This window comes from Salvelinus alpinus, chromosome 21 (genome assembly GCF_045679555.1).
Source record: "Salvelinus alpinus chromosome 21, SLU_Salpinus.1, whole genome shotgun sequence".
NCBI lineage: Eukaryota > Metazoa > Chordata > Actinopteri > Salmoniformes > Salmonidae > Salvelinus > Salvelinus alpinus.
The window spans coordinates 45,307,905-45,379,239 of NC_092106.1; the positions used below are offsets into that span (position 1 = coordinate 45,307,905).

Consider the following 71,335-nt stretch of genomic DNA (forward strand, 5'->3'; position numbering starts at 1 on the left):
TTCATTGTCTAATCATGTCATTGTAGCCTTCTTAGAGACAGACCTGGAAGGAATCACTGGGGATGGTTCTGAAGAAGGATGGGTACTTGCTCCGGTCGCTCAGACAGGAACACGTGGCGTAGTGACTCACCTGAGGGAGTGAAATATACAATGATACATTTTTATTCTTCAATGAATTAATGAAATAGAAAGGTTTCATGCCTGGACACATTTAAGACCTAAACATGCTGTTTCTCACTCAAAGTGGGGATTTGGAATACAAGAAGGACATTTACAATAGTGTTTTCATCTTTCTATTCTTTCTGATTTACCATGGGAACCCGGAACAGCCCTAGGACACTGGAGATGGCGATGGAGTTTGTGGACGCTGGGTCTCCCACAATCCCTAGCACCGGGGGTGACCCAGAACAAGTCTCATCCAATAAGAACTCTTTCTCTGTCCCACTGGCCAATGACATGGCAGCACGGAGCGATACTCCCAGCTTCTGGCAGTCGTCATAAAGCTGGTATCCGAGCGTGATGTTTGGCAGAAGGTCAGGGTCTCTGTTGATCTCATCTACAGCAAACGCCATAGTCTGGGCCTGCTGGAAACCAGAACTGGTAAAACTGAAAAGGAACATTCAATCAATTTGTAAATGTTTTAAATCGCTCTAGAGGTGTTGAACCCTGTGCACCTCTTAAGGGGTGTGTGTGAGAGAGTGTTGTCTTAAGGGGTTGAGAGGAGAAAACAAATTACTTTTGTCAAGGATAGATAATAAAATAGCTAAATTTTTAAGGTAAATTTGCTTAGAAAACAGGAATAATGATTGAAAACAATAGAATACACAAAATTAATTCACAGATATTTTGAGATCGCAATGTACTATTCACCAATGTACATTTCAAATGTACTATTCACCAATGTAACAAGAACCCAGTAGGTCTCCGGGACCAGGGCTAGTTAACACTGATCATAGTGGGGCTTCTTATAGTAGGGATGTCTATCTGTCCTTTTTAGGAGAGGTGCAGACACACATCCAGTCCAGTCCAGTCCAGTAGATGAATACTCACCCCTCACAGTAGAGCTGCTGGGGTTCTGATGTGAAAGATAGCTCAGGGAACACAGTGAAGTAGTGGACCTCAAACAGACCTCCCAGAATCACATCACCCTTCTGGTACATCCCATTCAGACTGAACTGCTCCCGCAGACGACAGGACGAGGAGGAGGATGAGGCAGAGGAGTAGTTCAATAGAAGGCTCAGAGATGAGGACTTCAGTATCATGATTATAGATAGGTAAAGGTTCATATATTTCCTGACCCTCATAGCTGTACTCTGTCTCTCCCCTCTCTCTCTTGCTTACTCTCTATCCCTCTCTTTTATAGTCTCAGTGGAGGTTGACACTATAAGGCGGGGAGAGGGGTTGCAGGAGGAGGGAGTTGGGGGGGAGGAGGCGGGGGTCTGCAGGGGGGAGGGATTGCAGGGGGAGGGGTGGCAGGGGGAGGCGTGTTAGGGGGCGGGGGGGGTCAGAGTTGCAGGTAGGAGATGAGACGTGGGAGTGTCAGAGAAAGACGATATGTGAACTGTTGCCACACGAAAAGGGAAACCAGTGAAGAATAAATATCATTCTAAATAAATATTCATGTTTATTTATTTTCCCTTTTGTACTTTAACTATTAGCACATCGTTACAACACCGTATATAGACATAATATGACATTTGAAATGTCTCTGTTCCTTTGAAACTTTTGTGAGTTTGTCAGATTTTTTATTTCACTTTTGTTTATTTCACTTGCTTTGGCAATGTGATCATATGATTCCCATGCCAATAAAACACTTTGAATTTAATTGAAAGAACTATTACACACCTCCAAGTTATTCCACCATGTGTCCTGTAGGTGAGCTGTTCTTCTCCCTCTCCCGCTTCCTCTCCCGCTTCCTCTCCCTCTATCTCACTCTCTCCCTCTCCATCTCTCTCTCTCTCTCTCTCTCTCACTTCCTCTCTCCCCCTCTCCCCCTCTCTCTCCCTCTCTCTCTCTCTCTCTCTCACTTCCTCTCTCCCCCTCTCCCCCCTCTCTCCGTCCTTCACAGATGTACCAGTTTATTGCTTGGTGTCTGTTAAGGGTTCTCTAGCTGCAGGCTAATAATGAGGCTGTGATGAATCGAGAGACACACACAAATAAAAACATCTAATTTGATTGGTTGCGTACACATATTTTGCTAAATGTTATTGTGAGTGTAATGACATGCTTATGTTGCAACAGTGCAGTAATAGATAACAATACACTCAACAACAAGGAATTAAGAAATATACAAATTTTAGAACAAGCAATGTCAAAAATAGTGTACATGAAATGTGTGTTTGGATGAAATGTACAATATATTAATAAAAAAGGTGTGTACAGGCCTCCTGAGTGGTGTAGTGGTCTAACGCACTGGATTGTAGTGCTTGTGGTGGATTGTAGTGATTGTAGTGCACTACAGACCCGGGTTCGATCCCAGGCTGTGTCTCGAATGGCGGTGACTGGGAGTCCCATAGGACAGGGCACAATTGGCCCTGCGTCATCCGTGTTAGGGAACTGTTAGGCCCGGGGGGGTCTTTACTTGGCTCATCGTGCTGTAGCAACTCCTTGTGGTAGGCTGGGTGACTGCAGGCTGACCAGGATATAAGGTGAATGGTGTTTCTTGCTGTACATTGGTGCAGCTGGCTACCGGCTTAAGCAGGCGAGAGCATATGCATATCAAGAATATGCATATCCTTGCTTCAGGTCCTGAGCTACAGGCAGTTAGATTTGGGTATGTCATTTTAGGCGAAAATTGAAAAAATGGGTACGATCCTTAAGAGGTTTAAAATATGCATATTCATATTCTTGTTACCATTTGAAAGGAAACACTTTGAAGTTTGTGGAAATTTGAAATTAATTTAGGAGATCTGGTAAAAGAGATTACAAAGAGAAACATGCATCTTTGAAATGCAAGAGAAAGGCCATACTTTCAAATAGGATTCTAGGTGTCATTTAGATTTTGGCCACCAGATGGCACCAGTGTGTGTACAAAGTTTCAGACTAATCCAGTGAAGAATTTCATTACTGCACAATATGTTGTATCAAGGCTGCCAGGTGTTTGCAAAAATCTGACGAATTGGTCATTTGATACTTGTTCAAGTACCTAACTATAGAGAACATATAAAAATGCTATGGTAATATATATCTTTTAGTTTACACACTCCCATAAATGTCATACATGATGGATCATTAGCTTATACATTAACTTTCACACATCTAGATGGCCGGGCGGGGTGGGTGTGGAGCCAGAGACAGCAGTGGAGTCAAACTGTAGAACCCAGTTCCTACATTTGAACATAAAAATGTATTTTATCAAACAAAACTATGCGACATTGTATCTCTGGGACCCTCAGGATGACAAATCAGAGCAAAGTTACTGAATGTAAGTACATTATTTACCTTCAGAGGTGAATGTATCAAACCAGTTGCTATGATAAAAGTTGTTGTTGTTGTGCACTCTCCTCAAAGATGAGCATGGTATTTTCTCACTGTAAAAGCTACTGTAAATTGGACACTATATTTAGATTAAGAATAATTGAAGCTTTCTGCCCATATCAGATAAGTCTATGTCCCGGAAAGTTGGCTGTTGTTTACAACGTCATACTAGTTACATTAGCAACAACAGTCTAGGTTTAGGGACACTCATCCTGTAGAGCAGGGGTGTCAAACTCAATCCATGGAGGGCCGAGTGTCTGCGGGTTTTTGTTTCTTCCTTTCAATTAAGACCTAGACAACCAGGGGAGGGGAGTTCCTTACTAATTAGTGACCTTAATTCATCAATCAAGTACAAGGGTGGACCGAAAACCCGTAGACACTCGGCCCTCCATGGAATGAGTTTGACGCGTGTGCAGTGTAGAGGTTTAAGAAGAGTGGTTTTGCGGGTCATTTTGTGGAGGTGTGTGCGTGTGTGTTGTGTGTTGTGTGTGTCTGTGTGTGTGTTATGGCCTGCCTCCATAACCCTTTAGTGTGTCAGTGAAAGCTGTTTGATCTGGTTTGTATTGTATTATGTGATGTTCTTCCGTGTGGGGTGTAAACTGTGATGTTCTTCCCTGTGGGTGTAAACTGTGATGCCCTTCCTTGTGGGTTTTTAAACTGTGATGTTGTGGGATGTAAATTGCGATGCTGTGGGATTTAAACTGTGATACTGTGGGGTGTAAACTGTGATGATTTTCCTATTGTGGGTTGTAAACTGTGATGCTGTGGGGTGTAAGCTGTGATGCTGTGGGGTGTAAACTGTGATGCTGTGGGGTGTAAGCTGTGATGCTGTGGGGTGTAAACTGTGATGCTGTGGGTTGTAAACTGTGATATATGGGGTGTAATATTGTGTTGCTGTGGGGTGTAAATAATGCCACTGTGGGGTGTAAACTGTGATTGTGTGGGGTGTAAACGGTGACACTGTGGGGTGTAAACTGTCACTTTGATGGACACCCACATTTACTTCCCATGCTGTTGTCACTGTGCGTTTTTTTTCTGTGCATGTGTTTCCGTCCTCTTCCCCATTTAACTCTATGCCTCTTTCCCCATTCTACTCTGCCTCTTTCCCCATTTAACTCTATGCCTCTTTCCCCATTCTACGCTATGCCTCTTTCCCCATTCTACGCTATGCCTCTTTCCCCATTCTTCCCTATGCCTCTTTCCCCATTCTTCCCTATGCCTCTTTCCCCATTCTACGCTATGCCTCTTTCCCCATTCTACTCTATGCCTCTTTCCCCATTCTTCCCTTTGCCTCTTTCCCCATTCTACTCTATGCCTCTTTCCCCATTCTTCCCTGCCTCTTTCCCCATTCTACTCTGCCTCTGTTGTCACTGTGCATTTTTTTTCTGTGCATGTGTTTCCGTCCTCTTCCCCATTTAACTCTATGCCTCTTTCCCCATTCTTCCCTTTGCCTATTTCCCCATTCTATGCTAAGCCTCTTCCTCCATTCTACTCTCTGCCTCTTTCCCCATTCTACTCTGCCTCTTCCTCCATTCTACTCTGCCTCTTCCTCCATTCTACTCTGCCTCTTCCTCCATTCTACTTCTCCTTCCTCCTTTATACTCTCTTTGTCTTTTCTTCTTGCTGTAGGGGAGGGAGGAAGAGGAAGATGATGAAGCTGAGTAGAGATCTGTCAGACCTGGTTGTTTTCACTAACTCTGTGGCCTCTCAGCAGGGACTGGACGACAGTTAGAAAACACACACTCTTAAAGATGTCTTACAATGGGCATTTACCATCACGAATTTGACATGCTCTAATATACTGCAGAAATGCCCAATTGACTAGCCCGTTGAACTCAGGATGGCCGGGCAGTGATAGCGGTGCCTCTCCATCGATCGTTGGTGTTGATTTCAACCTGTCAATTTGGTGATGGTTCATCACTGTTTAAACTTATTGCAAACGGACAAAAGTCAGCCATCAAGTCAACGTCCATCAGTCAATAAGATATCATTCTGACACCAAACTGACACAGACTGACACCAAACCCACTTTGTCCAACTTGTTTAGAAGCCAACTATCTCATGTTTCAGAACCAGCCAAAATTCACTGCGCCTTCTGATTAAACCATAATAAAAACTTAAAACACGTTCTAGCTGCAGGTCCAGTACTGACATTATGTGTAGGCCTAGCTGAGGCGACCCTGAGTTTTGGCTCGATAGGTCATTTGGAGCCCGAGCAGCGACCTTAATTAGTGCTGAAAGTTCACTTTTTCCCGGCGTTGATACGGGGTCCCTGAATGAGCTATCAGACAGAAACTTTAGGCTCCGTCTCTATGGGCCGAGACAGTTTCAAAGCACCTATTCTTGTGTTTCTGGGACATTTCTAAATGTCATCATTTTCGCATTGATCAAAATGAATTGAAGTCATTGCAAAGGGACAAGGCTTTTTCTCGGCCTGAGAACCTTCGAGAGCCACATAACTCACCATGCACTATCGACTTAACTTCTTATGGCCAAAGGGGCAGTATTGAGTAGCTTGGATGAAAGGTGCCCATTGTAAACGGCCAGCTCCTCAGTCTCAGTTGCTAATAAATGCATATTATTATTAGTATTGGATAGAAAACACTCGAACGTTTCTAAAACTGTTTGAATTAAGTCTGTGAGATTAACAGAACTCATATGGCAGGCAAAAACCTGAGAAGTTCCACTTCCTGTTTGGATTTTTTCTGGGGGTGCCATATTTTCAACCAAGCTCTCATTGAATATAAAGAGAGATATGATTGGGTTTTCACTTCCTACGGCTTCCACTAGATGTCAACAGTCAATAGAACTTAGTCTGATGACTCTAATTTGAAGGGGTAATCACTGCCATGAGGTGCCCACGCATTGAACTGGCGCGTTCACGTGAGAGTGAGCTTTAATTCTCCGGTTGGAACGTTATTCAAGATGTATGTTAAGAACCAGTGTATCTTTCATTTGCCATACAACAAGTATTTTTATGTAAAGTTTATGATGAGTTCTTTGGTCAGATTAGGTGAGTGTCCAAAATAGCTCCTGACATTCTGGGGAAATGTTGCTACATTTTCACAATGTATAACCACGGTTTGCAGCTCTAAATATGCACATTTTCGAACAAAACATAAGTGTATTGTATAACCTGATGTTATAAGACTGTCATCTGATGAAGTTGTTCAAGGTTAGTGATTCATTTTATATCTTTTGCTGGTTTTTGCGAATGCTATCTATGCGGTGAATAAATGCGTTTGTGTGTGTGGCTATTGTGGTAAGCTAATATAATGCTATATTGTGTTTTCGCTGTAAAACACTTAAAAAATCTGAAATGATGGCTGGATTCACAAGATGTTTATCTTTCATTTGCTGTACACCATGTATTTTTCATAAATGTTTTATGATGAGTATTTGTTATTTCACGTTGCTCTCTGTAATTATTCTGGCTGCTTTGGTGATATTTCTGATGGTAGCTGCAATGTAAAACTATGATTTATACCTCAAATATGCACATTTTCGAACAAAACATAAATTTATTGTATAACATGTTATAAGACTGTCATCTGATGAAGTTGTTCCTTGGTTAGTGACTAATTATATCTCTATTTGGTCGGTTTTGTGATAGCTACCTATGCGGTAGAAACATGGTGAAAATATGCGGTTGAGTCTTTGGCTATTGTGGTTAGCTAATAGAAATACATATTGTGTTTTCGCTGTAAAACATTTAAAAAATCGGAAATGATGGCTGGATTCACAAGATGTTTATCTTTTATTTGCTGTATTGGACTTGTGATTTCATGAAAATTATATTATATGATATCCCTGTCCCGTTAGGCTAGGCTATGCTCGTCAGCTTTTTTGATGAGGATGCTCCCGGATCCGGGATGGGTATTAAGTAAAGGTTTTAATGCAACCGCTGTGTTAGATTTTTAAAAATAACTTTACCATAACAAACAGCTTACGTTATAGCGAGACAGCGCCCGCCAAAACGGCGGATAATAGGACTCAACATTTTACACAGAAATACAAAATAACATCATAAATTGTTCTTACTTTTACTGAGCTTCCATCAGAATCTTGTACAAGGAGTCCTTGGTCAAGAATAAATCGTTGTTTGGTTTTAGAATGTCCTTTTCTCCTGTCGAATTCGTGCCACAATGCTAGCCAATGTTGATGACATTCCCAATTTCTCTCGACGCAGAGAACGGAAAACTCCAAAAGTCCCAATAAACGTTAAATAATCTGATAAAACTCGGTTGAAAAAACATTCTTTACGATGTTATTATCACATGTATCAAATAAAATCATAGCCGGAGATATTAGCCGTGTATACCGAACGCTTATCATAAGACAATATGGAGGAGCTTCCCGCGCCTAGGTAGAGAAAGGAAATTCTGGACACGTCATTCCAAAAGCTCTTGTTCGACCTCAGATCAAGCTAGACACCCCATTCCACCTTCCACTGCCTGTTGACATCTAGTGGAAGGCGTATGCAGTGCATGCATATCCATAAATATAAGGCAATTGAATAGGCAGGCCCTGAAACAGAGCCTCGTTTTCAGATTTTTCACTTCCTGTCTGGAAGTTTGCTGCCAAATGAGTTCTGTTTTACTCACAGATATAATTCAAACAGTTTTAGAAACTTGAGAGTGTTTTCTGTTCAATAATAATAATAATATGCATATTGTATGATCTAGAATAGAGTACGAGGCCGTTTAAATTGGGCACGATTTCTTCCCAAAGTGAAAACAGCGCCCCCTATTAAGAAGAAGTTAATGCAACCGCTGTGTCAGATTTAACTTTAGGAAAAAGCATACCATGCAATAATCTGAGACGGCGCTCAGAAATACACAACATATCTCCGCCATGTTGGAGTCAACAGAAATACGAAATTACATCATAAATATTCCCTTACCTTTGATTATCTTCATCAAAATGCAGTGCCAGGAATCCTAGTTCCACAATAAATCGTTGTTTTGTTCGATAATGTCCATTACTTATGTCCAATTTGCTAATGTTGCTAGCATGTGTAGTGCACGTGTCCAAACCCTCGCGCAGATGCAGGCAAACGTCGGACGAAAACTTCAAAAAGTTATATTCCAGGTCGAATAAACTGGTCAAATTTAGTAGAGAATCAATCTTCAGGATGTTGTTATCATTTATATCCAATAAAGTTCCAACCGAAGCATTCTTTCATGTCTGTATAAGTAATGGAACGCAAGGTGACAACATGAGGAAAGCGCGAGACCAAGAACTTGCAATCTGCCAGACCACTGACTCATTCCCCTCCCATCCGGTCACACAACACGGCATAAACGTCATTCCACATTCTACTGACTGTTGACATCTAGTGGAAGGCGTATGAAGTGCAAACAGATCCATATATTACAGGGAATTGAATAGGCGATGACTTTAACAACGACCACTCTCAGAATTTTTACTTCCTGTTTGGATTTTTTCTCAGGTTTTTGCCTGCCATATGAGTTCTGTATAATAATATGATATAATATGCATATATTAGCATGTGGGACATAGTAGGAGGCAGTTCACTCTGGGCACGAAATTCATCCAAAAGTGAAAATGCTGCCCCCTATACCAAAGAAGTTAATAGCTGAATCTAAGATTTGTATTTGACTCAAAAGTTTGGACACACCTACTGGGGGTGCATCATTTCTCCCCTGAAATTCAGTTCTGAAAAAAAATCTATTAAATTAGATACGGTTAATGAAAAATGTTGTTATTTCTTTCACATAATATGAGGTAATTCTCTAATCCCATATGACATTTTTTCGTAAAATATCTTTGTAAATTTCAACAGTTCAATAAAAACACATTCAAGCAACTCCTTTAAAGTCAGAATATTTTATTAAATGAACATTTGCATTAATTAATAATTAATTCATGGTTGAATGAGTGTGGCAGCAGAGTCCTTTAGAAGGAACAGGGATGTTATTCTGTTCAACCCGATGTGATGATACAATCGAAAGCTTTTCGAAGGAGAAACCCACTCATTGGGGATAACCTATCCCTTAGAAGATTAAAGCCACACACATAGACAAATTAAATAAATCTAAAGCCTACTTAACAGCCCAAGGAAATAAATCATTTATACTAACAGAATGATAAAATCTATTTTATTTAATTTTATTTATAGCCATCAAAATACAAAAGAGATGTGCAAACTAAAAGGAGCTACTTCAAACTATTTGAGACCATCATACTCTGTTACTATACATGTCTCCTTTCCTTTCTTTGCATTGAAATAGTGTGAAGCAAATCCCTAGCAGGCATTGTACCTCCACCTAGTGTTCATATATCAGATCAGCACAGAGGAAGTGAAGAAGACAAGGAGAGGAATTCAATGTAAATTGTTGTTACGGTATTGAGCCTATGGGAGAATCTCAATTTAATTTCTGTGATTCCTCGTGTCCTCTCTCCTCGGTCTCCTTTTCAAAACCCAATGAATGAGAAGGTTAGATATCCCGGCCCTCCAAACCTTCTGATCTAATGGGTTTTGAGAAGGAGGCGAGGAGAGAGGACGTGAGGAATCAAGGAAATGGAATTAAGATTCTCCCTATGTCTTGGTTGTGGCACGGCCCATCAGAGCCTTCTTGGTGTTCCTCTCTGGCCTCAGCAGGATGATGTAACACTTTGGGCCGAACAGCGCCACCAGGAGGCCAAAGCTGGAAGCTAAGATGGCGAATATCTCCACAGCGTCTGCATACTTCCCAGGAGAGCTGATGTAGGCAGGGATGAAGGAGATCCACACGGCACAGAAGATCAGCATGCTGAAGGTGATGAACTTGGCCTCGTTGAAGTTGTCTGGAAGATTCCTAGCCAGGAAGGCCAAGAGGAAGCTAAGGAACGCCAGGAGGCCGATGTAGCCTAACAACGCTCCGAACCCTGCTACCGACCCCACCACACACTCATATACAATCTTATCAATATGGTAGCGCGTGTTTTTGTGTGGAGTTGGAGAGGCTGAAACCAGCCAGGCTGTGCAGATAGCAGCCTGGAATGAGGTGAGAACCAGGACTGTTCCTCTCTGCTGCCCAGCACCAAACCACTTCAGGCTGGAATTGCCCCCGGGCTTAGAGGTCCTAAACACAGCCAGCACCACCATTGTCTTCACCAGTATACAGGAGACACAGAGAACAAAGCTGATACCAAATGCTGCATGCCTCAGCTGACACGTCCACAGCCGGGGCCGGCCAATGAACAGCAGCGAGCACAGGAAGCAGAGTTTGAGTGACAGCAGAAGCAGGAAGCTCAGCTCAGAGTTGTTGGCCTTCACAACAGGCGTGTTCCGGTAGCGGGTGAAGATTCCGAGGACCACTGCACAGATGAGGGCTCCTAGCAACGAGGCGGTCATCAAGGAGATGCCCAATGATTCCTGGTAGGAGAGGAACTCAACCCCCTTAGGGATGCAGAGATCACGCTCCGGGCTGGACCAGAAGTCCTCTGGACATCTCGAGCACTCGGCTAAGTCTGACAGAAAGACAGACAAAGAATGTGTGGAAAACAGTTTCTACAGCCCCAAACCACTGTCAAATGCTTTAAATGATATTAATTTCACTGACCTGTTGTGTTGCTGACCTCTCCCTCAGCACAGGAGATGCAGTCGAAGCAGCAGACAGGCTCCCCCTTCTTCCTGGCTACACGGGTGCCTGGGGGACAGCTCTCACTGCACACTGATCGTGGGGGCTATAAGGGCAAAGGTGAGGGGGAATTTTACTTTTATTTAACTAGGCAAGTCAGTTAAAGAACACATTCTAATTTACAATGATACACCTAGGAGGGAGAATATCAGACTTTTATACTCCCATATTTATACTCCCATATTTAATGCTTCTTTGCCCTCCACTGATATAAGTTTACACTGTTTCTGTTGCAGTAGTGAAATATGCTATATAACTGTATAACTTTACAAATAACCTTTTTTGACTCAAAGTTCCAGAAAATTCTATCCTCGTCCAGTGTGAGCTCTTGTCCTGCGGGGGCTGATTCGTCGATCACACCCACATTCTCCACCTGAACGCTCCCGTCCCGGAGCCACGCCCAGTTCATGATGTCATAGATGGCCAGGGCGTCCCCGTTGTCATTGAAAGAAACGCGATCGCCAAACCCTGTGGTGAAGTTAACCCTCTCCAGGTAATGGACCAGCTGGTCAGAGGAGGGGGATTGAGGGATGGAGGTAACAGAGGAAGAGAAGAAAGAGGAGGAGATTATGTAGACAAAAGACAGTATGTAGTCAGGGGACCTTGACTAAGAAAACAGGAAACAGAAGTAAACATTTGGCAAAGTGTACGTCTGCATCTGTTTGTGTGTGTGTGTCCCACCTGCCAGGGCTCCAGTCTCTGTAGGCTGGCACAGCGGTTCCCACTGAAAGGTCCTCTCCCTGGCACACACTGCAGTAGGTCATGCAGGGCATGGGCCAGGGCGTACACTGCCTTATACACGTTATACTCCGCCCTGAGCTCAGACACGTCCCCATAGTTAGTCTCCACATCCCTGAGGTCCTCCTGACCTGTACATACATCACCCCCAGCCTCCACCCAACCTGCTGGGGGCTCAAACCTGCACCCAAACACAGCCTCCCAGAACTGTCTCACCTTACCAGAACAGAGAAGGAAATGTTATAGAGGAAACTCGTTTTTTTCTTCTGTAATGTAGTATTTATTTTCAAAGTTGCATTTAAAATGTTTTAAACATAATGTATAAAGTAATTATATGGTTGGAGTTAAAAGACAACAAACTACTTCACCATATTGTTTCCGGGGTTATTGGCAGGTTGGTCGTCGGGGCGGATGCTAAGCAGGTAGTCCCTGAGGCCGGGTACCTCTCCACGACGGATGGCGATACCCAGGGTACCCCCCAGGTAGGGCATGAGACGGGGGGTGTGAAACACAGAGGAGGTGGTCCATGCTTCACTGGCGATCCACTGGAGACCCTTCACATTCTGCACCACCACCTTGTAAAACGGGTTTTATATTTTATAATCTTAGTATCAAGAATGCCACAATGGTAATATGCTGTAACACTTTTATACACAGCTATTATGGCTGTTTTAGGGCTGTAGAATGTATTTGCTGATACTTTGAGGAAAATATGTGCTTACTATAACTGTGATGTGTGGTTGTCCCCCCTATATAGCTTAGGATGGAAGCACTAACTGTCCAGGGCCACCCATACGTAAAATATAATCACACATCACTGACTGTAAGTCGCTTTGGATAAAAGCATCTGCTAAATGTTATTACTAATATTATTATTATAAACTGTAAATCTCTCTGGATTAGAGCCTCTGATACTAAAATGTGAATGTATTGTAAGTGTTATTTTAGATCAACTGGGAATTTTAATGCATCTCTGAACCTCGTCCACCAGAGGGAGCAGGTAGGCCTCATTGGAGAACACCACCACCACACGAGCAGAGGAGCTCTTGATCTCTCCCACGATCCTCTGCAGCTCTGTGGGGCGGTTGTCTTTGGGCAGGACCTGGGAATAGGCCACACAGCCCCCTGACTCGGCCAGGCTTGACTGGAAGGACCGGGCAGCGTGAAATCCGTAGTCATCATCACTGAACACCAGGCCCACCCAGGTCCAACCCAACCGACGTAGGATCTGAATCATGGCTCGCACCTGAGATCACATCAACAGAGATTAGACATTACTGATGTTATTACAGAGACAGGTGAGTATAGAGTGATCAACATAAATTAGATACATTAGTTTTGTCACCTTTTATTTAACCTTATCTAGGCTTTTTATTTTATTTACCCTTATCATTAACTGTAAATGCCGTTACACAGTATAAAGTGTATAGTGAGTACACATGGGAGCTGACGGTTCACTGTCTAATCATGTCATTGTAGCCTTCTTAGAGACGGACCTGGAAGGAATCACTGGGGATGGTTCTGAAGAAGGATGGGTATTTTCCCCGGTTGCTCAGACAGGAACACGTGGCGTAGTGACTCACCTGAGGGAGTGAAATATACAATGATTATTTTATTTTTTTCCAATGAATTAATGAAATAGAAAGGTTTCATGCCTGGACACATTAAGACCTAAACATGCTGTTTCTCACTCAAAGTGGGGATTTGGAATACAAGAAGGACATTTACAATAGTGTTTTCATCTTTCTATTCTTTCTGATTTACCATGGGAACCCGGAACAGCCCTAGGACACTGGAGATGGCGATGGAGTGTGTGGACCCTGGGTCTCCCACAATCCCTAGCACCGGGGGTGACCCAGAACAAGTCTCATCCAATAGGAACTGTTCCTCTGTCCCACTGGCCAATGACATGGCAGCACGGAACGATACTCCCAGCTTCAGGCAGTTGTCGTAGAGCTGGTATCCGAGCGTGATGTTTGGCAGAAGGTCAGGGTTTCTGTTGATCTCATCTACAGCAAACACCATAGTCTGGGCCTGCTGGAAACCAAAACTGTCAAAACTGACAGAGAAAAGGAACATTCAATCAATTTGTAAATGTTTTAAATCACTCCAGAGGTGTTGAACCCTGTGCACCTTTTAAGGGGTGTGTGTGAGAGAGTGTTGTCTTAAGGGGTTGAGAGGAGAAAACAAATTACTTTTGTCAAGGATAGATAATAAAATAGGTTTATCTTAAAGGTACATTTGCTTAGAAAACAGGAATAATGATTGAAAACAATAGAATACACACAATTATTTCACAGATATTTTGAGATCGCAATGTACTATTCACCAATGTACTATTCAAATGTACTATTCACCAGTGTAAGTAACACGAACCCAGTAGATCTCCGGGACCAGGGTTGGTTAACACTGATCATAATGAGGCTTCTTATAGTAGGGATGTCTATCTGTCCTTTTTAGGAGAGGTGCAGACACACATCCAGTCCAGTCCAGTAGATGAATACTCACCCCTCACAGTAGAGCTGCTGGGGTTCTGATGTGAAAGATAGCTCAGGGAACACAGTGAAGTAGTGGACCTCAAACAGACCTCCCAGAATCACATCACCCTTCTGGTACATCCCATTCAGACTGAACTGCTCCCGCAGATGACAGGACGAGGAGGAGGATGAGGCAGAGGAGTAGTTCAATAGAAGGCTCAGAGATGAGGACTTCAGTATCATGATTATAGATAGGTAAAGGTTCATATATTTCCTGACCCTCATAGCTGTACTCTGTCTCTCCCCTCCCTCTCTTGCTTACTCTCTATCCCTCTCTTTTATAGTGTCAGTGGAGGTTGACACTATAAGGCGGGGAGAGGGGTGGCAGGGGGTGGCAGGGGGAGGGTTGGGGAGGGAGTTGGAGGGAGGAGGCGGGGGTATGCAGGGTGGAGGGAATTTAGGGGTAGGGGAGGCAGGGGGAGGGGTGTTAGGGGGAGGGGAGGTGGGGGGGGGGGGGGTCAGAGTTGCAGGTAGGAGATGAGATGTGGGAGTGTCAGAGAAAGACAATATGTGAACTGTTGCCACACGAAATGTGCAACCAGTGAAGAACAAACACCATTCTATCCTGTAGGTGAGCTGTTTTTCTCCCTCTCCCGTTTCCTCTTCCTCTCCCTCTCTATATCTCACTCTCCCTCTCTCACCCTCCCTCTCCCTTCCTCCCCTCTCCCCCTCTCTCCCTCCTTCACAGATGTACCAGTTTATTGCTTGGTGTCTGTTAAGGGTACTCTAGCTCCACGCTAATAATGAGGCTGTGATGAATCGAGAGACACACACACACAAATCAAAATAAAATCTAATTTGATTGGTTGCGTACACATTTTGCAAAATGTTATTGTGGGTGTAATGAAATGCTTATGTTCCAACAGTGCAGTAATAGATAACAATACACTCAACAACAACAACAAGGAATTAAGAAATATACAAATATTAGAACAAGCAATGTCAAAAATAGTGTACATGAAATGTGTGTTTGGATGAAATGTACAATATAATAATAAAAAAGTTGTGTACAGGCCTCCTGAGTGGTGCAGTGGACTAAGGCGCTGCATTTCAGTGCTTGTGGTGTCACTATAGACCCGGGTACGATCCCAGGCTGTCTCACAAAGGGGTGTGACTGGGAGTCTCATAGGGCAGGGCACAATTGGCCCTGCGTCTTTCGTGTTACGGGAATGTTTGGACTGGGTGGTCTTTACTTGGCTCATTGCGGTGACTGCAGGCTGACTAAGGACATCAGTTGAATGGTTTTTCTTCCCGCACATTGGTGCAGCTGGCTTAAGCGGGTGAGTGAACATGCATGTCCTGAGCTACAGGCAGTTAGATTTGGGTATGTCCTTTTAGGTGAAAATTGAGGATGGGTACCCTTAAACCGGGACTGTTGTTGCTAACGTGTGCTAATGTAACTAGAATGACTTTGTATACAACAGCCAACTTTCCGGGACATAGACATATCTGATATGCGCAGAAAGCTTACATTCTTGTTAATCTAACTGTAGTGTCCAATTTACAGTAGCTATTACAGTGAGAAAATGCATGCTATTGTTTGAGGAGAGTGCACAACAACAAAACTTTTATCATAGCAACTGGTTTGATACATTCACCTCTGAAGGTAAATAATGTACTTACATTCAGTAACCTTGCTCTGATTTGTCATCCTGAGGGTCCCAGAGATAAAATGTAGCATAATTTTGTTTGATAAAATACATTTTTATGTTCAAATTTAGAAACTGGTTTCTACAGTTTGACCCCACTGCTGTCTCTGGCTCCACACCCATCCCGCCCGGCCATCTAGATGTGTGAAAGTTAATGTATAAGCTAATGATCCATCATGTATGTGTAACCGATGTTTACTCAGTCCCCTCGCCTCGACCTGGGCACGAACCAGGGACCCTCGGCACACATTAACAACAGTCACCCACGAAGCATCGTTACCCATCGCTCCACAAAAGCCGCGGCCCTTGCAGAGCAAGGGGAACCACTACTTCAAGGTTTCAGAGCAAGTGACGTCACCAACTGAAAGGCTGCTAGCACGCACCACTGCTACCTAACTAGCCATTTCACATCGGTTACATTCACCCCCCTTTCAACCTCCTCCTTTTCCACAGCAACCAGTGATCCGGGTCAACAGCATCAATGTAACAGTTTAACTTTAATCCGTCCCCTCGCCCCGGGCGCGAACCAGGGACCCTCTGCACACATCAACAACTAACACCCACGAAGCATCGTTACCCATCGCTCCACAAAGGCCGCGGCTTTTGCAGAGCAAGGGGAACCACTACTTCAAAGCGAGTCTCAAAGCGAGTGACGTCACCGTTTGAAAGGCTATTAGCGCGCACCACCGCTAACTAGCTAGCCATTTCACATCGGTTACATATGACATTTCTGGGAGTGTGTAAACTAAAAAATATATATTACCATAGCATTGTTGTATGTTCTCTATAGTTAAGTACTTGAAAAAGTATCAATTGACCAATTCGGCACTTTACGGCAAACACCTGGCAGACTTGATACAACATATTGTGCAGTAATGTAATTCTTCACTGGATTAGTCTGACACTTTGTACACACACTGGTGCCATCTGGTGGCGAACATCTAAATGACACATAGACTCCTATTTGAAAGTATGGCCTTTCTCTTGCATTTCAAAGATGAATGTTTTTCATTGTATTCTCTTTTACCAGATCTAATGTGTTATACTGTCCTATATTCATTTCATACTTCCACAAACTTCAAAGTGTTTCCTTTCAAATGATAACAATAATATTAATATGCATATTTAAGAAGTGTGGTTTGGCGGGTCATTTTTTGGAGGTGTGTGTGTTTGTGTGTGTGTGTATGTGTGTTTGTGTGTGTGTTTGTGTGTGTGTGTGTGTGTGTGTGTGTGTGTTGTTGGCCTGCCTCCATATCCCTTTAGTGTGTCAATGAAAGCTGTTTGATCTGGTCTGTATTAAGTATTTCCCAGTGATACTTTTCCCTGTGGGGTGTAAACTGTGATAATCTTTCCTGTGGGTGTAATCTGTGATGCTGTGGGGTGTAAACTATGATGCTGTGGGGTGTAAACTGTGATGCTGTGGGGTGTAAACTGTGATGCTGTAGGGTGTAAACGTTGACTCTGTTGGGTGTAAACTGTGATGCTGTGGGGTGTACACCATGATTCTGTGGGGTGTAAACGGTGACAATGTGGTGTGTAAACTGTCACTTTGATGGACACTCCCATTTACTTCCCATGCTGTTGTCACTGTGCGTTTGTTTCTGTGCATGTGTTTCCGTCCTCTTCCCCATTCTACTATGCCTCTTTCCCCATTTAACTCTATGCCTCTTTCCCCATTCTACTCTATGCCTCTTTCCCCATTCTACTCTATGCCTCTTTCCCCATTCTACTCTATGCCTCTTTCCCCATTCTACTCTATGCCTCTTTCCCCATTCTACCCTATGCCTCTTTCCCCATTCTACCCTAAGCCTCTTTCCCCATTCTACTCTATGCCTCTTTCCCCATTCTACTCTTTGCCTCTTTCCCCATTCTACTCTATGCCTCTTTCCCCATTCTACTCTATGCCTCTTTCCCCATTCTACTCTGCCTCTTTCCCCATTCTACTCTATGCCTCTTTCCCCATTCTACTCTATGCCTCTTTCCCCATTCTACTCTATGCCTCTTTCCCCATTCTACTCTCTGTCTCTTCATCTATTCCATTCTCTGCCTCTTCCTCCATTCTACTCTCTGCCTCTTCCTCCATTCTACTCTGCCTCTTCCTCCATTCTACTTCTCCTTCCTCCTTCATACTCTTTCTGTCTTTTCTTCTTGCTGTAGGGGAGGGAGGAAGAGGAAGATGATGAAGCTGAGTAGAGATCTGTCAGACCTGGTTGTTTTCACTAACTCTGTGGCCTCAGCGGGGACTGGACGACAGTAAGAAAAAACACACTCTTAAAGATGTCTTACAATGAGCATTTACCATCACGAATTTGACATGCTCTAATATACTGCTGGAAATGCCCAATTGACTGGCCCGTTGAACTCTGGACGGCCGGGCAGTGATAGTGGTTCCTCTCCATCGCTCGTTGGTGCAATATGAGAGAAGTGGGACTGCCATTATTTTTTTTTTGTGTGAAAAACGTCCAAAATGACGAGATGCGCCCTCTGTTGGATGGGCACGGGTGGGGGGTGCTCCCTACCCAGCCATGGACCCCTTACATCCCCTTAAAGGCGTTAACAACCATTTAAAATATTTGCTCCTAGTAACCCGTTCACATTACCAAGTGTACGGCTGTCCATTTGCAATGTCTTACAATGGGCATTTACCATCACAAATTTTACATTATTTTACATACTGCAGAAATGCCCAATTGACTGGCCCGTTGAACTCGGGATGGCCGGGCAGTGATAGTGGGTCCTCTCCATCACTCGTTGGTGTTGATTTCAACCTGTCAAATTGGTGATGGTTCATCACTGTTTAAACTTATTGCAAACGAACAAAAGTCAGCCATCAAGTCAACGTCCATCAGTCAATAAGATATCATTCTGACACCAAACTGATACTGACACCAAACCCATTTTGCCCAACTCGTTTAGAAGCCAACAATCACATATTTCAGAGCCGGCCCAAAATTCACTGCGCCTTCTGTTTAAACCATAATAAAAAATGAATACACGCACGTTCTAGCTGCGGGTCCAGTTCTGACATTATGTGTAGGCTTAGCTGAGGCGACCCCGAGTTTCGGCTCGATAGTTCTTTCGGAGTCAGACCCGCAATCTTAATTAGTGCTGAAAGTTCACTTTTTCCGGGCTTTGCTACGGGGTCCCCGAATGAGCTATCTGACAGAAACCGTAGAGTCCGTCTCTAGGGCCTGCAGATTCAATGCACCTATTCTTGTGATTCTGGGACTTTTCTAAATGTCGTCATTTTCGCATTGATCAACATGAATTGAAGTCATTGCAAATGGACGAGGCTGTTTCTCAGCCTGAGAACCTTCTAGAGCCACATAACTCACCGTGCACTATTGACTTAGGCTCTAGAACATGTATATAACGTTTCTGAGCTCCAGGTCTGACGGTTCTTTGATAGTTTGAACGCAGGTAACTATTGCAGCTTCTGTGTGTCTTTAAGCCTCACACTGTGTCAACCCCCATTGACTGTGTGTGTGAGTTCAGAAAATCACAGACTTCACGTAGAGCTCCGAAACCCGCCTTAACGGATTTGTCTGAACACGCTGCAGCTGGATCTATAACTTAAAAAAACGAAACAAATCTTTAAACATTACCGAACTGACATTGAATTATTTCTCGTAAACTACGGTAGATAAATGGCTGGTTCTTTTTTCCTTACACCATAGGTTAATGTACTTTGATGTTAAGCGGTCAAATTAGCGCTCTATTAGCGTTTTTGACCTTTAATCCCAGAAAATGGGACTTAAATCAAAAGGCGTTGAGGCCTCGATGCCATCTTGTTTCTGGGCTAAAAGCCCATTTGGCCAAACCTGTGCTCACCAAGTTTCGTCTTCAAGGAATTTTCCATTAAGTAGAAATGGCCATGTCCGTTTGGTGATGTTATGTCCATTTGCAATAAGCAGCCAGTCGCCATCTGGTGGAATTTTCCGTAACAGCGGAAAAATTACCAAAGTTTTAAAAAAGTATTAAAACTGAAACCAAATATCCGAGAGACTTTATTTGATGACTTCCCGGAAGATCCAGCCCTGGGGCTCGACCTGAGTGCGTTAACTTCTCTAGGATAGCCAGCTACTCATCCCCAGAAGATAAGATATGCATATTGTTAGTAGATTTGGATAGAAAACACTCTGAAGTTTCTAAAACTGTTTGAATCATGTCTGTAAGTATAACATAACTTATTTAGCAGGCGAAACCCCGAGGACAAACCATTCAGAATATTTTTTTGTTTGAGGTCACTCTCTTTTCAATGGATTTTCACTGGGAAACCAGATTTCTAAGGGACCTGCTTGCAGTTCCTACCGCTTCCACTGGATGTCAACAGTCTTGAGAAATTGGTTGAGGTTATTCCTTTGTGTAATGAAGAAGTACGACCATCTTGAACGAGAGTCACATTACGTGTCCCGTTAGATAGAAGCGCGTGACCAGAAAGCTGGCTGTAGTTGGTTTAATCCTGTATTGAACACAGATAATCCCGTCTTCAATTTTATTGATTATTGACGTTAAAAAAATAGCTAAAGTTGTTACAAAAGTACTTTGAAATTTTTTGTCAAAGTTTATAGGTAACCTTTGAGATATTTTGTAGTCACGTTAGAGCAATTTGGAAGCGTTGTTTTTCTGGATCAAACGCGCAAAATAAATGGACATTTTGGATATATATCGACGGAATTAATCGAACAAAAGGACCATTTATGATGTTTATGGGACATATTGGAGTGCCAACAACAGAAGCTTGTCAAAGGTAAGGCATGAATTATATTTTTATTTCTGCGTTTTGTGTCGCGCCTGCAGGGTTGAAATATGCTTCTCTGTCTCTGTTTACTATTGTGCTATCCTCAGATAATAGCATCGTTTGCTTTCGCCGAAAAGCCTATTTGAATTCTGACATGTTGGCTGGATTCACAACTAGTGTAGCTTTAATTTGGTAACTTTCATGTGTGATTTAATGAAAGTTAGATTTTTATAGTAATTTTCATAGTAATTAATTTGAATTTGGCGCTCTGCATATTCTCTGGCTTTTTGCCAAGTGAGACAGTAGCATCCGCCTAAACTCAGATTTTTGGATATAAATATGAACTTTACCGAACAATGTATTGTTCGGTAAATGTATTGTGTAACATGAAGATCTATGAGTGTCATCTGATGAAGATCATCAAAGGTTAGTGATCAATTTTATCTCTATTTCTGCTTTTTGTTACTCCTCTCTTTGGCTGGAAAAATGGCTGTGTTTTTCTGTGGCTATGTACTGACCTAACATAATCGTTTGGTGTGCGTTCGCCGTAAATCCTTTTTGAAATCACACATGTTTGCTGGATTCACAACAAGTCTAGCTTTAATTTGGTGTCTTTCATGTGGGATTTCATGAAAGTTTGATTTTTATAGTAATATATTTGAATTTGGCGCTCTGCATTTTTACTGGCTTTTGGCCAATATCCTAGAGAAGTTAAAACATTAAATAAATGGTTTTGTTCATTTGAAATTAATTTCATGGCATGTACAGGTGCCTGTGTCAGTGTGCAGTGACAGCTGTCCCCCAGGCACCCGTGTAGCCAGGAGGAAGGGAGAGCCTGTCTGCTGATTCGACTGCATCTCCTGTGCTGAGGGAGAGGTCAGCAACACCACAGGTCAGTGAACTGAATATCATCGGCCTTCTCACATCACTGAGGTGTATGGTTATTCCCACAGTCTGTTGTGTGTTAATGCTTACTTAAGAATTATTAGACTGAATAATTAATGATGCTTTTTAATCATTATAGTAATGAGCTCAATCTCCCAGGCTCTATGCAATGTGACCTCTGTCCTCTGGAGTTCTGGTCCAACAGCCATCGGACCGCCTGCGTCCCTCGTCAGCTCGAGTTCCTCTATTTCAACGACGTCATGGGCGTCACCCTGACCACTGTTGCCGTGTACCACCGCAACACCTCTCTGGTAAGATCTTCAATAAAGTGTTGAATGGGATCATATTGAGAATTCTTCTACGGTACCATGTATGTGTAACCCTTGCAGGTGTGGGACAACAACTCGGAGCTGAGCTTCCTGCTTCTAATCAATAATTTATAAGGAAAGTAAATTGAGTTTGTAATTGTGTTTGTAAAAGCAGGTGATCATCTGTGCCGTGTGGCTGTCTGTGAGCTCTCCTCTGCCTTACTGTGACCTAGGCCTCAAGGGGTCAAAGGTCATCCTGGAGTGTGAGGTTGGCCCTATGGTCGGTTTCTCTCTGGTGCTGGGCTACATCGGCCTGCTGGCCTCCCTCTGTCTCCTCTTAGCCTTCCTGGCCAGGAAACTCCCAGACATCTTCAACGAGGCCAAGTTCATCACCTTCTACATGCTGATCTTCTGTGCTGTGTGGATTTCATTCGTCCCCGCCTACATCAGCTCTCCTGGGAGGTACGCAGACGCTGTGGAGATTTTCGCCATCTTAGCTTCCAGCTTTGGGTTACTGCTCTGCATCTTCGCGCTAAAGTGTTACAACATCCTCCTGAGACCAGAGAGAAACACCAAGAAACACATGATGTCCATTTAGAAACCACCAACAAATATATGATGTCCAATTAGAAACCACCAAGATACACATGATGTCCAATTAGAAACCACCAAGATACACATGATGTCCAAATATAGTCTTCATTGTGTTTTGTTCATCACTCCATCTCACTATTGTTTTGTAACGTAAACTCACTCACTTTTGTACATCGCCTTGGTCCGTACAATTGACCTTATTTTAGCGCCCCAAAAACGTAATTCTTCCAGATCAACTGTAATGTCAATACCATTGTAAAGCAAAATTTCTCCCCTTTCCAACAGAATCAATTACATGACCCCTACGCTGCCGGTTTCTGCATAATTCAACAAGGCAACGAGCCCCGTCGGGTCTTAAAAAAAATGGCGGATGGGGAAGCGAAACTAATGTGTGATAGTAAGAAGGAGAGATGTTGTGTGGGAAAATTGCTTTTTTTCACTCGATCTGTCCAACTTATCACCTTATCGCCTCTAAAATGTAAATAAAACACTATAAAGAGTTTCTATAATGTGTCATTACTTTTATTATTTGAAGGTTTGTGTCGAATTTGAATCGGCTTTTAGGGCGGTGCTAAAGTGATCTTAGAAGTAAACAGCGGCTTTGAGAATGATGATCGCATGCAATGATGATGCAAAAAATGACTAGGTATCCCCCCCCTTACCCGTCACTGTCCATTTTTGGTTTTTAAACGATGAGAGAAGTGCTACACCTGGTGGAGAGAGATTGTAAGACAGAAATAGTTGCTTTATGCGTGCTGTACGTTACGACATGACGCGTCACGATGTAACGGAGGGTCCGTTTTTTCAACTTTTCTCCAATACTATAGAGCCATTACCATGTCGATCAACGCTTGAATAGAAACGTAGTTCACACCCCCGATTTTGAAGTCAACACAGTCGCTACAGTCCCATTAGTTTTCTTTCTAGCCTCGTTTGAATGTTGCAGCTGCACACATTTGTACGGAATGGGGTTAAGTTATGTTAAATACTTAACAAAGAATGACATGATTCATTGTATAATACTTACAAGCAAGTTACATATATAACAGACAATAACTAAAGTTGATGGACACACATGAACAGGACTTTCCTAACCTGCTGGTAGTGTATGTTTCTAATGATTCAATAGTGAGTCAGCAGTGACTCACGGTAGAGTCAACAGTGAATCAATAGTTAGTCAACAGTGAGTCTACATTGAATCAACAGTGAGTCACCACTTAGAACGTCTTCCTCCTCTGAAACACAACATGACTCTTCTTTACCATCATCAATAGACTTTAATGACATCCATTTCTCCCCTGAAAGTCAGTTCTGAAAACCAATACATTTAATTAGATATGGTTAATTAAAAATGTTCATTCTTTTCACATTTTATAAGGTGTGAAATTCTTTTTTTCCATATGACACAGTTTCCTGATATTTAAATGAAGTATCGTTGTAATTTTCAACGGTTCAATAAAAACACATTCAAGCAACTCCTTTAAAGTCAGAATATTTTATTAAATGAACATTTGCATTAAATAATAATTAATTAATTGGTGAATGAGTGTGGCAGCAGAATCCTTTAGAAGGAACAGGGAAGTTAGGATGTTCCACACCATGTGATGATACAATCGAAAGCTTTTCGATGCAGAAACCCACTCATCGGGGATAACCTATCCCTTAGAAGATTAAAGCCACACACACAGACACATGAAATCAATCTAAAGCCTACTTAACAGCCCAAGGAAAGAAATCATTTATTATGTGATTAATATTTAGTCACAGAACATCATAATTATAATCAATTACACATTACCAGGGTACTAACAGAATGATAAAATCTCTTTGATTTGATTTGATTTAATGCCATCAAACTACAAACAGAAATAGAAACTAGAAACTAAAAGGAGCTACTTCAAACTATTTGAGACCATCATACTCTGTTACTATACATGTCTCCTTTCCTTTCTTTGCATGAAAGAGTGTGAAGCAAATCCCTAGCAGGCATTGTACCTCCACCTAGTGTTCACATATCAGATCAGCACAGAGTACGTGAAGAAGACAAGGAGAGGAATCCAATGTAAACTGTTGTTATGGTATTGAGCCTATGGGAGAACCTCAATTTCATTTCTATGATTCCTCGTGTCCTCTTACCTCGGTCTCCTTTTCAAAACCCAATGAATGAGAAGGTTAGATATCCCGCTCCCCCTAACCTTCTCATCCAATGGGTTCTGAGAAGAAGGACAGGAGAGAGGACGTGAGGAATCAAGGAAATTAAATTAGAGATTTAATAGAGATTCTCCCTATGTCTTGGTTGTGGCCCGGCCCATCAGAGCCTTCTTGGTGTTCCTCTCTGGCCTCAGCAGGATGATGTAACACTTTGGGCCGAACAGCGCCACCAGGAGGCCAAAACTGGAAGCTAAGATGGCGAATATCTCCACAGCATCTGCGTACATCCCAGGAGAGCTGACGTAGGCAGGGACGAAGGAGATCCACACAGCACAGAAGATCAGCATGCTGAAGGTGATGAACTTGGCCTCGTTGAAGTTGTCTGGAAGATTCCTAGCCAGGAAGGCCAAGAGGAAGCTAAGGAACGCCAGGAGGCCGATGTAGCCTAACAACGCTCCGAACCCTGCTACCGACCCCACCACACACTCATATACAATCTTATCATTATGGTAGCGCGTGTTTTTGTGTGGAGTTGGAGAGGCTGAAACCAGCCAGGCTGTGCAGATAGCAGCCTGGAATGAGGTGAGAACCAGGACTGTTCCTCTCTGCTGCCCAGCACCAAACCACTTCAGGCTAGCATTGCCCCCGGGCTTAGAGGTCCTAAACACAGCCAGCACCACCATTGTCTTCACCAGTATACAGGAGACACAGAGAACAAAGCTGATACCAAATGCTGCATGCCTCAGCTGACACGTCCACAGCCGGGGCCGGCCAATGAACAGCAGCGAGCACAGGAAGCAGAGTTTGAGTGACAGCAGAAGCAGGAAGCTCAGCTCAGAGTTGTTGGCCTTGACAACAGGCGTGTTCCGGTAGCGGGTGAAGATTCCGAGGACCACTGCACAGATGAGGGCTCCTAGCAACGAGGCGGTCATCAAGGAGATGCCCAGTGATTCCTGGTAGGAGAGGAACTCAACCCCCTTAGGGACGCAGAGATCACGCTCCGGGCTGGACCAGAAGTCCTCTGGACATCTCGAGCACTTGGCCGAGTCTGACAGAAAGACAGACAAAGCAAATGTGGAAAACCGTTTCATTAGCCCCAAACCACCCTCAAATTCTTTAAATGATATTCAGTTCACTGACCTGTTGTGTTGCTGAACTCTCCCTCAGCACAGGAGATGCAGTTGAAGCAACAAACAGGCTCCCCCTTCTTCCTGGCTACACGGGTGCCTGGGGGACAGCTCTCACTGCACACTGACCGTGGGGGCTATAAGGACGAAGGTGAGGGGGAATTTTACTTTTATTTAACTAGGCAAGCCAGTTAAAGAACACATTCTAATTTACAATGACTTCCTAGGAGTGAGAATACCAGACATTTATACTCCCATATTTATACTCCCATATTTAATGCTTCTTTGCCCTCCACTGTTATAAGTTTACACTGTTTCTGTTGCAGTAGTGAAACATGCTATATAACTGTATAACTTTACAAATAACCTTTTTTGACTCAAAGTTCCAGAAAATTCTATCCTCGTCCAGTGTGAGCTCTTGTCCTGCGGGGGCTGATTCGTCGATCACACCCACAGTCTCCACCTGCACGCTCCCGTCCTGGAGCCACGCCCAGTTCATGATGTCATAGATGGCCAGGGCGTCCCCGTTATCATCGAAAGAAATGCGATCGCCAAACCCTGTGGTGAAGTTAACCCTCTGCAGGTAATGGACCAGCTGGTCAGAGGAGGGGGATGGAGGGATGGAGGGAACAGAGGGAAGAGAGGAAAGAGGAGGAGATTATGTAGACAAAAGACAGTATGAAGTCAGGGGACCTTGACTAAGAAAACAGGAAACAGAAGTAAACAGTTGGCAAAGTGTACGTCTGCATCTGTTTGTGTGTGTGTGTGTGTCCCACCTGCCAGGGCTCAAATCTCTGTAGGCTGGCACAGCGGTTCCCACTGAAAGGTCCTCTCTCTGGCACACACTGCAGTAGGTCATGCAGGGCATGGGCCAGGGCGTACACTGCCTTATACACGTTATACTCCGGCCTGAGCTCAGACACGTCCCCATAGTTAGTCTCCACATCCCTCAGGTCCTCCTGACCTGTACATACATCACCCCCAGCTTCCACCCAACCTGCTGGGGGCTCCAACCTGCACCCAAACACAGCCTCCCAGAACTGTCTCACCTTACCAGAACAGAGAAGGAAATGTTATAGAGAAAAACTAGTTTTTTTCTTCAGTATTGTAGTATTTATAGGCAAAGTAGCCTTTTAAATGTTTTAAACATAATGTATAAAGTAATTATATGGTTGGAGTTAAAAGACAACAAATTATTTCACCATGTTGTTTCCGGGATTATTGGCAGGTTGGTCGTCGGGGCGGATGCTAAGCAGGTAGTCCCTGAGTCCGGGTATCTCTCCACGACGGATGGCGATACCCAGGGTACCCCCCAGGTAGGGCATGAGACGGAGGGTGTGAAACACAGAGGAAGTGCTCCAGGCTTCACTGGCAATCCACTGGAGACCCTTCACATTCTGCACCACCACCTTGTAAAACGGGTTTTATATTTTATAATCTTGGCATCAAGAACACCACAATCGTAATATGCTGTAATGCTGTGTTTGTGAGAAGGGTAACATCCTACAGCTGTTATGGCTGTAATAATGTTTGTAGAATGTATTTGAGGAAAACATTTACTTACTATGACTGTGATATGTGATTTACCCCCCTAGATAACTTAGGATGGATGCAGTAACTAACTGTCCAGGGTCACCCACACGTAAAATATAATCACACATCACTGACTGTAAGTCGCTTTGGATAAAAGCATCTGCTAAATGTTATTACTAATATTATTATTATAGACTGTAAATCTCTCTGGATTAGAGCCTCTGATACTAAAATGTGAATGTATTGTAAGTGTTAGTTTAGATGAACCGTCAAGATAAAATCATCTCTGAACCTCGTCCACCAGAGGGAGCAGGTAGGCCTCATTGGAGAACACCACCACCACACGAGCAGAGGAGCTCTTGATCTCTCCCACGATCCTCTGCAGCTCTGTGGGGCGGTTGTCTTTAGGCAACACCTGGGAATAGGCCACACAGCCCCCTGACTCGGCCAGGCTTGAGTGGAAGGACCGGGCAGCATGAACTCCGTAGTCATCATCACTGAACACCAGGCCCACCCAGGTCCAACCCAACCGACGTAGGATCTGAATCATGGCTCGCACCTGAGATCACATCAACAGAGATTAGACATTACTGATGTTATTACAGAGACAGGTGAGTATAGAGTGATCAACATAAATTAGATACATTATTTTTGTCACCTTTTATTTAACCTTATCTAAGCTTTATTTTTTTTCATTATTGAACCTTTTATTTAACTGTTATGCCGTTACACAGTATAAAGTGTATAGTGAGTACACATGGGAGCTGACGGTTCACTGTCTAATCATGTCATTGTAGCCTTCTTAGAGACGGACCTGGAAGGCGTCACTGGGGATGGTTCTGAAGAAGGATGGGTATTTTCCCCGGTCGCTCAGACAGGAACAAGTGGAGTAGTGACTCACCTGAGGGAGAGAAATATACAATGATCATTTATTTTTTCTTCAATTAATTAATGAAATAGAAAGGTTTCATGCCTGGACACATTTAAGACCTAAACATGCTGTTTCTCACTCAAAGTGGGGATTTGGAATACAAGAAGGACATTTCCAATAGTGTTGTCATATTTCTATTCTTTCTGATTTACCATGGGAACCCGGAACAGCCCTAGGACACTGGAGATGGCGATGGAGTGTGTGGACCCTGGGTCTCCCACAATCCCTAGCACCGGGGGTGGCCCAGAACAAGTCTCATCCAATAGGAACTGTTCCTCTGTCCCACTGGCCAATGACATGGCAGCACGGAGCGATACTCCCAGCTTCAGGCAGTTGTCGTAGAGCTGGTATCCGAGCGTGATGTTTGGCAGAAGGTCAGGGTCTCTGTTGATCTCATCTACAGCAAACGCCATAGTCTGAGCCTGCTGGAAACCAGAACTGGTAAAACTGAAAAGGAACATTCAATCAATTTGTACATGTTTTAAATCGCTCTAGAGGTGTTGAACCCTGTGCACATTTTAAGGGGTGTGTGTGAGAAAGTGTTGTCTTAAGGGGTTGAGAGGAGAAAACAAATTACTTTTGTCAAGGATAGATAATAAAATAGGTTTATCTTAAAGATACATTTGCTTAGAAAACATGAAAAATTATTGAAAACAATGGAATACACACAATTAATTCACATATATTTTCAAACCGCAATGTACTATTCACCAATGTACTATTCAAATGTACTATTCAACAATGTACTATTCAACAATGTACTATTCAACAATGTACTATTCAACAATGTACATTTCAAATGTACTATTCACCAATGTAACAAGAACCCAGTAGGTCTCCGGGACCAGGGTTGGTTAACACTGATCATAATGAGGCATCTTATAGTAGGGGTGTCTATCTGTCCTTTTTAGGAGAGGTGCAGACACACATCCAGTCCAGTCCAGTAGATGAATACTCACCCCTCACAGTAGAGCTGCTGGGGTTCTGATGTGAAAGATAGCTCAGGGAACACAGTGAAGTAGTGGACCTCAAACAGACCTCCCAGAATCACATCACCCTTCTGGTACATCCCATTCAGACTGAACTGCTCCCGCAGACGACAGGACGAGGAGGAGGATGAGGCAGAGGAGTAGTTCAATAGAAGGCTCAGAGATGAGGAGTTCAGTATCATGATTATAGATAGGTAAAGGTTCATATATTTCCTGACCCTCATAGCTGTACTCTGTCTCTCCCCTCTCTCTCTTGCTTACTCTCTATCCCTCTCTTTTATATTGTCAGTGGAGGTTGACACTATAAGGCAGGGAGAGGGGTGGCAGGGGGAGGCAGGGGGGAGGGATTGAAGGGGGAGGAAGTTGGGGGGAGGAGGCATGGGGAGCGGAGGCAGGGTGGAGGGGGGTTGGCTGGTAGGGGGGGGGGGCAGGGGGGGGGGGGGGGGGGTCAGAGTTGCAGGTAGGAGATGAGATGTGGGAGTGTCAGAGAAAGACAATATGTGAACTGTTGCCACACGAAAAGGGAAACCAGTGAAGAATAAATATAATTCTAAATAAATATTCATGTTTATTTATTTTCCCTTTTGTACTTTAACTATTAGCACATCGATACAACACCGTATACAACACCGTATATAGGCATAATATGACATTTGAAATATCTCTTTCCTTTGAAACTTTTGTGAGTTTAATGTCAGATTTTTTATTTCACTTTTGTTTATTATCTATTTCACTTGCTTTGGCAATGTGATCATATGATTCCCATGCCAATAAAACACTTTGAATTTAATTGAAAGAACTATTACACACCTCCAAGTTATTCCACCATGTGTCCTGTAGGTGAGCTGTTCTTCTCCCTCTTCCTCTCTCTGTCCCTCTCCCTCTTCATCCTACTTGTCACTTGCAGGTCACACACCTGGCCACTGAGCCCCACACATCTTAATTGAGCTCATCTGTGGACACAGACACACACACACACACAGCTACAGGACAAAGCCTCAACACACACAGTGCAACAGGTGAGTGAACGTATGGTAATGCTTGAAATCATGATTTAACAACAATTATTGCGACTGAATGTTATTTTCTCTCCTAGAGCACGGAATGAATACATTTCCATACAGCTTCCTGCTGTTCTTTACCTCTCTCTCCACCTCCTTCTGTAGTTTTGACCACTGAGCCTTCCGTATGATTACCATGGTGTTTGCGGTGGATGAGATTAACCGTAACTCAACCTTATTGCCAGGTGTGAGGCTGGGCTACAGAATCCTGGACAGCTGTGACCACGTCCAAACCAGCCTGAGAGGGGTGCTATCCGTGGTCACTGGGAGGAGGACTGAGGAGAACATAGAGGAGGGGATGGAGAAGAGCATGCTTGGGTGCCTGGCCTCCTCCACTCGTACATTTCCTCAGTGAAAACAATGTACTGAGCAAATGTCAAATTGGATTTTAACCAAACTACCGTACGACAGACCACATATTCACCCTGCACACCCTAATTGACAAAGAAACAAACCAAAACAAAGTCAGTCTTCTCATGCTTTGTTGATTTAAAAGAGCTTTTGACTCAATATGGCACGAGGGTCTGCTATACAAATTGATGGAAAGTGGTGTGGGGGAAAAATACATAACATTATAAAATCCATGTACACAAACAACAAGTGTGCAGTTAAAATTGGCAAAAAACACACATTTATTTACACACTCTTTACACACTCTTTATTTACACACTCTTATATATCAAGAATTCAGAGGGCACGAGAACAGTCTGCAGCATCCGGCCTCACCTTACTGGAATCTAAAGTCAAATGTCTACTGTTTGCTGATGATCTGGTGCTTCTGTCACAAACCAAGGAGGACCTACAGCAGGACCTAGATCTTCTGCGAAGATTCTGTCAGACCTCAGTAAGACAAAAATAATGGCGTTCTAAAAAAGGTCCAGTTGTCAGAACCAAAGATACAAATTCAATCTAGACACCGTTGCCCTAGAGCACACAAAAAACGATACATACCTCGACCTAAACATCAGCGCCACAGGTAACTTCCACAAAGTTGTGAACAATCTGAGAGAAAAGGCAAGAAGGGCCTTCTATGTCATCAAAAGGAACATAAAATTTGCCATACCAATTAGAATCTGGATAAAAACCCTTGAATCAGTTATCCTCTCCCAACCCCCCCTCCCGGATCCGGGATCCTCCTCATCAGAAACGCTGACTAGCATAGCCTAGCCTAGCGCCACAGGGAATATCATATAATATAATTACATGAAATCACAAGTCCAATACAGCAAATGAAAGATAAACATCTTGTGAATCCAGCCAACATGTCTGATTTTTAAATGTTTTACAGCGAAAACACAACATATATTTATGTTAGCTCACCACCATACGCCAAAAAACACAGCCATTTTTTCACTGCAAAGATATCTTTCACAAAACCCACAAATAGAGATACAAATAATTACTAACCTTTGAACAACTTCATCAGATGACAGTCTTATAACATCATGTTATACAATACATTTATGTTTTGTTCGAAAATGTGCATATATATAGCTACAAATCCTGGTTTTACATTGGTGCCATGATCATAAATGGCTCCAAAACAGCCGGAATAATTACAGAGAGCAACGTGAAATACAGAAATACTTATCATAAAACATTTATGAAAAATACATGTTGTACACATAATTAAAGATAAACATCTTGTGAATCCAGCCAACATGTCCGATTTTTTAAATGTTTTACAGCGAAAATACAACATATATTTATGTTAGCTCACCACAATAGCCCAAAACACAGTCTTATAACATCATGTTATACAATACATTTATGTTTTGTTCAAAAATGTGCATATTTATAGCTACAAATCCTGGTTTTACATTGTGAACATGGCACCAAAATGCTCCAAATTGTCCGGAGTCACGTAATCTAACAGAAAAACTCATCATAAACTTTGCTGAAAAATACATGTTGGACATATAATTAAAGATACACTGGTTCTTAATGCAACCGCTGTGTTAGATTTAAAAAAATAACTTTAGTAAAAAGCACAGCATACAATAATCTGAGACAGCGCTCAGCCATTCTCCGCCATGTTGGAGTCAACATATTTAACAAAAATACGAAATAACATCATAAATATTCTCTTACCTTTGATGATCTTTCATCAGAATGCAGTGCAAGGAGTCCTAGTTCCACAATAAATTGTTGTTTTGTTTTAGAATGTCCATTTCTTCTGTCGAATTGGCAACTTTGGCTAGCATAGTGGAACTCCATGAAGATTTTACACATGAACGAAAAATTCTAAAAGTCATAATAATAGTCGAATAAACTGGTCAAACTCAGTTGATAATCCATCTTTAGGATGCTTTTCAGAAATGAATCCAATAATGTCCCAGAAGGAGCATTTCTTCGTGTCTACCTAACGCATTGCAGAAAACGATGTGACAAACCCTAGTGCGTAGCCAGGTACTGCCAATATGGCTGACCTGTCACTCCAAAAGCTCTCATTCGGTCCCACATCAGGCTATACACCTCATTCAACGTTCTACTGCCTGTTGACTTCTAGTGGAAGGCGTATGAAGTGCATACATATCCATAAATACAAGGCAATTGAATAGGCGAAGCCTGTCAAAGAGATCCATTTCAGAATTTTCACTTCCTGTTTGGAAGTTTGCCTGCCAAATGAGTTCTGTTTTACTCACAGATATAATTCAAACAGTTTCAGAAACTTCAGAGTGTTTTCTATCCAATAGTAATAATAATATGCATATCATATGATCTAGAACAGAGTACGAGGCCGTTTAATTTGGGCAGTATTTTTTCCCAAAGACGGAAGTATTAACTATTAAGAAGAAGTTATACAATTCACAAAATGGGACAAACACCAAATTGAGACTCTGCATGCAGAATACTACAAAATATAATTTGTGTATAACGTAAAACACCAAATAATGCATGCAGAGCAGAATTAGGCCGATACCCACTAATTATTTTAAATCCAGAAAAGAGACATTAATATCTGCAACCACCTAAAAGGAAGGGATTCCCAAACCTTCCATAACAAAGCCATCACCTATAGAGAGATGTACTTGGAAAGGAGTCCCCTAAGCAAGTTGGTCCTGGGGTTACAAACTAGAATGCTATTTGGCTCTAAACAGAGAGTACACAGTGGCAAAATACCTGACCACCGTGACCGACCCAAACGTAAGGAAAGCTTTGACTATGTACAGACTCAGTGAGCATAGCCTTGCTATTGAGAGAGGCTGCTATAGGCAGACCTGGCTCTCAAGAGAAGACAGGCTATGTGCACACTGCTCACAAAATGAGGCGGAAACCTCCAGCCCAATGTTTGTGTCATGACTTCCACCGAAGGTAGTTCCTCTCCCTGTTCGGGCGGCACTCGGCGGTCGTCGTCGCCGGCCTACTAGCCATCACCGATCCCTTTTTCCTTTTCTGTTTGTTGTGTCTTTGGTTCTTTCACACCTGGTTTAATTTGCCTTAATTTCTGTGTGTATAATTGACCCTGTTGCCTGCCTAGGTTTGTGCAGGATTATTTATTGTGATGTTGCTCGGTTAAATTGTGCCCATTTTTGTTTCACACATTTATACTGAGTGTGTATACATTTAGGAGCTTTGTTTGTTCCTCCTTTCGTGATTAATGGGTTTCTCTGTTGTCGAGGGCATTTGATTTTTGTATTGTGCCTTACCTGTATTTGATGGACTTGCCCATTAAAATGACGCATCTCGGACATCTCTGCTCTCCTGCGCCTGACTCCTTAACCTACCTCCTAATGCAATATTGTCACAGTATGACCATATTAGAGACACATATTTCCCTCAGATTAGACAGACCCACAAAGAATTCAAAAACAAATCCAATTTTGACAACTCCCATATCTATTGGGTGAAATACCACAGTGTCAGCAGCAATATTTGTGACTTGTTGCCAGAAAAAAAAGGGCAACCAGTGAAGGACAAACATCATTGTAAATACAACCTATATTTTTGTTTCTTTGTTTTCCGGTTTTGTACTTTAACTACTTACACATAACATGACATCTGAAATGTCTTTATTCTTTTGGAACTTTTGTGAGTGTAATGTTTACTGTACATTTCTTTATTGTTTATTATCTACTTAACTTGCTTTGGCAACGTAAACATGTTTCCCATGCCAATAAGGCCCTTAAATTGAATTGTTTTGAATTGAAATTGAATTGAGATTGAGAGAGAGAAAAAAAGAAAGAGAAAGAGAGAGAAAGAGAGAGGTTTTTACATTGCCACCTGTACCTCTCAGTCAGACATGTCTGCCACTTTTTCCTATAACTTATTGTCTGTGTTCCTCCAGGTGAGTTCCTTCAGGTGCATTCCTCCAGGTGAGTTCCTCCAGGTGCGTTCCTCCAGGTGAGTTCCTCCAGGTGCGTTCCTCCAGGTGCGTTCTTCCAGGTGAGTTCCTCCATGTGCGTTCCTCCAGGTGAGTTCCTCCAGGTGCGTTCCTCCAGGTGAGTTCCTCCAGGTGAGTTCCTCCAGGTGAGTTCCTCCAGGTGAGTTCCTCCAGGTGCATTCCTCCAGGTGAGTTCCTCCAGGTGTGTTCCTCCAGGTGCGGTCTTCCAGGTGAGTTCCTCCATGTGCGTTCCTCCAGGTGAGTTCCTCCAGGTGAGTTCCTCCAGGTGTGTTCCTCCAGGTGAGTTCCTCCATGTGCGTTCCTCCAGGTGAGTTCCTCCAGGTGCATTCCTCCAGGTGAGTTCCACCAGGTGCGTTCCTCCAGGTGTGTTCCTCCAGGTGAGTTCCTCCAGGTGTGTTCCTCCAGGTGCGGTCTTCCAGGTGCGTTCCTCCAGGTGAGTTCCACCAGGTGCGTTCCTCCAGGTGCGTTCCTCCAGGTGAGTTACTTTGCCATCTGTGCCTGTCTGACGGATAAACTCTCCTACCCCTCGTTCCTGCGGACTGTGCCCAGTGACATGTTCCAGGTGTCAAGAAAGACGAGAAAGTTTTAGACAACATAACAGAAATTATGGGCGACATTTTCATATTGCAAAAGCAATGAGTTAAGTGCACATGTATGTGTTCATGTATTTTTCAGTTTACTAAACTCTAGTTAAACAATTTTAATTAAATGGTGCGAGATTACAATAATGTTTGTGTTAAATTTTTCAACACATCATCACAGAATTTCCACCATAATCTCTGTTACAGTGGCAAGAAAAAGTATGTGAACACTTTGGAATTATCTGTATTTCTGCTTAAATTGGTCCAAAAAATTCACAACAATAGACAAACACAGTGTGCTTCAACTAATAACACACAAATTATTGCTGGAAAGGGTTACAGAAGTATCTCTAAATACCTTGATGTTCATCAGTCCATTGAAAGACAAATTGTCACGCCCTGACCTGAGAGATCCTTTAAATTCTCTATTTGCTTAGGTCAGGGTGTGACTAGGGTGGGCAATCTATGTTTTCTATTTCTTTGTTGGCCTGGTATGGTTCCCAATCAGAGGCAGCTGTCTATCGTTGTCTCTGATTGGGGATCATATTTAGGCAGCCTTTTCCCACCTGTTGTTTGTGGGATCTTGTTTTTTTGTAGCTGCCTGTGAGCAGCCCAGAACGTCACGTTTCGTTTTCTCCTGTATTGTTTTTGGTGAGTTGCATATTTATTAAACATGTGGAACTCTAAGTACGCTGTGCCTTGGTCCATTCATTCAGACGAGGGTGACAGAAGATCCCTCCACCCACGGACCAAGCAGCGTGCCCAGGAGGAGCAGGGATAATGGGCCTGGGAGGAATGCCAGGAGTGGAGGACATCCTGGACGTGGGACGAAATCATGGCAGGGGACAGAAGCCTGCCATGGAAGCAGGCGGAGGCAGCGAAGGAGCAACAACGACGACACCGGGGTTCACGGCCACGACGGAAGCCCGAGAGGCAGCCTCAAAAATAACATTTGGGGGGGCACACGGGTTGGCCGGCGGAGGCGAGGTGTGAACCAGAGCCGGTCCACACGGGGTGGTCGGCGGAGCCGAGGGTTGAACCAGAGCCAGGCCACGCGGGGTGGTCGGCGGAGCCGAGGGTTGAACAGAGCCAGTCTGGGAGAGGAAGGTGAACTTGGAGGGGAGTGAAGGGAATGAATCTGAGACAGTTAAGGAGTTGATGGGGAAATTGGATGAGAGAGCATGAGAGAGCTGTTGTGTTGGTGCATGAGGCACGACATTCGCCCTAAGGAGCGTGTCCTCAGTTTAATGCCACCTGAGTCAGCTCTCCGTACTCATCCTGAGGAGCGTGCTAGCCGTCTGGTGAAGACTGTGCCGACCCCACGTGCCAGGTCTCCAGTATGCCTCCCCAGCCCTACACGTCCTGTGCCAGCTCTCCGCACTCACTTTGAGGAGCGTGTTATCGTTCCGGAACAATGTGTGCCGGTTATACGCACCGTGTCTCCAGTGCGCCTCCACAGCCCGGTACGTCCTGTGCCAGCTCCCGGCACATGCCGTGCGAAGGTTTCATCAGTCCAGGACACGTTGTGCCAGCTCTACGCTCCAGTCCTCCAGTGCGCATCGACAGCCCGGTACGTCCTGTGCTGGCTTTACACTCCAGGCCTCCTGTGTGTCTCCCCAGCCCGGTACGTCCTGTGCCAGCTCCAAGAAACCAGGCCTCCTGTGCGTCTCCCCAACTCGGGACGTCCTGTGCCAGCACCACGCACCAGACCTCCAGTGCGCCTCCACAGCACGGTACGTCCTGTGCCGGCGCCATGCTCCAAACCTCCTGTGCGTCTCTCCAGCCCGGTACGTCCTGTGCCAGCTCCACACACCAGGTCTCCAGCGACGGTCGGCAGTCCAGAGCCTCCAGCGACGGTCTGCAGTCTGGAGCCTCCTGCGAGAGTTGCCAGTCCGGAGCCTCGTGCGAGGGTTCCCAGTCCGTAGCCTCCTGCGAGGGTTCCCAGTCCGGAACCTCCTGCGAGGGTTCCCAGTCCGGAGTCCCCGGCGACGATCCACGGTCCGGTTCCTCTGGTGACGATCTACGGTCCGGTTCCTCTGGCGACGATCCACGGTCCGGTTCCTCCGGCGACGATCCACGGTCTGGAACCCCCAGCGACGATCCACGGTCCGCTTCCTCCGGCGACGATCCACGGTCCGGAGCCTCCGGCGACGGCCTAACGGGGAACAGTGCATTTAACTGTCTTGTTCAGGGGCAGAACGACAGATTTTTACCTTGTCAGCTCAGGGATTCAATCCAGCAACCTTTCGGTTACTGGCCCAACACTCTAACCACTAGGCTACCTGCCGTATACCATTGCTCAGGAGAAGTGTAACACCAGCACGTATTTTACACTCAGACAGGAACGATGTGTGTTTGGGGATGTGTGTGTGCGTGTGTAAATAAGATTATTAATCTATTTCTAGTCATATTTAATCATCCCTCTATGTTAAGTGTTGGTACTGCATACCTCCCTCTCTTTTTCCATCAGCTGTAACACCAACTGAAGAGGCTAAATCTCACCAATCAGTTTGATGACAACGGGAAGCCCATTCCCCTCTATGATGTTATTTACTGGCAGAAGATCAGCAGTGGATATATAAAGTTCCAGAAGGTAGGAAGCTATGATGGCTCTGCCCTCCCTCAGCCAACAGCTGCAGATGGAAGACAGCACTATCGTGTGGACAGGAGGGCAATTACAGGTGGGTTGTAGTAGAAGTGGTGGTGTCGAATAGGGTGATGTTTCCATTTAAGCAACATTTATTATTCTGTTTTCCTTATCTGAATTCAACTTTCCGCAAATAAGACTTAACTAGAACTAAAGTAAATTGTATTCTCCCCTATGCAGTGTTCAATAGGCACAGGTGAGGGCCTGTGTGTGTGACTGTGCCCTGTGTCTCTCCCCAGGTGAGTGTCTCTGTGCAGTGCCTACCTGCACCCCTGGCAGCAGACAGGCCCGTCATCCAGGAAAGTCTCCCTGCTACTTCGACTGCCCGCCTTGTGCTGCTGGGGAGATCAGCAACCAGACAGTTACACACACAGTGACACAACGTACCATGATTTGATTATCATTTTATATAGGCCAATGTGTGTGTGCATAATGTCCTCCCATTGTGGAGCTGCTGGCCTTCAGGGCTACTGTACCAGGCTCCAATGCCCTGACGAAGCTGTTTGGACCTTCCCAGCAGAGGACACTGATGCTCTGCTCCACCGTACCTCAGGTAGAGCTGTTGAACTGATGCTCTGCTCCACCGTACCTCAGGTAGAGCTGTTGAACTGATGCTCTGCTCCACCGTCCCTCAGGTAGAGCTGTTGAACTGATGCTCTGCTCCACCGTCCCTCAGGTAGAGCTGTTGAACTGATGCTCTGCTCCACCGTCCCTCAGGTAGAGCTGTTGAACTGATGCCCTGCTCCACCGTACCTCAGGTAGAGCTGTTGCATTCATCAAGCACTAGTTCATCAAGCACTACTACATAACCTTTTGCAGACTGTCATGATTGCCAACCATATTATGCTTATTGTTCCACTACTTACCCCAGGTGTGTCTCTGTGTTTACTGGCTCTCCGTAGCTCTCTCCATCCCATTCAGGAACTCTTCGTACCATGGTCTGACCAGCATGGTGGTGCTGAAGTGTAAAGGAGCCCTGGTCCCAATCAAATCAAATGTATTTATATAGCCCTTCTTACATCAGCTGATATATCAAAGTGCTGTACAGAAACCCAGCCTAAAACCCCAAACAGCAAACAATGCAGGTGTGGAAGCACGGTGGCTAGGAAAAACTCCCTAGAAAGGCCAAAACCTAGGAAGAAACCTAGAGAGGAACCAGGCTATGAGGGGTGGCCAGTCCTCTTCTGGCTGTGCCGGGTGGAGATTATAACAGAACATGGCCAAGATGTTCAAATGTTCATAAACGACCAGCATGGTCAAATAATAATAATCACAGTAGTTGTCGAGGGTGCAACAAGTCAGCACCTCAGGAGTAAATGTCAGTTGGCTTTTCATAGCCGATCATTGAGAGTATCTCTACCGCTCCTGCAGTCTCTAGAGAGTTGAAAACAGCAAGTCTGGGATAGGTAGCACGTCCGGTGAACAGGTTAGAGTTCCATAGCCGCAGGCAGAACAGTTGAAACTGGAGCAGCAGCATGGCCAGGTGGACTGTGGACAGCAAGGAGTCATCATGCCAGGTAGCCCTGAGGCATGGTCCTAGGGCTCAGGTCCTCCGAGAGAGAGAGAATTAGAGAGAGCATACTTAAATTCATACAAGACACCGGATGAGACAAGAGAAATACTCCAGATATAACAGACTGACCATAGCCCCCCGACACATAAACTACTGCAGCATAAATACTGGAGGCTGAGACAGAAGGGGTCAGGAGACACTGTGGCCCCATCTGATGATACCCCCGGACAGGGCCAAACAGGCAGGATATAACCCCACCCACTTTGCCAAAACACAGCCCCCACACCACTAGAGGGATATCTTCAACCACCAACTTACCATCCTGCGACAAGCCAAGGGGGGGCCAACCCAGGCAGGAAGACCACGTCAGATACTCAACCCACTCAAGTGACACACCCCTCTTAGGGACGGCATGGAAGAGCACCAGTAAGCCAATGACTCAGGCCCTGTAATAGGGTTAGAGGCAGAAAATCCCAGTGGAGAGAGGGGAACCGGCCAGGCAGAGACATCAAGGGCGGTTCGTTGCTCCAGAGCCTTTCCGTTCACCTTCACACTCCTGGGCCAGACTACACTCAATCATATGACCTACTGAAGAGATGAGTCTTCAGTAAAGACTTAAAGGTCGAGACAGAGACTGCGTCTCTCACATGGGTAGGCAGACCATTCTATAAAATTGGAGCTCTATAGGAGAAAGCCCTGCCTCCAGCTGTTTGCTTAGAAATTCTAAGGAAAACAAGGAGGCCTGCATCTTTTGACCGTAGCGTACGTGTAGGTATGTACGGCAGGACCAAATCGGAAAGATAGGTAGGAGCATTACATTTTACATTTACATTTAAGTCATTTAGCAGACGCTCTTATCCAGAGCGACTTACAAATTGGTGCATTCACCTAATGACATCCAGTGGAACAGCCACTTTACAATAGTGCATCTAAATCTTTTAAGGGGGGGGGGGGGGGGAGGCAGAAGGATTGCTTTATCCTAGGTATTCCTTGAAGAGGTGGGGTTTCAGGTGTCTCCGGAAGGTGGTGATTGACTCCGCTGTCCTGGCGTCGTGAGGGAGTTTGTTCCACCATTGGGGTGCCAGGGCAGCGAACAGTTTTGACTGGGCTGAGGAGCAAGCCCATGTAATGCTTTGTAGGTTATCAGTAAAACCTTGAAATCAGCCCTTGCCTTAACTTCTCTAGGGTAGGGCGAATTTTGGATGAAATGCATGCCCAAATTAAACTGCCTGCATCTCGGGCCCAGAATATATGATATGCATATAACTGGTAGATTTGGATAGAAAACAATCTAACGTTTCCAAACCTGTTAAAATAGTGTCTGTGAGTATAACAGAACTGATTTGGCAGGCAAAAACCAGAGAAATCCATTCAGGAAGTAGTTTTTGGGGGGGTTTTGTAGTTTTCTATTCAATGCCAATACAGTATCCATTGACTTAGGACTCAAAATGCAGTTTCTATGCCTTCCACTAGATGTCAACAGTCTTCAGAAAATGTTTAAGGCTTGTATTCTGAAAAATGAAGAAGTAAGAGCAGTCTGAATGAGTGGACCCTGCCGTGTCACAGAGCTTTTTCCTGCTCAAGACCGAGAGAGTGCGTTTCTTGTTTACATTTTATATTGACGACGTTATTGTCCGGTTGAAATATTATTGATTATTTAGGCTAAAAACAACCTGAGGTTTGAATATAAACATCGTTTGACATGTTTCTATGAACTTTACGGCTACAATTAGGATTTTTTTGTCTTCCTGTTTTTACTGCGTTTTAGCCTGTGGATTACTGAAGAAAACGCGCGAAATAAACTGAGGTTTTTGGGTATAAAGATACTTTATCGAAAAAAAATAACATTTATTGAGTAAATGAATGTCTGGTGATTGCAACCATATGTAGATCATCAAAGGTAAGGGATTAATTTTATCTCTTTTTCTAAATTGTGTAACTGTTCTAGCTGGCTGGCTACTGTTTGTAATGATTTGTGTAGTGGGCTATGTTCTCATAATCGTAATGTATGCTTTCGCCGTAAAGCATTTAAAAAATCTGACACCGTGGTTGGATTCACAAGCAGTTAATCTTTAAACTTATGTAAAATATGTTTTGTTTTGTGAATTTTTATAATGAGTATTTCTGTATATGAATTTGGCGCCCACCAGTTTTACTGGCTGTTGAAGAGGTGGGACACTACCGTCTCACATGCCCAAGAGAGGTTAAGGATAGGGGGCAGCATTTTCACTTTTGGATGACTTGGTGCCCATAGTGAACTCCTGTGTTTTTGGCTATTTTTTTCTGTGGCTATGAACTGAGCTAACAAAATTGTTTGGTGTGCTTTCCCTGTAAATCCCTTTTGAAATCAGACATGTTGGCTGGATTCACAACATGTGTAGCTTTAATGTGGTGTCTTTCATGTGTGACTTCATGAAAGATTGATTTTTATTGTAATATATTTGAATTTGGCGCGCTACATTTTTTCTGGCTCTTGGCCAAGTGGGACGCTACCGTCCCACATATCCCAGAGAAGTTAACAGGAAGCCAGTGTAGGGAGGCTAGCACTGGAGTATTATGATCAAATGTTTTGGTTCTAGTCAGGATTCTAGCAGCCGTATTTAGCACTAACTGAAGTTTATTTAGTGCTTTATCCGGGTAGCCGGAAAGTAGAGCATTGCAGCAGTCTAACCTAGAAGTAACAAAAGCATGATTAATTTTTCGGCATAATTTTTTTACAGAAAGTTTCAGATTTTTGCAATGTTACGTAGATGGAAAAAAGCTGTCCTTGAAACAGTCTTGATATGTTCGTCAAAAGAGAGATCAGGGTCCAGAGTAATGCCGAGGTCCTTCACAGTTTTATTTGAGATGACTGTACAACCATCAAGATTAGTTATCAGATTCAACAGAAGATCTCTTTGTTTCTTGGGACCTAGAACAAGCATCTCTGTTTTGTCCGAGGTTAAAAGTAGAAAGTTTGCAGCCATCCACTTCCTTATGTCTGAAACACAGGCTTCTAGCGAGGGCAATTTTGGGGCTTCACCGTGTTTGATTGAAATGTACAGCTGTGTGTCATCCGCATAGCAGTGAAAGTTAACATTATGTTTTCGAATGACATCCCCAAGAGGTAAAATATATAGTGAAAAGAATAGTGGTCCTAAAACGGAATCTTGAGGAACACAGAAATTTACAGTTGATTTGTCAGAGGACAAACCATTCACAGAGACACATTGATATCTTTCTGACAGATAAAGTCTAAACCAGGCCAGAACTTGTCCGTGTAGACCAATTTAGGTTTCCAATCTCTCCAAAAGAATGTGGTGATCGATGGTATCAAAAGCAGCACTAAGGTCTAGGAGCACAAGGACAGATGCAGAGCCTCGGTCTAACGCCATTAACTTCTCTGCGCTACGGATCCCTTTAGCGGGATCATTTTCCTAAACAACCGCTGAATTGCAGGGCGCAAAATATTACTAAAAATATTTATAATCATGCAATCACAAGTGAAATATACCAAAACACAGTTTAGCTTGTTGTTAATCCACCTATCGTGTCAGATTTTGAAAATATGCTTTGCAGCGACAGCAATCCAAGCTTTTGTGAGTGTATCAATCAATGCTACAACAGCTAGCCCCAAATTAGCATGGTCAGAAAAGCAATAAAATGAATCGCTTGCCTTTGATAATCTTCAGATGTTTGCACTCACGAGACTCCCAGTTACACAATACATTTTATTTTTGTTCGATAAATATTACTTTTATAACAAAAAAACGCCATTTGGGTTGCGCGTTATGTTCAGAAAACCAAAGCCTTGTTCCGTTCGACGAAAATTCCAAAAAGTATCCGTAATGTTCGTAGAAACATGTCAAATGTTTTTTATAATAAATCCTCAGGTTGTTTTTAACAAACATAATCGATAATATTTCAACTGGACCGTAACCTATTCAATAAAAGAGAGAAAGAAAATGGAGAGCTACCCCTCTCGCGCGCAGAAACTAATCAAAGGACACCTGCCTAGTTTTGAAAAATCTCGCTAATTCTTCAATATAAAAGCCTGAAACTATGTCTAAAGCCTGGTCACAGCCTGAGGAAGCCATTGGAAATGGAATCTGGTTGATAACCCTTTAAATGGAAGAAAGATGGGCAAGGAAACACAGATACATAAAAAAAAAACAAAAAAACACTTCCGGGTTAAATTTCCTCAGGTTTTCGCCTGCAGAATCATGTTGTCTGTTATACTCACAGACAACATTTTGACAGTTTTGGAAACTTTGGAGTGTTTTCTATCCTAATCTGTAAATTATATGCATATTCTACGATCTGGACCTGAGAAATAGTCCGTTTACCTTGGGAACGTTATTTAAAAAAAAAAATCTGACCCCTAGCGTCAAGAGGTTAAAAGGTCATTTACCACCTTCACAAGTGCAGTCTCAGTGCTATGATGGGGTCTAAAACCAGACTGAAGCATTTCGTATACATTGTTTGTCTTCAGGAAGGCAGTGAGTTGCTGCGCAACAGCTTTTTCAAACATTTTAGAGAGGAATGGAAGATTCGATATAGGTCGATAGTTTTTTAAATATTTTCTGGGTCAAGGTTTGGCTTTTTCAAGAGAGGCTTTATTACTGCCACTTTTAGTGAGTTTGGTACACATCCAGTGGATAGAGAGCCGTTTATTATGTTCAACATAGGAGGGCCAAGCACAGGAAGCAGCTCTTTCAGTAGTTTAGTTGGAATAGGGTCCAGTATGCAGCTTGAAGGGTTAGAGGCCATGATTATTTTCATCATTGTGTCAAGAGATATAGTACTAAAACACTTGAGTGTCTCCCTTGATCCTAGGTCCTGGCAGAGTTGGCAGAGCTCAGAACAACTGAGCTTTGGAGGAATACGCAGATTTAAAGGGTAGTTCGTAATTTGCTTTCTAATGATCATGATCTTTTCCTCAAAGAAGTTAATGAATTTATTACTGCTGAAGTGAAAGCCATCCTCTCTTGGGGAATGCTGCTTTTTAGTTAGATTTGCGACAGTATCAAAAATAAATGTCAGATTGTTCTTATTTTCCTCAATTAAGTTGGAAAAATAGGAATAATCGAGCAGCAGTGAGGGCTCTTCGATACTGCACGGTACTGTCTTTCCAAGTTAGTCGGAAGACTTCCAGTTTGGTGTGGCGCCATTTCCGATCTAATTTTCTGGAAGCTTGCTTCAGAGCTCGGGTATTTTCTGTATACCAGGGAGCTAGTTTCTTATGACAAATGTTTTTCGTTTTTGGGGTGCAACTGCATCGAGGGTATTGCGCAAGGTTAAATTGAGCTCCTCAGTTAGGTGGTTAACTGATTTTTGTCCTCTGACGGCCTTGGGTAGGCAGAGGGAGTCTGGAAGGGGATCAGGAATCTTTGGGTTGTCTGAGAATTTATAGCACAACTTTTGATGCTCCTTGGTTGGGGTCTGAGCAGATTATTTGTTGCGATTGCAAACATAAAAAAATGGTGGTCCGATAGTCCAGGATTATGAGGAAAAACATTAAGATCCACAACCTTTATTCCATGGGACAAAACTAGGTCCAGAGTATGACTGTGGCAGTGAGTAGGTCCAGAGACATGTTGGACAAAACCCACTGAGTCGATGATGGCTCCGAAAGCCTTTTGGAATGGGTCTGTGGACTTTTCCATGAATATTAAAGTCACCAAAATTTTGAATATTATCTGCAATGACTACAAGGTCCGATAGGAAAGCAGGGAACTCAGTGAGGAACGCTGTATATGGCCCAGGCCTGTAAACAGTAGCTATAAAAAGTGATTGGGTAGGCTGCATAGATTTCATGACTAGAAGCTCAAAAGACGAAAACGTTGTTATTTTTTTTGTAAATTGAAATTTGCTATATTAAATGTTAGCAACACCTCCGCCTTTGCGGGATGCACGTGGGATATGGTCACTAGTGTAACCAGGAGGTGAGGCCTCATTTAACACAGTAAATTCATAAGGCTTAAGCCATGTTTCAGTCAGGCCAATCACATCAAGATTATGATCAGTGATTAGTTCATTGACTATAACTGCCTTGCAAGTGAGGGATCTAACATTAATAAGTAGCCCTATTTTGACATGTGAGGAATCACGATCTCTTTCAATAATGGCAGGAATGGAGGAGGTCTTTATTCTAGTGAGATTGCTAAGGCGAACACCGCCATGTTTAGTTTTAACCTCTCTTGGGCACGTGAGACGGTAGCGTCCCGAAACTGCTGGGCGCCAAATTCAAATACAGAAATACTCATTTAAAAAATTCAGAAAACAAAACACATTTTACATAGGTTTAAAGATTAACTTCTTGTGAATCCAACCACGGTGTCAGATTTTAAAAATGCTTTACGTCGAAAGCATACCTTACGATTATGAGAACATAGCCCACTAGACAAATCATTACAAACAGTAGCCAGCCAGATGGAACAGTTACACAAATTAGAAATAGAGATAAAAAGAATCCCTTACCTTTGATGATCTTCATATGGTTGCACTCAGCAGACATTCATTTACTCAATAAATGTTCCTTTTGTTCGATAAAGTCTCTTTATACCCAAAAACCTCAGTTTTGTGTGCGCATTTTCTTCAGTAATCCACAGGCTCAAACGCAGTCAAAACAGGAAGACAAAAAAAATCCAAATTGTATCCGTAAAGTTCATAGAAACATGTCAAATGATGTTTATATTCAAACCACAGGTTGTTTTAGCCTCAATAATCGATAATATTTCAACTGGACGATAACGTCGTCAATATAAAATGTAAACAAGAAACGCACTCTCTCGGTTGTGCGCAAGAAAAAGCTCCGTGAAACTTTAGGGTCCACTCATTCAGACTGCTCTTACTTCCTAATTTTTCAGAATACAAGACTGAAACACTTTCTAAAGACTGTTGACATCTAGTGGAAGGCACAGAAACTGCAATTTGAGTCCTAAGTCAATGGATACTGTAATGGTATTGAATAGAAAACTACAAAACCAAAAAAAAACTACTTCCTGAATGGATTTTTCTCAGGTTTTCGCCTGCCTAATCAGTTCTGTTATACTCACAGACACTGTTTTAATAGTTTTGGAAACTTTAGAGTGTTTTCTATCCAAATCTACCAGTTATATGCATATCATATCTTCTGGGCCCGGGAAACAGGAAGTTTAATTTGGGCATGCATTTCGTCCAAAATTCCAAATGCTGCACCCTATGCTAGAGAAGTTAATGGGGAGAACCGGTTGAAAGTTTCTGTCTGCTGAATGAACGACACCGGTTGAGCGTTCCTACAGCATTTCCCTCCAAAAGCCATGAGAAAGTTGTCCGGCTGTGGGGACGTGGGAGGGGATTTATACTAACGTTACTATCTGTACTAACTGGTAGCACAGATTCTATTTCATCCTTTCCTACACTGAAATTACCCTTGTCTAACGATTGCATCTGAAGCTGGGCTTGCAGCACAGCTATCCTCGCCGTAAGGCGATCGTTCTCCTGTATATTATGAGTACAGCGACTGCAATTAGAAGGCATCATGTTAACTTCTTGAGAATACAGGGGGTGCTATTTTCGCATTAGCATATTTGCTCTACAGATTAAACTGCCTCTTATTCAATTATTGCTCTTACTATATGCATATAAATAATACCGTTGGAAAGAACACAATCTCCAGTTTCTAAAACCGTTTCAATTTTGTCTCTGAGTGATACAGAAGTCGTTTCACAGCACTTTCCATGACCAAGAACATAAAATCAAGATGTTTATGCTGGCTTCAAAGCTCTGCCTATATATGGTCATTCCCCCTATGACCAGAAACACACTGCAGTCGCCTTCCTCTGGTTGTCAAGTTTCCAAAACTATTAAAACAGTGTCTGTGAGTATAACAGAACTGATTAGGCAGGCGAAAACCTGAGAAAAATCCATTCAGGAAGTAGTTTTTTTTTGGTTTTGTAGTTTTCTATTCAATACCATTACAGTATCCATTGACTTAGGACTCAAATTGCAGTTTCTGTGCCTTCCACTAGATGTCAACAGTCTTTAGAAAGTGTTTCAGTCTTGTATTCTGAAAAATTAGGAAGTAAGAGCAGTCTGAATGAGTGGACCCTAAAGTTTCACGGAGCTTTTTCTTGCGCACAACCGAGAGAGTGCGTTTCTTGTTTACATTTTATATTGACGACGTTATCGTCCAGTTGAAATATTATCGATTATTGAGGCTAAAACAACCTGTGGTTTGAATATAAACATCATTTGAGAAATTCTTTGTTTATCTGGGACTGACGTGAAATAGGACCCATTTCTTTGGCGTGACCGACAACTTCCGGTTTAATGAATCGCTCGAATTTGAGCTGCGATTGTGTACTGTTTTGCTGGCGTTATGTATGAAAACTATCTCCGTGTCGAATTTTGTTTGATACATGTGACCATATCATCGTAATGTATGTTTTTTCAATATAGTTTAATCAGATTATTTGAATTTTTCCGGGAGTTTTGCGGTGTTCCGTCGTCGGATTGTATTTACGTTTGAGAAATCCGTGCCACTCGACCGGTACCTGTGCTAAATGGAGTGGGAAAGGAACATTTCTGAACGGAACCAACAACTCATCTTGACAAAGGACACTTTGATCAACATTCTGATGAAAGATCAGCCATAGTAAGACCCAATTTACGATGTTATATCATATCTGTTTTGCATGTGAACTTGCCGTGGGCGCCCAGCCGAATCTGCCTGGCGTAGCTATGCTAATTTAGCGCTACATTTTGTTTTCGTTATAAAACATTTAATAAATCTGAAATATTGTTTGGATTCACCAGATGTTGGGCTTTCAATATCTGTACGCTGTGTATTTTTCTGAAATGTTTTAAAATGAGTAATTAGTTATATGACGTTGGTCTCTGTAATTGTTCTGGCTTGGTCGGCACCTTTTCAGATTGCAGCTGCAATGTAGAACTGTGATTTATACCTGAAAAATGCACATTTAAAAAAAAAAACTATGGTATACCATAAATATGTTATCAGACTGTCATCTTATGAATTTGTTTCTTGGTTAGTGGCTATATATATTTTAATTTAGTCGAATTAGTGATAGCTACTGACGCAGGGAAAAACTGTTGGGAGTGAAAAAATCCTCTCCTTTGCTAACGTGGTTAGCTAATAGATTTACATATTGTGTCTTCCCTGTAAAACATTTTAAAAATCTGAAATGGTGGCTTTATTTACAAGACCTGTATCTTTCATCTGGTGTCTTGGACTTGTGATTTAATGATATTTAGATGCTACAAGTTACTTGTGACGCTATGCTAGCTATGCTAATCAGTGGGGGGTGGGGGGGGGGTGCTACCGGATCAGGGTTGGTGACTCGTGAGAAGTTAACCTCTAACGAGCGTCAACCCCGGATCCGGGATCACCCCCCACCCCCCCCCACACTGATTAGCATCGCTAGCATAGCGTCACAATTAAATAGTAGCATCTAAATATCATTAAATCACAAGTCCAAGACACCTAATGAAAGATACAGATCTTGTGAATAAAGCCACCATTTCAGATTTTTAAAATGTTTTACAGGGAATGACACAATATGTAAATCTATTAGCTAAACACGTTAGCAAAATACACAATTTCTTTGTCCACCATTTTTTCTCTCCACCAGTAGCTATCACCAATTCGGCTAAACTAAGATATTGATAGCCACTAACCAAGAAAAAACCTCATCAGATGACAGTCTGATAACATATTTATGGTATAGGATAGGTTTTGTTAGAAAATGTGCAAATTTCAGGTATAAATCATAGTTTGCCATTGCAGCCACCATCACAAATCTCACCAAAGCGACTAGAATTACTACAGAGAGCAACGTGTATTACCAATTTACTCATCATAAAACATTTCTTAAAAATAGACAAAGCATAGCATTGGAAAGACACAGATCTTGTGAATTCAGACAATATTTCAGATTTTCTAAGTGTTTTACGTCGAAAACACAATAAATCGTTATATTAGCATACCACATATGCAAACGTTACCCCAGCATGAATTCAAGCTAAAGAGAGCGATATCGTTATCATCGCCAAAATATATTAATTTTTTCACTAACCTTCTCAGAATTCTTCCGATGACACTCCAGTAACATCATTTTACAACATACATATAGAGTTTGTTCGAAAATGTGCATATTTAGCCATAAAAAAACGTGGTTATACAATGAAAATAGTAGCAACTCAAGCATCAAAATGAGGGACGTCAGCTTTCAGAGTGATCTAGTTTAATCGAAAGCTAATCATATACTTGACTAAAAAATACAGGGTTGACAGGAATCGAAAGACAAATTAGTTCTTAATGCAACCGCTGACTTACATTTTTAAAATTCTCCTTACTTTTCAATACAGGGTTCGCCAAGTGACGCGATAACAAACAAAATGGCGAAATATGCGTTTAAAATATTTCGACAGAACAACGATTTATCATATTAAATATTGCTTACTTTGAGCTGTTCTTCCATCAGATTCTTGGGCAATGTATCCTTTCTATGTTGTAATCTTCTTTTGGTCAATAGATGTCCTCTGTCCTTCGAAATGTCCACTAACAACGACCGAGACCCCGAAACGTTCCCAAAGCTAGAAAGTGCACGACAAAGAAATTCCTCAGAATCGCACTAAACGGATATAAATTGCTATAAAACGGTTCAAATTAACTACATTATGATGTTTTTAACAACTATAACGAGTAAAAACATGACCAGAGAAATATTGCTGGCTAAACAACGATTTGGAATGAGGCAAGTCCGATGTCCTTCACGCTTCAGGCGCGCGACGAGAAAGGGAGGTTCCTCTACGTTTTCTTCTTTTATAGTGGCTGTGATTGTGCAATCGATTCCATTCAAAACGTGATGACGTACAGACACCCAGAGGAAGACGTAGGCAGTGTCGGTTTCTTCATAGCATTCACTGTCACCTTAAAAACAGACTCCAGATCAGGGGTAAAAATTTCTGAAATCTGACCCCTGTCATGAAAAGTGCTGTAGATATAGTTCTGTACCACTCAGAGACAAAATTCCAACGGCTATAGAAACTAGAAAGTGTTTTCTATCCAATAATAACAATAATATGCATATTGTACGATCAAGAATTTAGCACGAGGCAGTTTAATTTGGAGACCAAAATATGCTAATGCGGAACAGCACCCCCTATAGTTCCAAGAAGTTAATCAAAAGCTAATCATATACTTGACTAAAAAATACAGGGTTGACAGGAATCGAAAGACAAATTAGTTCTTAATGCAATCGCTGATTTACATTTTTTAAATTATCCTTACTTTTCAATACAGGTTGCGCCAAGCGAAGCTATACAAAACAAAATGGCGACATAAGCGTTTAACATTTTTCGACAGAAACACGATTTATCATCATAAATTGTTCTTACTGTGAGCTGTTCTTCCATCAGAATCTTGGGCAAAGAATCCTTACTTGGGTCTAATCGTCTTTTGGTCGAAAGCTGTCCTCTTGCCATGTGGAAATGCCCACTAACGTTCGGCATGAACTGGAAACGTGCCTAGCTGTTCAAAGTGCCTCAGAAATAAATGGGTCAAAATCGCACTAAACGGATATAAATTGCTATAAAACGGTTTAAATTAACTACCTTATGATGTTTTTAACACCTCTAACGAGTAAAAACATGACCAGAGAAATATTAGACTAGACTAGTCAAGGACCATATCACCTCCACCCTACCGGACACCCTAGACCCACTCCAATTTGCTTACCGACCCAATAGGTCCACAGACGACGCAATCGCAACCACACTGCACACTGCCCTAACCCATCTGGACAAGAGGAATACCCATGTGAGAATGCTGTTCATCGATTACAGCTCAGCATTTAACACCATAGTACCCTCCAAACTCGTCATCAAGCTCGAGACCCTGGGTCTCGACCCCGCCCTGTGCAACTGGGTCCTGGACTTCCTGACGGGCCGCCCCCAGGTGGTGAGGGTAGGTAACAACATCTCCACCCCGCTGATCCTCAACACTGGGGCCCCACAAGGGTGCGTTCTGAGCCCTCTCCTGTACTCCCTGTTCACCCACGACTGCGTGGCCATGCACGCCTCCAACTCAATCATCAAGTTTGCGGATGACACTACAGTGGTAGGCTTGATCACCAACAACGACGAGACGGCCTACAGGGAGGAGGTGAGGGCCCTCGGAGTGTGGTGTCAGGAAAATAATCTCATACTCAACGTCAACAAAACAAAGGAGATGATTGTGGACTTCAGGAAACAGCAGAGGGAGCACCCCCCTATCCACATCGACGGGTCAGTAGTGGAGAAGGTGGAAAGTTTTAAGTTCCTCGGTGTACACATCACGGACAAACTGAACTGGTCCACCCACACAGACAGCGTTGTGAAGAAGGCGCAGCAGCGCCTCTTCAACCTCAGGAGGCTGAAGAAATTCGGCTTGTCACCAAAAGCACTCACAAACTTCTACAGATGCACAATCGAGAGCATCCTGTCGGGCTGTATCACCGCCTGGTACGGCAACTGCTCCGCCCACAACCGTAAGGCTCTCCAGAGGGTAGTGAGGTCTGCAGAACGCATCACCAGGGGCAAACTACCTGCCCTCCAGGACACCTACACCACCCGATGTCACAGGAAGGCCATAAAGATCATCAAGGACAACAACCACCCAAGCCACTGCCTGTTCACCCCGCTATCATCCAGAAGGCGAGGTCAGTACAGGTGCATCAAAGCAGGGACCGAGAGACTGAAAAACAGCTTCTATCTCAAGGCCATCAGACTGTTAAACAGCCACCACTAACATTTAGCGGCCGCTGCCAACATACTGACTCAACTCCAGCCACTTTAAAAATGGGAATTGATGGAAATTATGTAAAAATGTACCACTAGCCACTTTAAGCAATGCCACTTAATACAATGTTTACATACCCTACATTACCCATCTCATATGTATATATACTGTACTCTATATCATCTACTGCATCTTGCCATCTTTATGCAATACATGTACCACTAGCCACTTTAAACTATGCCACTTTATGTTTACATACCCTACAGTACTCATCTCATATGTATATACCGTACTCTATACCATCTACTGCATCTGCCATGCCGTTCTGTACCACCACTCATCCATATATCTTTATGTACATATTCTTTATCCCTTACACTTGTGTGTGTGTAAGGTAGTAGTGTGGAATTGTTAGGTTAGATTACTGTTGGTTATTACTGCATTGTCGGAACTAGAAGCACAAGCATTTCGCTACACTCGCATTAACATCTGCTAACCATGTGTATGTGACTAATAAAATTTGATTTGATTTGATTTGATTTGATTACTGGCTAAACAAACGCTTGGAAGGAGGCGAGTCCGACGTCCTCCGTGCGCAACGCGCAGGCAGCAAAGGGATGCTACTTCCGGTATTTGCTCTTTTATGCAGCCCCTGATTGCGCAATCGACTCCATTCAAAGCGTCATCACGTACTGACATGCAGGGGAAGACGTAAGAAGTGTCTGTTTCTCCATAGCATTTACAGGGACCTTTAAACTGACTCCAGATCAGGGGCCAGGATGTCTGAAATCTGACTCCCTATCATGAAAAGTGCTGTAGATTGAGTTCTGTACCACTCAGAGACAAAATTCCAACGGCTATAGAAACTAGAGAGTGTTTTCTATCCAATAATAACAATAATATGCATATTGTACGAGCAAGAATTTATTAGGAAGCCGTTTAATCTGTTGAGCAAATTATGCTAATGCGAAACAGCACCCCCTATAGTGGCAAGAAGTTCTTGCCCTGTTACTACTTAGCTTTGGCTGTTGGAAGTCCTGACAAACCATGTCCAGATAAAACGTCCGGAATGAAAAAGTTGAATGAAAAAAAGTTGAGTGAGGGAAAAACTAAAAATATAAACGATAATTAAAAAGTAAAACGTTGTCAGGTAGCAAAGTAAGGTTGGCAACAAAATGCACAGCAGCATGTAAACAAGTCTGCAAGTTGTGACCGGAAATGACAAACCTAGTACTGCCCTGAGGACATGTGTAGATGGGTTCTAACTGGTACTGGGCTACGTCAGCCTGCTGGCCTCGCTCTGTCTCCTCCTAGCCTTCCTGGGATGCAAACACCTCCCTGACACCTTCGATGAGGCCAAGCTCATCCCCCTTCAACATGCTGTTCTTCTGTGCAGTGTGGATCTCCTTTGTCCCTGCCTACGTCAGCTCTCCTGGGAAGTACACAGTAGCTGTGGAGATATTCACCATCTTATCCTCTAGTTTTATCGTTTAGTCCTCTAGTCTGCTGCTGTGCATCGATGCCCCTAAATGTTACATCATCTTAGTGAGACCAGAGAGGAACACTAAGAAAGGGTTGATGTGGTAACACCAGGCTTTATAGTCCTCTTGGCACTTGCAGTCTAGTCCTCTTGGCACACTAGCTCTAAACAGTACTTCTCTTACAGTCTAGTCCTTTGGCACGCTGGCTCTATACAGTATTTCCCCAAAAGTAAAAAAAAATAAATCCATTAATAGAATGTGAATTCTCTATGCCCTAATTTTTTTTTTGATGAGGTTTTGATATTTTTGTATCCCAAGTGCACCAATTAATTAGAGTAACAACAATAAATCCAGATAAATAAATATACATTTTATTTTTTTTGTAACACCTTATTTGCAAGCAGCAAGTTTCTACTCAAAGGTTGCTGAGGTGGAAGATACACATTGTTAAAAAACATTTCTAATATAGTGCACACACGGAGTTTACTAAACACTAGGAACACATTCCTAATATTGAGTTGCCCCCCTCTCCCCCCTCCCCCTCATTTTCCCTTCAGAACAGCCTCAATTCGTCGGGGCATGGACGCTACAAGGTGTCGAAAGCGTTCCACAGGGATGCTGGCCCATGTTGACGCCAATGCTTCTCACAGATGTGTCAAGTTGGTTGGATGTCCTTTGGGTGGTGGACCATTCTTGATACACACGGGAAACAGTTGAGTGTGAAAACCCCAGCAGCGTTGCAGTTCTTGACACAAACCGGTGAGCCTGGCACCTACTATCATACCCCGTTCAAAGGCATTTAAATCTTTTGTCTTACCCATTCACCCTCTGAATGACACACATACGCTGTAGAAAAGGCCCATGGAGTTGGTGGATGAATCCTTTAATTCACGGCCACTTGCTTAGCTGGGCCAGGGGCGCTTTAATTAGGTCAGGTGGAAATGTCAGACAGATCGCAAATCATTAAAATGAGGAAATCACCATCGCCCGATCTCGCTGCTTTCTCTTCCTTAACTATGTCTAATCCAGAAGTTCTGTGCGTCGATGAATCCACGTAAGTCCACCGAATCTTTTACCACCGAATCTGTTACCTTTTCATCTCAACTATCTGTTGCGAACGGAAGAGCGGGCCATCAATTATTGTTTATAGTTATTACCGCGGAGCGCATGCTTCAAAACTATTGTGTAATGTAATGGTCAATGATTAGGGCCCTGCAGATCATCACAGGCCAATTATGCCAGCAAGATATATGGTTAATATGTAATGAAATTACATGTACATATGAAGACAAACTTGAAAGGGTGAAATATGAAACGTCATTGTTTGCTGAACTGATCAATTCTGATATCAAACCTGATGGGGATTGTAGATTGAATAACCGATCACTGATTGAATTATTTGTATTAGTCTTCTCATGATTATGATGAATAGTTACGAGCTTAAATGACTCAAGGATGATTTCTGTTTTCTTATTGAACTGAATTACCTAATTATTTTAAGAATTAATGATTGTTACTCTCAGAATTCTCACTTCCTGTTTGGATTTTCTCTCAGGTTTTTGCCTGCCATATGAGTTCTGTTATACTCACAGACATAATTCAAACAGTTTTAGAAACTTCCGAGTGTTTTTCATCCAATAGTAATAATAATATGCATATATTAGCATCTGGGACAGAGTAGGAGGCAGTTCACTATGGGCACACAATTCATCCAAAAGTGAAAATGCTGCCCCCTATCATAAAGAAGTTAAGAACAAGTGTATCTTTAATTCTATGTAAAAGATGTATCTTTCATCAACGTTTATGATGAGTATTTCTGTTATTTGATGTGGCTCTCTGCAATTTCTCCGGATATTTTGGAGGCATTTCTGAACATGGCGCCAATGTAAACTGAGGTTTTTGGATATAAATATGAACTTAATCGAACAAGACATATATGTATTGTGTAACATGAAGTCCTATGAGTGTCATCTGATGAAGATCATCAATCATCTCCTCTCTTTGGCTGAAATTTTCTGTGAGTTGGTGGTGACCTAACATAATCGTTTGTGGTGCTTTCGCTAAAGAGCCTATTTGAAATCGGACACTTTGGTGGGATTAACAACAAGATTACCTTTAAAATGGTATAAAATACATGTATGTTTGAGGAATTTTAATTATGAGATTTCTGTTGTTTGAATTTGGGATTGCAGCCATAATAAGTTTTAACCTGTCTCCTCTCCTTCATCTACACTGATTGAAGTAGATGTATCAAGTGACAACAATACGGGATCTTAGCTTTTACCTGGATTCAGCTGGTTAGTCTATGTCATGGAAAGATCAGGTGTTGTTAATGTTTTGTATACTCAGTGTAGATTGTGGCCTATATGGGATAAACTGTACATTTTAAGTAACATAAGCACATCAGGAAAAATACATTTTGTATTACTCATTCACTACTTTTTATTTCCCATGAGATGTTGTTTAGTGTTCTTCTCTGGCTTCAGGAGGATGATGTAACATTTTGGAGCAAACAGACAGAACAGCAGCCCAAAGCTGGAGGCCAGGATGGCAAAGATCTCTACAGCTACTGTGTACTTCCCAGGAGAGCTGACGTAGGCAGGGATGAAGGAGATCCACACGGCACAGAAGATCAGCATGCTGAAGGTGATGAACTTGGCCTCATTAAAGTTGCCTGGCAGTTTCCGGGCCAGAAATGCCAGGATGAAGCACAGACAGGCCAGGAAGCCGATGTATCCCAGAACGCACCAGAAGGCCAGTTGGGAGCCCACACTGCACTCCAGAATGATTTTAGAGCGTTGGTCCTGGATATTTCTGGATGGGTAGGGAGGGGCAGCCATGAGCCAGGCAGCACAGATCAGCACCTGAACCAGGGTGCAGGAGAATATGATGACCCTCTGCTGTTTGGGCCCCAGCCACTTCATAATGTTGTTCCCAGGCCTGGCGGCAGTGAAGGCTGCCAGGACCACCAGAGTTTTGCCCAGGATGCAGGAGATGCAGAGGGAGAAGGTGATGCTGAAGGCAGTGTGGCGCAGCATGCAGGACCAGGAGGTGGGCTCCCCGATGAACATCAGTGCACACAGGAAGCACAGAATCAGGGAGAGAAGGATAAAGAAACTCAGCTCAGAGTTGTTGACGCGGACGATGGGAGTGGTCCTGTGATGGAGGAAGACTGCCAGGACGAACACGGTCAGACAGGCGCCCACTACAGCGATCACCGTCAGGGCTATCCCCATTGCATCATGGGAAAGGAACTCCACCACTTTGGGGATGCACATTGTTCCATCAGCGTTTGACCAGAAGTCCTCGGGACATTCTGTGCAGTCTATAGAATCTACACAGAAAAACAGAAAGAAAGAGAATATGAATTTATCATTGATGGGTATCTGATGCAGTCAGGCGATATCCTACAGGTAAGTGACATTTGGTAGCAGATGTGGGACTGGTGTACAGATCAAGTCTTAAAATCACAACAAGAGTAAATTGTCATAATTTCAAAACAATTTTTTTTATACAGAGAAACGTTAACACAGGGAAATGAAAAATATTATCTTTTGTATACTATTGGTGCACAGTGGCTAACCTGAAAATGTTGACTCAATTTTCAACTTTGTGACAGAGCATTTGGCACAGAGAAGGAGATATGTACCCTGAAAAGATATACAGTGTATTCGGAATGTATTCAGATCCCTTGACTTTTTTCAAAAAAATTTTACGTTACAGCCTTATTCTAAAATGTATTAAATAGTTTTTTCCACTCATTAATCTATACACAATACCCTATAATGAGAAAGCAAAAACAGATTTGACATTTTTGCAAGTGTATTAATAATAAAAAATGCAAGTATCACATTTACATAAGTATTCACTATTCCCTTTACTCAGTACTTTGTTGAAGCACCTTTGGCAGGGATTACAGATTCTAGTTTTTTGGGGTATGGCGCTACAAGCTTGGCACACCTGTTTTTGGGGAGTTTCTCCAATTCTTCTCTGCAGATCATCACAAGCTCTGTCAGGTTGAATGGGGAGCGTAGCTGCACAGCTATTTTCAGGTCTCTCCAGAGATGTTCGATGGGGTTCAAGTCTGGGCTCTGGCTGGGCAAGTCAAGGACATTCAGAGACTTGCCCCGAAGCCACTCCTGCGTTGCTTTGGCTGTGTGCTTTAGGGTCGTTGTCCTGTTGGAAGGTGAACCTTCGCCCCAGTCTGAGGTCCTGAGAAGGTCCTTTTACTGAGGAGTGGCTTCAGTCTGGCCACTCTACCATAAAGGTCTGATTGGTGGATTGCTGGAGAGATGGTTGTCCTTCTGGAAGGTTCTCCAATCTCCACAGAGGAACTCTGGAGCTCTCTCAGAGAGACCATCGGGTTCTTCGTCACCACCTTGACCAACGCCCTTCTTCCCCAATTGATCAGTTTGGCCGAGCGGCCAGCTCTAGGAAGATTGTTGGTGGTTTCGAACTTCTTTCATTTAAGAATGATGGAGACCACTGTGTTCTTGCAGACCAGAAATGTTTTGGTACCCTTCCCCAGATCTGTGCCTCGACACGATCCTATCTCGGAGCTCTACGGGCAATTCTTTCGACCTCATGGCTTGTATTTTGCTCTGACGTGCACTGTCAACTGTGGGACCTTATATAGACAAGTGTGTGCCTTTCGAAATCATGTCCAATCAATTGAATTTACCACAGGGGGACTCCAATCAAGTTGTATAAACATCTCAAGGATGATGAATGGAAACATGAAGCACCTGAGCTAAATTTCAAGTCTCATAGCAAAGGGTCTGAACACTTATGTAAATAAGGTATTTCTGTTTTAATTTGTCATTATGCTGTATTGTGTGTAGATTGATGTGGAAACATTTTTTATTTAATCCATTTTAGTATAAGGCTGTAACATAACAAAATGTGAAACAAGGGAAGGGGCCTGAATACTTTCCAAATGCACAGTAGATATGGAGCCACTCCAGATTTGGCCCCGGGGGAGGGGGGTGTGGCAGCCACTAGAACTAAAGAATAACTCAAATGTAAATTCTTATTTAGCTTCCAGTCAATGTCTCTATACAAAGTCCAGAGTTTGAAATTGCATATGTAATTGGAACTGAGTTGATAGGTCCATAGCATTTAAAATGTTAGAGCGAAAAGTCAAACGTTAGAGCCATATCGGCCATTTTAGGTCATACCGGTATCAGGTTAGCTCAACCGCCATTTTCTCAGCCTCTGAGTATTAGAGAACAGTTTGATTGAATAACAAATCAAGTTCATAACAAGTGGATGAAATGTATCACATTTATCAACACTCACTAGTGGCTATGGATGAAATTGATCCAAATATCTGATAAAAACAAACATGTTTTTTTTTAAACATCAAATTTGACAATTAACGTGTGGAATGTTTTACATATATGCTTATTTTGGGGAATTGAAACATTTTTTTTGTGTTACTAAGGGTTAATCAAATAAAAAGTGTTACTGCTTGACAGACAGTGTCTCTTTGCAATCATTACCAATTTGGGGTAAATTGAGGTATTATTTTTTTTACTTGCTATATTGTATTTACTTCGCCACCATGGCCTTTTTATATTTTTATTTATTTATATATATATTTTGTTTGCCTTCACCTCCCTTATCTCACCTCACTTGCTCACATTGTATATAGACTTATTTTTCACTGTATTATTGACTGTATGTTTGTTTTACTCCATGTGTAACTATGTGTTGTTGTATGTGTCGAACTGCTTTGCTTTATCTTGGCCAGGTTGCAATTGTAAATGAGAACGTGTTCTCAACTTGCCTACCTTGTTAAATAAAGGTGAAATAAAATAAAATAAAAACCCGTTGGCACAAAAAATACCTTGGTGATTTTAGGGTTAAAGGAGGCTACAGGAATAAGACGACTGGAGGAGGACGTGCTGCTGGACAACACAAGGCCCTTTCTGTCAGCATCAACACAACACACGGACAGGATGTGCATAGTTGCTAGATCGAATCCACGAGCTGACAAGGTAAAAATCTGTCATTCTGCCCCTGATCAAGGCAGTTAACCCCACTGTTCCTAGGCCATCATTGAAAATAAGAATTTATTCTTAACTGACTTGCCTAGTTAAATAAAGGTTAAATTAAATTTAAAAAAATAACGCACTCAACTGGATCTAGAGAGACTATATAAAATCTACCAAAAGAAAGTTGTTCTATTGATTAACATAAATCAGAGACCTGACCTGTCCGACTACTAATCTACAGGTAAGTCATTATATTGATTCGGGTATATCAGAGACCTCACCTGTCTGACTACTAATCTACAGGTAAGTCATTATATTGATTAGGGTATATCTGTCCTCACCTGTCTGATAACTAATCTTGCCGCTGTCACATGGTACACAGTCAAAGCAGCACAGAGGTTCCCCACGACGGACAGCCTTCCTGGATCCTGGAGCACAGCTGGCACTGCACACGGAGACCACCAGCTGAACACCACAGAGAAAACACTTAAGCTGGTTCACCGTGTACCAGTTGTATACATTTAGCATAAAATGTATTGTCTTCATTACTATTATTTTTAACTTGACACTATGTGAGAGGGACACATTGCAAGACCAACATGCATCTTACATTGGAATCACAGTATTTCATCAAATCCCAACCTATCCCATTCCACCTACTTACCTCCACCTCACCCTACAGAACGTCAACAGTTGGCATCTGATGTGGTTAAATACACAGTGTGAGCAGCTTGCCTTGCTCTGATGCCCCGCCCACACGATCTTCTCCTCCTGGATCACCAACTCCTTCCCAGAGTCCTTTGCTCCGTCGAACAGACCGACGTTGATGAACTCCATGTTCCCACCCGAGCCCCTCTGCCAGTTGATGATGTCATAGTACGGGATGGAATCCCCTTTCAGGTCAAAGTTCACCTCCTCCCCAGAAATGTAAAAGGCAACTTCTTGTAGATAGTGCTGCAGCTTTGAAGAAACATTGCAAAATCAGAAAAACATTATTATAATATTTTTTTGCAGAGTGGTATGAAGCCCTATAGCTGTCAATTAGCATATGGATGTGCTCGAGAAGACAGATATTGAACAGGTACAGTAGATTATCTGTTCTATTCTTTTTCAAACGGTCCAGATAGTTACAATACCTTTACCTGCCAGGGGTGAACGTTGGTGCTGTGAGCGCAGGAGTGGTTGTGGAAGGGTCCTGCCCCAGCCTGGCAGTGGAGGAGGTTGTGCAGTGAGTGAGCGATGGCGTACACAGCCTTGTACACATTATAGGCCACTCTGGGGCTGGAGGTGTTCATGTAGGCTGAGTGCTGCTCCAGAAGAGTCTCCTGCCCTGAGCAGGGGGGCATCAGGGGGCTGGGGGGGGACAGAGAGGGAGAGCAGCCGTACAGAGCCTCCCACAGCTGCTGCACCAGGGGGTTGGAGGGGTACCTGCGGGGGTTCACCGTCTGCAGGTAGTCCCTGAGCCCTGGGATATTTCCCTGCCTGATCCCAAAGCCGATGGTGCCCCCCAGGTAGGGGAAGTATTCACTGGTGGTGAAGAGAGAGGCAGTGACCCAGGCCTCACTGGCCACCCACTGGATGCCTGTGATGTTCTGTGCCATGTAGTCCTTCAGGAAGGGGGTCATTTCCCCCTCGGCAGAGAACACCACCACTACCCTGGCTGTGGAGCTACGCATGACCTAGAGAGAAGAGAGAGAGAGAGAGGGGAGAGGGGAGAGATGAGAAGATAATAGAGGGTAATGGTGGGAGAGATGGAGGCAGAAGAGGGGAGAGGAAGGAGAGAGAAGGAGACAGGGTGGGAGAGGAGTTAGAAGGGGAGAGAGGGGAGACAGGGAGAAAGAGAGAAGACAGGGAGAGATATAACCTTTAATTTTGTATAGTACTCGTTTTTTTTTTTTTAAATATGCAAGACACATTTGCGTCAGGGACAGAACAGTCTCTCTCCCTCTCTTCATACCTCTATGATCTCCAGGGCCCTCTGCTGATTGTAGAGCAGAGGGATCATCTCCTGGTAGGCCACACACACACCCGTCCCCTTTAGCTCACTCAGCAGCCCTTGTAGGGCGAAGTGCCCATATTCATGGTCCCCACGCACCACCCCCACCCAGCGCCAGTCATACCGCACCAGCAGCTGAGCCATAGCCTTCACCTGGAATAGAAGAAAGGAGGATTAGACAAAAACTAGGTCATAACAGACCAGGAAGTGAACATACTTTGATTCACTCCATTTAAGTTGACTGCAGGGAGATCCACTTCAGAAATACTTCCTGAAGAATCCTGATATTCATGAGATCATTGCCTAATGCTTTTTTATTTAATTCCAGGCCTTCACCTGGTAGTCATCGTTGGGGATTACTCTGAAGAAGGTGGGGTACTTCCTCCTGTCACCGAGGCACGCGCACGACGAGAAGTAGCTGATCTGAGGAAAGACGTTGTAAGTAAAACACTCCTTCTTTCTACAACACAGACACAAGAACACTCATATGAAGAGTTTCTTTCCAAAACGCTACGTATACATTTTCAAAAATGTTGGTAAATTAGCTTTTATTGCTAATTAGCTTTTATTGCTGAAATGGTTAAAGAGACGGCTGTGTTTTTTCTCCATCTAATCACGTCATGGGGTAGTTTAATGATGCATTTATTTGTTTAAAATCTATCACTTGATGGTTTCATTTCAGAGAGACAAATCTTTTTTTTGCTAAATTATATACATCTGCCGAATTTTCTGAGAAATAAGTAGGACTGCTAGGTTTTACAGTAATATATATAATCATAATCATAATAATTCAATACACTAATATGAGATCTGTAAGTAAAACATTTACATTTTACAATTTAGTCATATAGCAGATGGTCTTATCCAGAGTGACTTACAGTAAGTGCATTTATCTATGGCTCTGTGAGACAATCACATATCACAGTCAAATAGACAGGATATGTACATTCCATTGCAGCTAAACAATGGCTATGTAGTGTTTTTTTGAATAAACACATTTTCTAAAATCTTTGATATGTAATATGTAATATTACAGTAATATGTTACACACACATGAAGGTACCCATAAGCAATCACTTCTGATTTAAAAAAAAATATAAATGTGAACAACTGGTGTATATAGCGTTTTTTGGAAATTACCTCTTCATATACATATTCACACACAGAGAACCAGAAAGGTTGTACAGTATCATGAGTCTGCAGTTGATCGATAAGTCAAATAATAAAAAGGTAATTCCTTAACATAGCTGAACTCTCAGTGGAGCCCTACCATGGGTATTTTAAAGGGCTGCAGGATTCTGGATACGACAATAGACTGCGCAGAACCGGATTCTCCGATAACAGCCAGAAGAGGAGAGGCACCAGAACACATGTGAGCCTGGCCCGGTCCGTTCAACATTGCCAGAGCAGCCCTCTGCCCTGTCAGAGGATAGGCACATGAGTCAAAGATCTTGTAGCCAAGCATGTGGTTGGGCAGCAGCTGCACACTCTGGTTGATCTCCTCCACCGCCAGCCTCATGGTCTGAGCCCAGCGGAAAGCCCTCGGGTCAAACCTGAATACACAGAGAGAGAGAGAGAGAGACAGACAGATGTTAGTGAGAGAGATGAGGAGGGGGAGGAAGAATGAGGAGAGAAAGATAAGGAGGAGAGGAAGGATAAGGAGAGAGAGCGAGAGAGAGGAGGAAGGAAGGAAGGATGAGGAGAGAGATGAGGAGGAGGGGAGGAAGGATGAGGAGAGAGAGTGAGAGAGATGAGGAGGAGGAGAGGAAGGATGAGGAGAGAGAGAGAGAAAAAAACAGAGGAGAAAGTGACGATAAAAGGAGTCAAATAGAACTAGAAACTACACGAGGGAAAGAGGCTACAGGTCAAATAGAGTATTACTGGTTAACACTGAAAACTCACCCATTGCACTTGACTGCTGTTGGTTGGTAGGTGTAGTTGACGTCTGGCATCTCCTGGTTGTAGTGCAGGGGGAAAATACCCCCAATGACAAAGTCACCATCAGCCACGAACCCAGGATCAAAGCCACTCAGCAGAGCACACTCTGAGTCTGTGGCTAGGGTGGAGGACGGGCTGACTGTGAGGGAGGAAGATAGAGACCACAAGAACAGCAGAGACATCCTCACTCACACCTATCCCCTCTAACAGTCAGAGAGAGGGCAGGAGAGCAGTTATATATATGACCTATCGTCTCTCTGCATCTCATTACTGACAAGACAAGCCCTGGATTGGACATCTGTTTAGAAGGCATATGACATCATCACATCATCACAAGTTTATACTGTACTATAAAGGGGTGTCTAGGCTAGGGATGAGGGTATGATTACAGTTTGTTTACCAAGCTACAGTGCCTTGCAAAACTATTTATCCCCTTGGCATTTATCCTATTTTGTGGCATTACAACCTGTTATTTAAATGGATTTTATTTGGATTTCATGTAATGGACATACACAAAATAGTTCAAATTGGTGAAGTGAAATGAAAAAATACATTCTTTGCTTTGAAGCCCCTAAATAAGATATGGAGCAGTCAATATAATAATAATTAGCTAAATAAAAGTCCACCTGTGTGCAATCTAAGTGTCACATGATCTGTCACATGATCTCAGTATATTTACAGCTGTTCTGAAAGGCCCCAGAGTCTGCAACACCACTAAGCAAGAGGCACCACCAAGCAAGCGGCACTATGAAGACCAAGGAGCTCTCCAAACAGGTCAGGGACAAAGTTGTGGAGAAGTACAGATCAGGGTTGGGTTACAAAAAAATATCAGAAATGTTGAACATCCCACAGAGCACCATTAAATCCATTATTAAAAATGGAAAGAATATGGCACCACAACAAACCTGCCAACAGAGGGCCGCCCACCAAAACCTACGGACCAGGGAGAGGCAACAAAGAGACCAAATATAACCCTGAAGGAGCTGCAAAGCTCTACAGCGGAGATTGGAGTATCTATCCATAGGACCACGTTAAGCCGTACACTCCACAGAGCTGGGCTTTACGGAAGAATGGCCAGAAAAAAGCCATTGCTTAAAACTTCTTCAGGATTGGTGTGTCCCCTGTGGGACGGTTGAGCTAACGTAGGATAATGCGATTAGCATGAGGTTGTAAGTAACAAGAACATTTTCCAGGACATAGACATATCTGATATTGGCAGAAAGCTTAAAATCTTGTTAATCTAACTGCACTGTCCAATTTACTGTAGCTATTACAGTGAAATAATACAATGCTATTGTTTGAGTGTGCACAATTTTGAACATAAAGTTATTAATAAACAAATTAGGCACATTTGGGCCGTCTTGATACAACATTTTGAACGGTTCATTGGATCATTCTTAAACTTTGCACATACACTGCTGCCATCCAGTGGCCAAAATCTAAATTGCACCTGGGCTGGAATAATAAATGATGGCCTTTGTCTTGCATTTCAAAGATGATTGTACTAAAAAAATATATTTTACCAGATCTATTGTGTTATATTCTCCTAACATTCCTTTCACATTTCCACAAACTTCAAAGTGTTTCCTTTCAAATGGTACCAAGATTATGCATACCCTTGCTTCAGGACCTGAACTACAGGCAGTTAGATTTGGGTATGTCATTTTAGGTGAAAATGGAAAAAAAGTGTCCGATCCTTCATTAAAGAAAAAAATAAGCAAACACGTTTGGGTGTTCGCCAAAAGGCATGTGGGAGACTCCCCAAACATACGCAAGAAGGTACTCTGGTCGGATGAGAGTAAAATTTAGCTTTTTGGCCATCAAGGAAATCGCTATGTCTGGCGCAAACCCAACACCTCCCATCACCCCGAAACAACATCCCCGCAGTGAAGCATGGTGGTGGCAGCATCATGCTGTTGGGATGTTTGTCATCGGTAGGGACTGGGAAACTGGTCAGAATTGAAGGAATGATGGCTGGCGCTAAATACAGGGAAATTCTTGAGATAAACCTGTTTCAGTCTTCCAGAGATTTGAGACTGGACGGAGGTTCACCTTCCAGTAGCACAATGACCCTAAGCATACTGCTAAAGCAACACTCGAGTGGTTTAAGGGGAAACATTTAAATGTCTTGGAATGGCCTAGTCAAAGCGCAGACCTCAACCCAATTGAGAATCTGTGGTACGACTTAAAGATTGCTCTACACCAGTGGAACCCATCCAACTTGAAGGAGACGGATCAGTTTTGCCTTGAAGAATAGGCAAAAATCCCAGTGGATCCCAGTGGCTAGATGTGCCAAGTTTATAGAGACATACCCCAAGAGACTTGCAGCTGTAATTGCTGCAAAAGGTGGCTCTACAAAGTTTTGACTTTGGGGGGGGTGAATAGTTATGCATGCTCAAGTGTTGTGTTTTTTTGTCTAATTTCTTGTTTGTTCCAGAATAAAAAAATATTTTGCTTCTTCAAAGTGGTAGGCATTAAATTATACAAACCCTGCCACAATCCATTTTAATTTCAGGTTGTAAGGCAACAAAACAGGAAAAATGGCAAGGGGGTGAACACTTACGCAAGCCACTGTACCACGTAGCATTAGCGTTGTAGTGTGTAAATCGTCTGGTAGCACGATTCAAATGCTGTAGCGTTTAATTCTATGTTTATTTGACAGTTTTCAGGATGAAATCTCTTGAGATGCACCATTTTGTTTTCAAAGGACAAATAATTGACAAAAAAGCAATGCTTAGTAACCAGAATATTATGAAAAGGAAAATAACACAGTAAAATTGCTAAGTTAAACAATAAAAAAAGAAAACATCTTTAATAACTACTGTCTAATAATAATAAAACAATCATTGTTAAAACAAAAATGTATCATGACTATAGCATGACTAAACCTCTCACTAGATCAGGGATAGGCAAACTTTTTGGCTCGAGGGCCATATTGGGATTTAATGGAGTGACGCATGTCTTTGGGGACCAACTGTTTGTTTAAATGTATTTGCAGAGGCCTCCTGAGTGGCGCCGCAGCCGAAAGCACTACATCGCAGTGCTTGAAGCATCACTACAGACCCGGGTTCGATCCCAGGCCCGCGGGATTGAAGTGCCCGCGGGCCGTACTCCCCCCCCCCCCCCCCCCCCTGCTCTAGATACAGTAACCATAACATTAGCTAACTTGGGTGAGCTATATCTTTGATCAGGAAAATGGTACAGTAATTCAACCAAAAAATATATAATTTTTAGCTTGCCACATTCCACAAAAATGTCCCGAAGACACTATAAACATCTATTTCATTTTTGGGTTTACAGTAGGTCAAAAGTAAACTGAGAACTATGACAAATAAATGTGTCCTCATTAATCTATGCATTTTTATTTCCTCCCCATGAGATGTTGTTTAGTGTTCTTCTCTGGCTTCAGGAGGATGATGTAACACTTTGGAGCAAACAGACAGAACAGCAGCCCAAAGCTGGAGGCCAGGATGGCAAAGATCTCTACAGCTACTGTGTACTTCCCAGGAGAGCTGACGTAGGCAGGGATGAAGGAGATCCACACGGCACAGAAGATCAGCATGCTGAAAGTGATGAACTTGGCCTCATTAAAGTTGCCTGGCAGTTTCCGGGCCAGAAATGCCAGGATGAAGCACAGACAGGCCAAGAGGCCGATGTATCCCAGAACGCACCAGAAGGCCAGTTGGGAGCCCACACTGCACTCCAGAATGATCTTAGAGCGTTGGTCCTGGATATTTCTGGAAGGGTAGGGAGGAGCAGCAATGAGCCAGGCAGCACAGATCAGCACCTGAACCAGGGTGCAGGAGAATATGATGACCCTCTGCTGTTTGGGCCCCAGCCACTTCATAATGTTGTTCCCAGGCCTGGCGGCAGTGAAGGCTGCCAGGACCACCAGAGTCTTGCCCAGGATGCAGGAGATGCAGAGGGAGAAGGTGATGCTGAAGGCAGTGTGGCGCAGCATGCAGGACCAGGAGGTGGGCTCCCCGATGAACATCAGTGCACACAGGAAGCACAGAATCAGGGAGAGAAGGATAAAGAAACTCAGCTCAGAGTTGTTGACGCGGACGATGGGAGTGGTCCTGTGATGGAGGAAGACTGCCAGGACGAACATGGTCAGACAGGCGCCCACTACAGCGATCACCGTCAGGGCTATCCCCATTGCATCATGGGAAAGGAACTCCACCACTTTGGGGATGCACATTGTTCCATCAGTGTTTGACCAGAAGTCCTCGAGACATTCTTTGCAGTCTATAGAATCTACACAGAAAAACAGAGAGCAAGAGCTTAGGAATTTTGGGTATGTGATGCAGTCATGCGATATTCTACATGTAAGTGACATTTGGTGGCAGAAATGGGACTGGTGTACATAGGTTAACCCTTAAAGTACCAACAAGGGTAAATTGTCATAATTTCAAAAATATTTTATTTTTTATCCTTCTGAAATGTCTTTGTATACTAAACACGCATAGTGGCTCAGCTGAAAATGTGAACTCAAAAGTTAAACTTTGTGATCAAATTTGGCACAGAGAAGTAGATGAATGTATCCTTACATACTGTATATAGATATATGGAGCCACCCCAGATTTGGCCACTAGGGGGGCACTATAAATACATGTTTAGTTTCCAGTCAGTGTATCTATACCAAGTCCAGAGTCCCATTTTTCAGATGCAATTGGAACTGAGTTGATAGCGTTCCAAAGTTAGAGCTAATAGTCTGATGACACCGGTGCTTAATCGCCTATATCACCCATAACGGTGGCCATCTTAATCGCCTATATCACCCATATAGGTGGCCATCTTAATCGCCTATATCGCCCATATCGGTGGCCATCTTAATCGCCTATATCGCCCATATAGGTGGCCATCTTAATCGTCTATATCGCCCATATAGGTGGCCATCTTAATCGCCTATATCGCCCATATCGGTGGCCATCTTAATCGCCTATATCGCCCATATCGGTGGCCATCTTAATCGCCTATATCCCCCATATAGGTGGCCATCTTAATCGCCTATATCGCCCATATCGGTGGCAATCTTAATCGCATATATCACCCATATAGGTGGCCATCTTAATCGCCTATATCGCCCATATCGGTGGCCATCTTAATCGCCTATATCGCCCATATAGGTGGCCATCTTAATCGTCTATATCGCCCATATAGGTGGCCATCTTAATCGCCTATATCGCCCATATCGGTGGCCATCTTAATCGCCTATATCGCCCATATAGGTGGCCATCTTAATCACCTATATCGCCCATATCGGTGGCCATCTTAATCGCCTATATCGCCCATATCGGTGGCGATCTTAATCGCCTATATCGCCCATATAGGTGGCCATCTTAATCGCCTATATCGCCCATATCGGTGGCCATCTTAATCGCCTATATCGCCCATATAGGTGGCCATCTTAATCGCCTATATCGCCCATATCGGTGGCCATCTTAATCGCCTATATCGCCCATATAGGTGGCCATCTTAATCGCCTATATCGCCCATATAGGTGGCCATCTTAATCGCCTATATCGCCCATATAGGTGGCCATCTTAATCGCCTATATCGCCCATATCGGTGGCCATCTTAATCGCCTATATCGCCCATATAGGTGGCCATCTTAATCGCATATATCGCCCATATCGGTGGCCATCTTAATCGCCTATATCGCCCATATAGGTGGCCATCTTAATCGCATATATCGCCCATATCGGTGGTCATCTTAATCGCATATATCGCCCATATAGGTGGCCATCTTAATCGCCTATATCGCCCATATAGGTGGCCATCTTAATCGCCTATATCGCCCATATCGGTGGCCATCTTAATCGCCTATATCGCCCATATAGGTGGCCATCTTAATCGCCTATATCGCCCATATCGGTGGCCATCTTAATCGCCTATATCGCCCATATAGGTGGCCATCTTAATCGCCTATATCGCCCATATCGGTGGCCATCTTAATCGCCTATATCGCCCATATAGGTGGCCATCTTAATCGCCTATATCGCCCATATAGGTGGCCATCTTAATCGCCTATATCGCCCATATAGGTGGCCATCTTAATCGCCTATATCGCCCATATCGGTGGCCATCTTAATCGCCTATATCGCCCATATAGGTGGCCATCTTAATCGCCTATATCGCCCATATCAGTGGCCATCTTAATCGCCTATATCGCCCATATAGGTGGCCATCTTAATCGCATATATCGCCCATATAGGTGGCCATCTTAATCGCCTATATCACCCATATCGGTGGCCATCTTAATCGCATATATCGCCCATATAGGTGGCCATCTTAATCGCCTATATCACCCATATCGGTGGCCATCTTAATCGCCCATATCGGTGGCCATCTTAATCGCCTATATCGCCAATATCGGTGGCCATTTTTATCGCCTATATCGCCCATATCGGTGACCATCTTAAAAGTCGCACCAGTATGACAGATTAACTTAATTGCCAATTTCTCAGCCTCTGAGTATTACAGAACACTTTGAATGAAGAACAGACAAATCTTCATAACAAGTGAATGAAATGCATCATATTTATCAACACATATACTGCATGCATGTAAATGTTTGTAAATTGTATCGTCTTTTGTCTGTAATGTATTTTTTGTTATGTGTCGGACCCCGAGTAAGACTAATTGTAGCTAATGGGGATCATAATTAATCAAATCAAATCAAAATATGTTAAAAACATGAAAAATAAAAAAACAAAAATGTGTGAAAATGTAAAAATATATGCTTATTTTGAGGAATTTAAACCATTTTCTCGTGTTACAAAATGGTTAATAAAATAAAAAAGTGTTACTGCTTGACAGACAGTGTCTCTTTGCAATCATTACCAATTTGGGGTAAATTGGGGTATTACCCGTTGGCACTATTAAACAAAAAATACTTTTTTAGGGTTAAAGGAGGCTACAGGAATAAGACGACTGGAGGAGGACGTGCTGCTGGCATTTTCTAACACAACACATGGACAGGATGTACATAGTGCACTCAACTGAATCTAGAGAGACTATAAAATTTACCAAAAGAAAGTTGTTCTATTGATTAACATAAATCAGAGTCCTGACCTGTCTGATTACTAATCTACAGGTAAGTCATTATATTGATTAGGGTAAATCAGAGTCCTCACCTGTCTGATTAATAATCTACAGGTAAGTCATTATATTGATTAGGGTATATCAGTCCTCACCTGTCTGATTACTAATCTACAGGTAAGTCATTATATTGATTCGGGTATATCAGAGACCTCACCTGTCTGATTACTAATCTACAGGTAAGTCATTATATTGATTAGGGTATATCTGTCCTCACCTGTCTGATAACTAATCTTGCCGCTGTCACATGGTACACAGTCAAAGCAGCACAGAGGTTCCCCACGACGGACAGCCTTCCTGGATCCTGGAGCACAGCTGGCACTGCACACGGAGACCACCAGCTGAACAAATCAAAGATCAATATCTTCAGACTAATTAACGCTACCTTAATACTGATATTATTCCAGCCACTAGAGGGCACTCAATATGAGATCATTGGAGAAATCTCACTGACAGTTCTAGTAGGATGGTTAGAGAATAAGACATCAAGCATTGGAACGCATCAACTGGATGACCTGCAATACAAGCTTTGGAGAAACCAAAATATTTCAGGACAAATAATCCTGTTTAAAAATAACTATAATAATATGTTTACATTCACCAT

At 43.0% G+C, this 71,335-nt stretch overlaps 5 protein-coding genes and 1 pseudogene across 5 annotated transcripts in view; 1 reads left to right on the forward strand and 5 right to left on the reverse strand.

Moving 5' to 3' along the window:
• The window catches only part of LOC139548355 (extracellular calcium-sensing receptor-like), a 5,397-nt gene extending 4,096 nt beyond the window's left edge, over window positions 1–1,301 (reverse strand). The window contains exons 1-3 of the mRNA XM_071357991.1: window positions 1,051–1,301; window positions 312–606; window positions 44–130 (exon numbers count right to left, since the gene is read on the reverse strand). Of these exons, the coding sequence (XP_071214092.1) occupies window positions 44–130; window positions 312–606; window positions 1,051–1,286 (618 nt within the window). The 5' untranslated portion in view covers window positions 1,287–1,301. The remainder of the gene's footprint in view (window positions 1–43; window positions 131–311; window positions 607–1,050) is intronic.
• An 8,643-nt stretch (window positions 1,302–9,944) lies between these two features.
• Window positions 9,945–14,581, reverse strand: LOC139548356 (extracellular calcium-sensing receptor-like). Its single transcript, XM_071357992.1, has 9 exons — window positions 14,370–14,581; window positions 13,626–13,920; window positions 13,358–13,444; window positions 12,841–13,107; window positions 12,230–12,436; window positions 11,805–12,083; window positions 11,401–11,628; window positions 11,046–11,169; window positions 9,945–10,953 (listed from the first exon to the last, which is right to left on the reverse strand). Exons 1-9 carry the CDS (start codon window positions 14,579–14,581, stop codon window positions 10,040–10,042), a joined length of 2,613 nt encoding a protein of 870 aa, XP_071214093.1. The 3' UTR covers window positions 9,945–10,039.
• Window positions 14,582–24,156: 9,575 nt separating this feature from the next.
• On the reverse strand, window positions 24,157–29,488 carry LOC139548357 (extracellular calcium-sensing receptor-like). Its single transcript, XM_071357993.1, has 9 exons — window positions 29,277–29,488; window positions 28,470–28,764; window positions 28,201–28,287; window positions 27,679–27,945; window positions 27,056–27,262; window positions 26,630–26,908; window positions 26,221–26,448; window positions 25,867–25,990; window positions 24,157–25,774 (listed from the first exon to the last, which is right to left on the reverse strand). Exons 1-9 carry the CDS (start codon window positions 29,486–29,488, stop codon window positions 24,861–24,863), a joined length of 2,613 nt encoding a protein of 870 aa, XP_071214094.1. The 3' UTR covers window positions 24,157–24,860.
• Window positions 29,489–36,707: 7,219 nt separating this feature from the next.
• LOC139548514 (uncharacterized) lies at window positions 36,708–53,803 on the forward strand (annotated as a pseudogene).
• Window positions 53,804–56,114: 2,311 nt separating this feature from the next.
• Window positions 56,115–63,814, reverse strand: LOC139548361 (extracellular calcium-sensing receptor-like). The gene is made up of 9 exons (XM_071357996.1): window positions 63,592–63,814; window positions 62,960–63,242; window positions 62,026–62,112; window positions 61,651–61,842; window positions 61,122–61,372; window positions 60,836–61,046; window positions 60,453–60,653; window positions 60,035–60,158; window positions 56,115–57,031 (listed from the first exon to the last, which is right to left on the reverse strand). The coding sequence occupies exons 1-9, from the start codon at window positions 63,807–63,809 to the stop codon at window positions 56,133–56,135; spliced, it is 2,466 nt and encodes an 821-aa protein (XP_071214097.1). The 5' UTR covers window positions 63,810–63,814; the 3' UTR covers window positions 56,115–56,132.
• Window positions 63,815–66,988: 3,174 nt separating this feature from the next.
• Window positions 66,989–71,335, reverse strand: part of LOC139548359 (extracellular calcium-sensing receptor) — a 7,793-nt gene continuing 3,446 nt past the window's right edge. The window contains exons 6-7 of the mRNA XM_071357995.1: window positions 70,949–71,072; window positions 66,989–67,884 (exon numbers count right to left, since the gene is read on the reverse strand). Of these exons, the coding sequence (XP_071214096.1) occupies window positions 66,989–67,884; window positions 70,949–71,072 (1,020 nt within the window). The remainder of the gene's footprint in view (window positions 67,885–70,948; window positions 71,073–71,335) is intronic.

What these genes read in the sequence shown, in the direction of transcription:
- LOC139548361 (XM_071357996.1), bottom strand. Translation starts at nt 63,809, where the DNA reads ATGTCTCTGCTGTTCTTGTGGTCTCTATCTTCCTCCCTCACAGTCAGC. An exon ending in CCAACGTTCACCCCTGGCAG is followed by an intron (nt 60,654 to 60,835) that starts GTAAAGGTATTG and finishes GTTTCTTCAAAG; the next exon opens with CTGCAGCACTATCTACAAGA. An exon ending in TGATCCAGGAGGAGAAGATC is followed by an intron (nt 60,159 to 60,452) that starts GTGTGGGCGGGG and finishes TGTGGTGTTCAG; the next exon opens with CTGGTGGTCTCCGTGTGCAG.
- LOC139548357 (XM_071357993.1), bottom strand. Translation starts at nt 29,488, where the DNA reads ATGATACTGAACTCCTCATCTCTGAGCCTTCTATTGAACTACTCCTCT. An exon ending in GGCTGTTCCGGGTTCCCATG is followed by an intron (nt 28,288 to 28,469) that starts GTAAATCAGAAA and finishes TCTCTCCCTCAG; the next exon opens with GTGAGTCACTACTCCACTTG. An exon ending in TCCCCAGTGACGCCTTCCAG is followed by an intron (nt 27,946 to 28,200) that starts GTCCGTCTCTAA and finishes ATGTGATCTCAG; the next exon opens with GTGCGAGCCATGATTCAGAT.
- LOC139548356 (XM_071357992.1), bottom strand. Translation starts at nt 14,581, where the DNA reads ATGATACTGAAGTCCTCATCTCTGAGCCTTCTATTGAACTACTCCTCT. An exon ending in ATAACCCCGGAAACAATATG is followed by an intron (nt 12,084 to 12,229) that starts GTGAAGTAGTTT and finishes CTTCTCTGTTCT; the next exon opens with GGTAAGGTGAGACAGTTCTG. An exon ending in AGAGGTCAGCAACACAACAG is followed by an intron (nt 10,954 to 11,045) that starts GTCAGTGAAATT and finishes TCTTTCTGTCAG; the next exon opens with ACTTAGCCGAGTGCTCGAGA.